The sequence below is a fragment of the Miscanthus floridulus genome, chromosome 2 (assembly GCF_019320115.1).
Source record: "Miscanthus floridulus cultivar M001 chromosome 2, ASM1932011v1, whole genome shotgun sequence".
In the NCBI taxonomy this organism is placed as follows: Eukaryota; Viridiplantae; Streptophyta; class Magnoliopsida; order Poales; family Poaceae; genus Miscanthus; species Miscanthus floridulus.
In genome coordinates this window covers 138,352,684-138,424,257 of record NC_089581.1, presented here as the reverse complement: position 1 = coordinate 138,424,257, position 71,574 = coordinate 138,352,684, and the positions used below count along the sequence as shown (strand labels likewise).

At 46.7% G+C, this 71,574-nt stretch overlaps 3 protein-coding genes across 4 annotated transcripts; 1 reads left to right on the top strand and 2 right to left on the bottom strand.

The window, feature by feature from the left end:
• Window positions 1-28,517: 28,517 nt before the first annotated feature.
• On the top strand, window positions 28,518-31,292 carry LOC136530961 (probable glutathione peroxidase 4). Its single transcript, XM_066523666.1, has 6 exons — window positions 28,518-28,816; window positions 28,937-29,013; window positions 29,111-29,172; window positions 30,074-30,192; window positions 30,657-30,827; window positions 30,915-31,292. Exons 1-6 carry the CDS (start codon window positions 28,763-28,765, stop codon window positions 30,942-30,944), a joined length of 513 nt encoding a protein of 170 aa, XP_066379763.1. The 5' UTR covers window positions 28,518-28,762; the 3' UTR covers window positions 30,945-31,292.
• A 365-nt stretch (window positions 31,293-31,657) lies between these two features.
• LOC136530943 (rhomboid-like protein 19) lies at window positions 31,658-36,025 on the bottom strand. 2 transcript variants are annotated; one of them, XM_066523657.1, is made up of 8 exons: window positions 35,579-36,025; window positions 35,217-35,341; window positions 34,516-34,576; window positions 33,950-34,116; window positions 33,114-33,225; window positions 32,815-33,017; window positions 32,180-32,314; window positions 31,658-31,994 (listed from the first exon to the last, which is right to left on the bottom strand). In XM_066523657.1, exons 1-8 carry the CDS (start codon window positions 35,609-35,611, stop codon window positions 31,853-31,855), a joined length of 978 nt encoding a protein of 325 aa, XP_066379754.1. In that variant the 5' UTR covers window positions 35,612-36,025; the 3' UTR covers window positions 31,658-31,852. The 2 variants fall into 2 exon arrangements, with proteins under 2 accessions (XP_066379754.1, XP_066379759.1); XM_066523662.1 differs by having other exon boundaries at window positions 31,658-31,991; window positions 35,579-36,020.
• A 482-nt stretch (window positions 36,026-36,507) lies between these two features.
• LOC136530933 (uncharacterized) lies at window positions 36,508-52,429 on the bottom strand. The gene is made up of 14 exons (XM_066523649.1): window positions 51,989-52,429; window positions 51,023-51,104; window positions 50,191-50,294; window positions 49,905-50,031; window positions 49,393-49,487; window positions 48,755-48,878; window positions 46,985-47,065; window positions 46,195-46,293; window positions 45,951-46,106; window positions 45,826-45,880; window positions 45,676-45,749; window positions 39,738-39,782; window positions 38,807-38,974; window positions 36,508-37,304 (listed from the first exon to the last, which is right to left on the bottom strand). The coding sequence occupies exons 1-14, from the start codon at window positions 52,024-52,026 to the stop codon at window positions 36,834-36,836; spliced, it is 1,719 nt and encodes a 572-aa protein (XP_066379746.1). The 5' UTR covers window positions 52,027-52,429; the 3' UTR covers window positions 36,508-36,833.
• Between the last annotated feature and the right edge of the window lie 19,145 nt (window positions 52,430-71,574).

Genomic DNA, 71,574 nt, shown 5'->3' with positions numbered 1-71,574 from the left:
AAATATGGCTTTGTGATGGTGGATGATTATACTAGATACACTTGGGTATTCTTTCTAGTTGACAAAAGTGATGTATTTGCAACAATCAAATCATTTGTCAGGGGCATTCACAATGAGTTTGAAACAACCATCAAGAGAGTTAGAAGTGGCAATGGTAGTGAGTTCAAGAACACTAGAATTGATGAGTTGTGTGATGAATTTAGAATTAGACATCAATTCTTGACCAAGTACACTCCATAATTAAATGGCCTTGTTGAGAGGAAGAATAGAACACTCATTGATACGGCAAGGTCTATGCTTAGTAAATACAGTATGAGTCAATCTTTTTGGGCCAAAGCTATCAACATGGCTTGCTATTGTAGCAACCACCTCTATTGTCACCCATTGAAAGAGAAAACACCATATGAGCTCTTGAATTGTAGAGAGCCCAATATTGCATATTTTTGGGTCTTTGATTGTAAATGCTATATCTTGAAGAAAGACACTAGATTGGGCAAGTTTGACAAGAAATGTGATAAAGGATTCCTACTTGGATACTCAACTACAAGCAAAGCATATAGAGTTTGGAATTTGGATAGTGGTACTCTTAAGGAAGTTCATGATGTTGAATTTGATGAAACCAAGGGTTCATAAGAAGAAAATGAGAACTTGGAAGATGTTAGAGGCATTTAACTTTCAAATACCATGAAGAACATGGATATTGGTAAATTGAGACCTAGGCAAGTGAATGATGATGAAGATGATCAAGTGCAAGTGCTCATTAACTCAAATATGCAAGATGATACAAATCAAGCTAGTACAAGTGGCTCTTATGACAATGAACAAAATTAGGCTAGTACATCATCTCAACCCAATGATCAAGCAAGTGCAAGCAATCAAGTTATAATCCTCCAACCAACCAATATTGCAAGAGATCATCCATTGGACACTATCATTGGTGATATTTTAAGAGGTGTACAAACTAAATCAAGATTGGCTTCATTTTGTGAGCATTTCTCATTTGTGTCATCCATTAAACCAAAGAAGATAGATGAAGCATTGAGGGATATTGATTGGGTGAATGCTATGCATGAAGAATTGAATAACTTCACAAGAAATCAAGTATGGAAATTAGTAGAGAGACCAAAGGGACACAATGTGATTAGAACCAAATGGGTCTTTAGAAACAAGCAAGATCAAGATAGGATAGTAGTAAGGAACAAAGCAAGATTGGTAGCATAAGGATATACATAAGTTGAAGGTCTTGACTTTGGAGAAACATATGTCCCGGTTGCTAGATTGGAAGCAATTAGAATCTTCCTAGCTTATGCTTGTGCCCACAACATCAAGCTCTATCAAATGGATGTCAAGAGTGCATTTCTCAATGGTTACATAAATGAAGAAGTATATGTTGAGCAACCTCCCCGTTTTGAAGATGACAAGAGGCCCGACCATGTGTACAAGTTGAAGAAGGCATTGTATGGCTCAAAGCAAGAACCTAGAGCATGGTATGAGAGATTGAGGGACTTCTTACTCTCTAAAGGGTTCATGATGGGCAAGGTTGACACCACTCTTTTTGTGTTGCAAATCTATGTTGATGACATTATATTTGGATCAACCAATCAATACTTTTGTGAAGAATTTGGAAAGATGATGGCTAATGAGTTTGAGATGTCCATGATTGGAGAGTTAAGTTACTTCCTATGTCTTCAAATCAAGCAATTGAAGAATGGTATATTTGTGAGTCAAGGCAAGTATATCAAGGACATAATCAAGAAGTTTGGTATGAGTGATAGCAAAGCCATTAGTACACCAATGGGAACAAATGACAACTTAGATAGTGATGCGAGTGGCAATATGGTGGATCAAAAATTGTATCGGTCTATGATTGGAAGTCTATTCTATGTGACCGCATCAAGGCTGGATGTCATGTTTAGTGTATGCATGTGTACAAGATTTCAAGCCTCACCAAGAGAAAGTCATTTGAAGGCTACAAAGAGAATATTGAGGTACTTGAAGTATACACAAAATGTTGGTTTGTGGTATCCCAAAAGAGCAAAGTTTGAGCTAGTTGGTTACTCCGACTCAGATTATGCGGGATACAAGGTTGAAAGAAAGAGCACCTCAAGCACATGTCAATTGTTGGGAAGATCACTTATTTCATAGTCATCAAAGAAGCAAAATAGTATTACATTATCAACCACCAAAGCCGAATACATATCTGTCGGTAGTTGTTGTGCACAAATACTTTGGATGAAGGCCACCTTGAATGACTTTGGAATCAAGTTCAAGAAAGTGCCATTGCTATGTGACAATGAGAGTGCAGTCAAGTTGACCAACAATCTGGTTCAACATGCAAGAACAAAACACATTGATGTCTGCCACCATTTCATAAGAGATCACCAACAAAAAGGGGACATTTGCATTGAGAGTGTAGGCACCAAAGATCAACTTGCTGATATATTCACCAAGCCATTGGATGAGAAAAGGTTTTGCAAGCTAAGGAATGAGTTGAACATATTAGATTTCTCAAATATGTGTTGATGCACCTCCCCACTCATGTGACATGCCTCTCCTTCGAGCAATCTAAGGTAAAAGTTGATTGGCATGGCATACATCCTTGCTAAGGACATGTTTAGTGCATCTAGTCATCTCTCACATTAAATATGCTCATTCATGAAAATCAAATTATTTTGATGTTGATTTAGTCTAGTGGTAGCATATAACATGTTTGTGGGCTTGTAAACATAGTGTTTGATCTAAAAAATGAGCTCTAAGTGTTTAACTCAACATGGTACAAGATAACCCTTATTTGGAGGTGTGAAGAAGCTTGTCCTTGGATCAAACCGAGTTAAATATCTTTGGTAAATGATCTAGATTGGACCAAATTTGGGAAAATGATCTAGATTGACATTGATAATCTTAACCTATCTATATTTTGAACCTCTGTGGTCATTTATGACAAAGGGGGAGAAAAACAAAGATATAAGTGTTAAGGGGAGAAATAGTGTACTAAGATAGTGAAAAGACAACAAGGGGAAGAATTTGACATACGGGGAGAGATATGACAAAGGAAGGGGATCAATTAAAATTTGAGCACACAAGTAGGGGGAGCAAGCTCATGAACTTGTGTGGTGCATTTGAATATGCATTTCATATATTTGCTTGCATGGTACAAGTTTTAAATTTCAATATCCATGCTTGTGTGGTGTATGCTAGTTGTAGGTTTGAATGATGAAATGAAAAACTAGCATGCATAGGTTAAGTAACTAGACTCATGCTCACATCATGAAAACTAGACCCTTACTTCTAATGTTGATCTTATGGGGTATTCTAGTTCTTGTGTATGACTAGTTACTAATGGTGCTAAGGATGGTATATTGGTGCACTCCGATTGGTATCACACTTCATAGGTCCATTTTTTATACCTTAGCATCATTTGGTAGACATTGCCTCCTATATTTCCTATCTAAGCATTTGTGAAAGCTACAATCCAAACTCTTAGCACATATGTAGAGGGAACAATTGCTACCATTTGGGGTTCATGAAACTTGTTCATATCCTTTTACACATGGTAAATATGCTTGGGCAAGCAACATGGATTCAATTAAATTTCAATTCATATCTTTGTGTAAGGGTTGTCATTAACTACCAAAAAGGAGGAGATTGAAAGCTCTAGATTGGTTTTGGTGAATTGATGAAACCCTAAGTGCTAACCTAGTTTATCAAAATAATTATGAGATAGGTAGCATATTCCAAGTGGTGAAGCAAATGAAGATCATGACATGATGATGGTGATGCCATGGTGATGATCAAGTGCTTGGACTTGAAAAGAAGGAGAAAAACAAAAGGCTCAAGACAAAGGTATAAGTGGTAGGAGCCATTTTGTTCCGGTGATCAAGACACTTAGCGAGTGTGATCACATTTAGGTTCGATAGCCATACTATTAAGAGGGGTGAAACTCGTATCAAAATACAGTTATCAAAGTGCCACTAGATGCTCTAACTCATTGCATATGCATTTAGGATCTAGTAGAGTGATAACACCCTTGAAAATGTTTGTGAAAATATGCTAACACACATGCACAAAGGTGATACACATTGTGTTTAGCACTTGGGAGAAAGGGTAAGAAACTTCACCGGTAGAGTGTCCGCCCATTGAGTGCGGATAGTCCAACGATGCCACCGGTGCCCCGTACAGAAAAGATAGGGTTTCACAGAGTGCACCGAACACTAGTCTCAACTAGACCAGAGCGTCCGATTAGTGGAAGCAGTGAAGACGCTAGCGTCAGTCTTCAACCAGATGTTGGGTCACTTCTTAACCAGATGCTGGATGGGTGTGCCTAGTCCCACTAACGTGGCAATGCACATAGGAGACACTGTGTGACTGGATGCTGGGTGAGTCCAGTCGAAAATGACCAGACGTGTTCGGTCGCCTCTAGAACCTTACTGGAAGTGACCGGACGCTGGGGTCCTACGTCCAGTCGTAATTGAACTGACGCATTCGGTTGTGAGTGGAACCTCACTGAAAATGACTAGATGCTGATGTTGGTGCGCCCGGTCACTTCGAGCAGTGCATCCGGTCATCACTTGACCATTGGGATCGGGCACTCAGTGTTTGAAGAAAGGGATGACATGGCAGCCATATGTTGACCGAACGCTAGTAGGGTGCATCCGATCGATATGACCAGAGCGTCCGGTCACCCCGAGTTGTGCCCAATGAAGGGGTACAACGGCTCTATTTCATGGGGGCTTCTATTTAAGCCCCATGGCCAGCTCTAGCTCACTCTCTTAGCCATTTGCATTGACATAGCAACCTTTTGAGCTTAGCCAAAACCCTCCCACTTATCTCCATCATTAATTCACCATCTTTGTGAGATTGGGAGTGAATCCAAGTGCATTGCTTGAGTGTTTGCATCTAGAGACACTTGGTGTTTGTGTTTTGCTATGGGATTCACTTGTTACTCTTGGTGGTTGCCACCACCTAGATGGCTTGGAGCCACAAGGATTATCAAGAGGAGGTTGGTGATTGTCTCTAGCTCTGATCATGGTGATTGTGAGGGGTTCTTGACCTTTCCCTGGCGAAGAGCCAAAAGGTACTCTAGTGAATTGCTCGTGGTTTGTGTGATCCTAATCTTGTGTTGGTTGTGTGGCACCCTATTGAGGGTTTGGCGTGTGATACCAATTAGCGCGTGAATCTCTAAGTGAGTGTTGCTGGCAAGCAAGTGAACCTCGGTAAAAAATCATTGTGTTCATCATTTATTTCTAGGGTGATTGGTATTCATTTTTATGATTGATTGGTTCATTCCTTGACTCGATGGTATAACCATCTTGCTCTCTCTCTTTACATTACCACAAACTAGTTGTCAAGCTCTTTAGTGTAGCTAGTCATGAGAGCTTGTTAATTTGGTTAGTATGGCTCTCTAGTTAGCTTTTGAGAGCACACTAACTTTGTGTAGTGATATAGCCATTGTGTGGATAGAGACTATATAAACTAGAATTGTGGTAGGTGGCTTGCATTTTTAGCAGGCTAGCGCAACACTCGCTTCGCCTCATACTTGTCTAACCGGCTTGTTAAGTGTTGTTGTAGAAAATTTTAATAGGCTATTCACCCCCCTCTAGCCATTAGGACCTTTCACCTAGGACCTCGACCGTCCCGGGAGGACCTGAGCCACCTCACCTTCTCATTCACCAATGTCATGGCATAGCTCATTGGAGGAGAGCCGCTCTCTTCAGAATATCTCATCCGGAGTGCTCCAACGGTGCTCCCGCTCAGTCTACGCAACGCCGCAAAGACCGTTGGCCGCCTTATGGCGCAACACACTCCTCGGTCCCCTACAAATGACAAGTTCATGGGGATGACCGAATATGTCATAGAATGTTTCCACGACCTCCTCGCAAGAGAGTTGGAGTCACCCTATAGCTCTGACTCCAGTAGGGGGAGCCATCACCCCTCTCGTGAATGTTTCATGGTAGGTATCCCTGAGGGACACATTGAAAGCATCCATGAGGAAGAGGCTACCCCAATGAATGACCTCGATGATGAGGTCAAGGGGGATGCAGGGGCCCCACCACCCCTATGGGTGGAGCAGCTGAAGGCTCGACACCAAGAGCTCGATGAAGCGCGACTCTAGCTCAAGCAGGAACGAGCGGAGCTTGATCGAGAGATCGAGCATCACAGAGACGGTGGGTGTGCATGTGCCATGGCCCATGACATGAACCAGAGGATCATTGAGGACAATAAAGCACTCCCACACTTCACCTGGGCAAGTTAGAATATCGCTGCTATGGTGGCCTTGCTCCGAGGGCTTCTGGGGCCTGCGACGCCCGAGGATCGTCGAGCCCATTGCGAGATTCGCACGCTACTTGAGCATGCAGTGGCGCAGCGGGCCAAGAGCTCACTATGTCGATGACATGAGCTCGACACCAGCCAACGCATGCCCTTGGAGTGACCCAACAAAGACACGTCAGTCCACCAAGCACCACAAGGTGGCAGGCCTCGCACCACGGTCCTGGTGCATGAGCGTCTCGGATGCCACTATGACGCGTGTGATACTCTTGATGCCCGTAGGTGTGCCCATGGTAATATGAGGGAGGGGGCTAGCCATGGCTACCACCCTCGTCATGGTAGACACTATGATAGCGGTGAGGACCAAAGCCTGAGCCCCGACCTACCAAAACCTCAAGCCTTCGGCCGACACATCCTCAATGCTGCCTTTCCACTGTGGTACCGACCGCTGACCAACATCCTGAAGTACTCTAGGGAGACAAGCCCCAAACTATGGTTTGAGGATTATTAGCTTGCTTGCCAAGCCAGTGGAGCAGATAATGACAATTTCATTATCCACAACCTTCCATTGTTCATGGCCGATTCGGTGCGGATGTGGTTGGAGCACCTTCCGCCTAATAGAATCCAAAGTTGGGTGGACCTAAAAGAGATATTTGTGGAAAACTTCTAGGGCACATACAAGCATCCTGGGAACCCATGAGATCTCAAAAACTATCGATAGAAGGCCAAGAAAACCCTTCATGGGACATTAGGCGCTTCTCCCAGTAGTGCAACAAGCTGCCTAACATCGCTGATGCTAACATCATAGGAGCTTTCCTATCTAGGACCACCTATGAGTCCCTGGTCCATAAGCTAGGATATAAGGGCCTATGAACCACCAAGGAGCTCCTCGACATCGCCACTAGCCACGCTTCAGGCGAGGAGGCGGTCGGAGCGATCTTTGACTGCCTCATGGGCAAGGCAAAGCTAGACAAGGATGCTAGCAAAGGTGCCTCCAACCATCCCAGCAAGAAGAAGAACAAGCAGCGGCACGAGGGCTCACTTGTGGCCTCCACTGACCGCAAGGGGGGTTAAAAGCCAGCCAAGGGTACCCCAGACCACTTCGAGAAGCTGCTCAAAGGGCCATGCCTGAACCATGCTTTCCCTATCAGACATCAATACTAGGACTATGGCCTCATGAAGCGGTTCTTGTCCAAAAGCTTCAACAAGGAGGAGCATGGGAAGGACCCTAAGCCAACCATGGATGATGCCGAGGGGAAGGATGGCGACTTTCCAATGCTAGATGGCTGCCTCAAGATCTTTGGAGGGTCAGTGGCCTACGACTCCAAATGCTACTAAAAGCTCATGCACCGCGAGGTCTATACAATCGAGCTATCCATGCCTACCTTCCTCCCATGGTTAGAATCCGCCATAACCTTTGATCGGACCGACCACCTAGAGAGCATCCCGCAATCGAGGAGATATCCGCTCATGGTTGACCCAATCATCGGCATAAAGTGGCTCACCAAGGTACTGATGGATGGAGGTAGCGGCCTCAATATCATGTACGCTGAAATGCTCGACGCCATGGGCATCGACTGATCGTGCATCCAGCTGACCAGAGCACCTTTCCATGGCATCGTGCCTATGTCGTGCCACTTGGGTAGATCTATTTGCCTATCACCTTCGAGGATCCCTCTAATTACAAGAGGAAGGCCCTCACCTTCGAGGTGGTCGGGTTCCATAGAACCTACCACGCCATCCTAGGACATCCATGCTATACGAAGTTCATAGTCATCCCCAACTACACCTATCTAAAGCTAAAGATGCTAGGACCATGCAGGGTCATCACCATCAGCACCTCCTTCCACACGCCTATGAGCGTGATGTCGAGTGCTGCGAACACACCACAGCAATCATCGCCTCCAAGGAGCTTGCGACCATCAGGAAGGAGGTCACCGAAGAAGCACTCGACCCCAAGCGGTCGGCTAGGTCTTTTGAGCCTATGGAGGGCACCAAGGAGGTCTTCATAGACCCCCAGCGGCTCTAAGAGCTAGGTGGTGTGCATTGGCACCACGCTTTCCTCTGAATAGGAAAGCACGCTCGTTGACTTCCTTTAAGCCAACAGAGGCATCTTTCTATGGAAACCCTTGGACATGCCAGGTATTCCGAGGGAAGTTGTTGAGCATGCCATGAAGATCAGGCTAGGCTCCAAGCCAGTGAAGCAGTGCCTATGTTGCTTCAATGAGGGGAAACATAGGGCCATCAGCAAGGAGATCACGAAGCTTTTGGTGGCTGGGTTCATCAAGGAAGTATACCACCCCAAGTGGTTAGCCAATCCCATTCTTGTACGAAAGAATAGTAGGAAATGGAGAATATGTGTTGACTACATAGGTCTCAACAAAGCATGTCCAAAGGATCTGCTTCCTTTGCCACGCATAGACCAAGTAATCAACTAGACCTTAGAGTGTGAAACCCTTTGCTTCCTTGATGCGTACTTCGGGTACCATCAGATCGCGATGAAAGAGTCTGACCAGCTCGTGACATCTTTCATCACCCCATTTGGATTGTTCTGCTACATCCCAATGTCGTTTGGTCTAAAGAATGCTAGGGCTACATACCAACATTATATGATCAAGTGTTTTAGGGACCTCATTGGGCGAATCGTTGAGGCCTATGTGGATGACATCGTGGTCAAGTCCAAACAGGCTGACTAGGTCATAGCTGACCTAGAGTAGACCTTAGCGAAACTCCAAGCAAATGGCATTAAGCTCAACCCCGAGAAGTGTGTTTTTAGGGTCCCAAGGGGTATGCTACTAGGTTTCATTATCTTCGAGCGTGGCATCGAAGCCAACCCAGAGAAGATCTCAGCCATCACAAAGATGGGCCTGATTCAGAACATAAAGGGGGTACAATGAGTTATAGGGTGGCTCAGTGTGCTCAGCCACTTTATCTCACACGTTGGTAAATGAGGTCACCCCCTCTATTAGCTCCTAAAGAAGGCCGACCATTTCAAATGGATGCCCGAGGCCTAGGAGGCACTTGATGTGGTCAAGTAGCTTCTAACGAAGGCCTCGATCTTGGTCCCTCCGACCGACAGAGAACTACTTCTGCTCTACACTATGGCCGCCACGCAAGTGGTCAGCACTGCCCTAGTGGTGGAGCGAGAAGAAGAAGGGCATGCCCTCAAAGTGTAGCATCCCATGTACTTCATTAGTGAGGTCTTGTCTGATTCTAAGACCCACTATCCCCAAATCTAGAAGCTCCTAAACATCGTCCATACCGCTAAGAGGAAGCTGCGTCACTACTTCAAGTCACATACAGTGATGGTCATGACGTCCTTCCCCCTCGGCGAGGTTATCCAAAACCAGGATGCCACAGGAAGAATCGCAAAGTGGGCACTTGAGCTGATGGGTCAAGGCATTTTGTATGCTCCTCGGATGGCTATCAAGTCCCAAGTACTGGCTAATTTCGTTGTAGAGTGGACCAAGGTCCAAATGCCACCAGCAGTCATCGACCAAGAGTATTGGATGATGTACTTTGATGGATCGCTGATGAAGAAAGGCGCCGCTATGGGACTAGTCTTTGTTTTGCCCCTTGAGGTATGCATGAGGTACATGGTTCGCCTCTATTTCCCCTCCTCCAACAATGTGTCCAAATATGAGGCGCTCATCAACGGTCTACGCATTGCCATCGAGTTGGGTATCCGATGGCTCGAAGTCCGAGGTGACTCCTATCTAATCATTGACCAAGTCATGAAGGAGTCAAGCTACCACAATGCCAAGATGGCTACATATTGCTAAGAAGTCCACTAGCTAGAGGACAAGTTCAATGGTCTCGAGCTCAATCACATCCCGAGGCATCTCAACGAGGCGGCCAAAGCACTAGCGAAAGCGACATCCAACCGAGAGCCGGTGCCAATAGGTGTCTTTGCCAGCGATTAGCACAAGCCCTTGGTCCGCTATGAGGAGCTAGATCAAGCCAATGATGGGCCACCTACCCTAGGCTCAGGGGTCGACCAGCCAGTGGATCTATCAGACCCTGAGGTCATGGAGCTTGGCGAGGATCCAACGACAGAACTTGACCCTCTGGTCGATTGGAGGATGCCTTACCTCGACTACCTCCTTCGCAAGGCACTGCTGATGGATAAGATGTAGGCTCAGTGGCTCACGTGTCGCACCAAGTCCTTTGTCCTTATTGAGGGTGAACTCTACAAGCGAAGCCACACCAGGATCCTACAGCGCTGCATCCCCATCGAATAGGGGAAGCGGCTACTGAGCGACATCCATGGTGGGGTCTACGATCACCATGTTGCGCCTAGAACCTGGTCGGAAACTCATTCCAGCCAGACTTCTACTAGTCGACCGCAGTAGCCGACGCTGAACAGATTGTGCGCGCCTATGAAGGATGTCAATACTATGCTTAGTAGACCCACCTACCAGCCCAAGCGCTCTAGATGATCCCCATAACATGGCCATTCACGGTCTGAGGGCTCGATCTAGCCGAACATCTCAAAAGGGTGCTCAGGGGCTATACGCACTTGCTTGTCACCGTAGACAAGTTTACAAAGTGGGTAGAGACTCGACCTATCTCTATGATCAAATCCGAGCAAGTCATGCTATTCTTCCTTGACATCATTCATCGCTTTAGGGTCCTGAACTCCATCACCACGGACAACGACATGTAGTTCACTGGAAATAAATTCCTCCGATTCTACGATGAATACCACATCTGCGTCGATTGGGCCATTATGGCGCACCCCCACATGAACAGGCAGGTCGAGCACGCGAATGGCATGGTCCTACAAAGCCTCAAGCCTAGGATCTTTAACTGGTTAAACAACTTTGGCGGGTGATGGGTTGTGGAACTTTCTATGGTGCTCTAGAGCCTAAGGACGACCCCTAGCCGAGCCACTGGCTACACACCAATCTTCATGGTCTATGGCTCTGAGGCTATCCTCTCGACTGACCTTGACTATAGAGCACCAAGGGTTAGGGCGTATGATGAATAGGGAGCCAAGTCATCCCTCGAAGATGCCATGGACCACCTAGATGAAGCGCGCGATGTCACCCTCCTCCGCTAGGTCAAATACCAGCAAGCGTTGCACCTACACCATAGCTGTCGAGTGCGGGGTTGGGCCTTCAACATTGGGGACCTAGTGCTCCATCTCATCTAGAGCAATAAGAACCACCAAAAGCTCTCTCCACCATGGGAGGGACCATATGTCATTGCAGAGGTGCTCCGACCAGGCACCTACAAACTCAAGACCATTGATTATGAAGTCTTTGTCAATGCCTAGAACATTGAGCAGCTATGTTGCTTTTACCCTTAACATATGCACACTTTCTCTTATTAGTTTTGCTATCGACTCCTGATCTCCAAGTGACGCCCAACCCCCAGCAACGGCAAGGGGTTAGGCCTCACTCGGAGGCTAATAAGAGCATATCTATCCGGTAGACATTCTCTATGCCCGACCCTTTCTCACGTTGAGACCTAGAAATAAGGGCTGTGGAAACGAATGCTGAGTAAAATGGCTAGACTGCAAGAAACCTACGCCTCGGCGGCTACATCATTTTTGGCTCACCAGTGTGATCAGAGTTTTTTCCGCACCCCGAGCTTTTTAGCCTCAACTACGTAAAGAGTCGGTGCGCATCTAAGAGTATATCTGCTTGGCAAACATTCTCTATGCCTGACCCTCTCTCACATTGAAACCTAGAAGCTAGGGTTGCGGAAACAAACTCTGAGTAAAACTGGTCGGACTATGAGAAACCTACATCCCAGCGGCTATGGCACCTTTGCTCACTAGCATGATCAGAATTTGTTCTCCCACACCCTGAGCTTTATGGCCTTAATGACAGAAAGGGTCAGAACGCACTAACCTTTTTATATAAAACGAGGAGAAGGGCTAAAAAGTTGTTTGGTCATAACAAAATTTAAGAGCTTGTTTATTTATTGCAAGTTCACCACCTGGCTTATCTGCCTAACTAGTTTCTTAGTGGGGATGATCTCATCCTCTATCTCCACAGGTAGGTCCTATGTCATCGGGTCACACAAGTCGATCGAACAGCTTGGTCGCTACCGAGAGATGGGTAAGGAGCAGTAGGATGCCCCATGCAGGTTATTCTAACTCCGTCACGAATGACGGACCCAGATTCCACTCGAACATATCCGATAAGAGCTCCCTAAACCCATCACTTGTGCCATCGAGGCAAGTTCTATGCCAGTAGGTCACCCAAGCTGATCGGATGGCTCGAACCGTTGTCGAGAGACGAGTCACCCTTAATTTACACATGTTTTCTCTAATTAATTTTGTTATTGAGCCCTCGACCCCTGCAATGGTAGGGGGTCAGGCCTCGCACGGGGGCTGGCAAGGGTGTCTATTCGGTAGACATTCTTTCTGCCCGACCCCTTCTCATGCTAAAAACTAGAGGCAAGGTGCGCAGAAACAAACACTGAGTAAAACTGGTCGAACTGCAAGAAACCTATGCCCCAGCGGCTACTGCGTCCTTGCACACCAGTGTGATTAGAGTTTTTGTCCCTACACCCCGAGCTTTAGCCTCTGCCTTCCTAGGAAGGGTTTAGAGGGGCCTTCCTACAGAATCTCCACTGAGGAGAGGCCTACAGGTTGCCCAAGTCAATTGAACGGTTCAGGCCACTGCCGAGAGATGGGTATGGAGCAGTGGGGATGCCCCATGCAGGTTACACCAACTTCGTCATGAACAACGGATCTAGACCCCACATGGACATATCCAGTAAGAGCTCCTCAAACCCGTCACTCAAGCCATCAAGATAACTTTACTAACCCCCACTTTACTTTTCTAGTACATGAGCATTCATTCATCCATTCTCATGCATGCATTCATACATTCATCTCATACATCCAAGCATTACATATATAATTGTTGCATCACAATGCTTCATGTTGCATCACGAAGCGGTAGTCATCTCATTCGACATGAGCTGCGACCGACTGAGGTTCAAAGGCTGGCCTGTGGAGGGCTCGAGGCCGCCTCGCGTCAAACAGAGCCAAGGGAGAAAAATGGAGATGAGCCCTAGTGGCCCTTGCCAAACCCCACTCAAAAGTGGATAGGGACATCTCAACCTTTCTTGTTCGATCCTAACCTAGAGCCAAGCCCATAGAATCTCCATCGAGGAGAGGCTAGTTGGCCACCTAAGTTGGTCTCTAGAATGACTTAGGCATCTATTGAGAGGTGGGTTAAGGAGTAGTGGAATGCCACATGAGGGCTATGCTGACCCCATCAGTGAATGACGGACCTAGATTCCACTTGAACATGCCTGTTAGTGAGCTCGCCGAGCGTGACACTTAAGCCATTGAGGCAAATGTCGTTAGCTCAGCCCCTCTAGTTGCGGAAACCGTGGATAGGGTGACGCACAAAATTCGGCCAACCCCTACCAAGCCCAACAGGGCTCAAGTCGCTCGACCCTAGCTCGAGAATCCAACTGATCGAGGTTCAAAGGCTGGCCCGCGAAGGGCTCGACACCGCCTTGTGTCAAATAGAGCTAGGGGAGAAAACATAGATGAGCCCCAACGGCCTTTGCTTGACCCACTTAGAAGCAGATAGGGATATCTTGACCTTTCTCATTCGATTATAACCTTGAGCCAAACCTGTAGAATCTCCATTGAGGAGAGGCCAGTGGTCCACCTAAGTCAATCTTCGGGACAACTCGGGCATCTGTTGGGAGGTGGGTTAAGGAGTAGTGTAATGCCACATGAGGGCTATGCCAACCCCATCAGCGAATGATGGACTAGGATTTCACTCGAACATGCTCGTTAGCGAGCTTGCCGAGCACGACACTCGAGCGATCGAGGTAAGTGTCATTACCTTAGCCTCTCCAGTTGTGGAAACTGCGGACGGGGTGACACATGAAATTCAGTCGACCCCTACTGAGCCTAATAGGGCTCTAGGGCTCAAGCCGCCTGACCCTAGCTTAGGAATCCAACTGACCGAGGTTCGAAGGCCGGCTCGAGAAGGGCTCGAGGCCTCCTCGCATCGAACAGAGCTAGGGGAGAAAATGCAGATGAGCCCTAGTGGCCTTTGCCTGACCCACTTAGAAGCAGATAGGGTCATCTCAACCATCTCATTTGATCCTAACCTCGAGCCAAGCCCACAAAATCTCCATCGAGGGGAGGCCAGCAGGCCACTTGAGTCACTCTTTAGAGCGACATGGGCATCTGCTGGGAGGCGGGTTAAGGAAAAGTGGAATGAAATATGAGGGCTATGCTGACCCTATCACGAATGACATACCCAGATTCCACTCAAACATGCCCATTAGTGAGCTCACCGAGCGTGTCACTCAAGCCATCGAGGCAAGTGACGTTAGTTGAACCCCTCTAGTTGAGAAAACCACAGACAGGGCGATGATCACAAAAATAAGCCAACCCTTGACCGGACCACCGCTACATGCAGGGGCTTGAGGAAAGTTGGACTTGCAAGGAGACCAAACGCGAGGTCCTAGAATGATGGCTCAGATCTCAGGAAGGGGGTATGTATGAAAATAAGAGACGCTTTCTCCTACTAGTTTTACTATCCTCTCCTCGATCTTTAGTGACACCTGACCCTAGCAATGGCAAGGGGTCGGGTCTCACCCGAGGGCTGATAAGGGTATATATATACATCCTCTCTAAAATAGTCACTGTGCTCGACCCCTTCCTCATGTTAAAAAACCTAGTGGCAAGGTCTGCGGAAACGAATGACTGAGTAAGGTTGGTCGAACTACAAGAAACCTACGCCCCAGTGGCTATGGCACTCTTGCTTACCAGCATGATTAGAGTTCCATCCTACACCTCGAACTCTACGGTCTTAACAAATGGAAGGGTCAGAACGCATTACCCCTTTTTCACACATAAAAAGGGATGAAAAACAAATTTGTTCACACCAAAACAAAAGAATAGATTTGATCAAAAGAAATGACAAGTTTGTTTAAATGATATGCAGGGGTCAAAACTTGTCTGATTATGACAAAAATGATCATCCGACCTATCTGAGTAACTAGCCCCTCTGAGGGAGAACTACATCTTCTATCCTGTCCACTAGGTCCTACAAAAAGGGAGCCACTGCTGCTTCCATCTCCTCCAGCTCATGGACTTCATTGTAACGTCCCACCTCTATGAGGTCAGGCTCGCTTACATCTAGCAGCTTTTCTAGGACATAGACTGCCCTCACAAACCCACACAAGTCTTTTCTGCACACTTTGTCCTCACTCATGCGTACTCGGGAAGGATTTCCCGGTCGGTCACTCATCCTGAAATTGCTCTAGACCAAGCACACTTAACCTCAGAGTTCTTTAGAGATGGGCTTCCAAAAAACAAGTTGCAACTTGTTGGTATAAGTATCCTATTAATCCTATTAAGCCCTAGGCTAGGATGTTACATCCTCAACCCCTTAAGAGACCGATGTCCTCGTCGGTCAATCCCAAGCCAGGAACGTCCCCTCTTGGCCACATCTGTGTGTCCAGTGCCAGCGCATGTGCTATGCTGTGTGACCACTCTAGGACCACTTTAGCCATGCACACCATGGCTGTGCAACTACGACACACGCGCCTGTGAACCGTGAGAGTTAGCTCTAATACCATTCTATAATGTCCCGCCTCTACGAGGCCGGGCTCGCTTACATCTGGCAGCTTTTCTAGGACATAGACTACCCTCACAGACCTACACAAGTCTTTTCTGCACACTTTATCCTCACTCATGCGCACCCAGGAAAGACTTCTCGGTCGGTCACCCATCCTGAAATTGCTCTAGACCAAGCACGCTTAACCTCAGAGTTCTTTAGAGATGGGCTTCCGGAAAAGAAGTTACAACTTATTGGTATGAGTATCCTATTAATCATGTTAAGCCCTGGGTCAGGATATTACATTCATAGCTAGGCACGTAGCCATGGCTCATCGTCTATAGATTGATGTTGTCCCCATAATGAGAATAAACAATCACGAAGGATTGATTGACCCTGGTGCAAAGGGCATTTCTCTTCAGCTAGTGCACCCGAGCCATGATCTCGACGGCATGGGTCGCGAGCGAGCTGGTCTCCTCTAACCGCACCACCTCAAGGTCATCGTAGACCACTCTGAGGGTGGTGCTTAGGATACTGACCTCGTCGCTCTTCGCCTGAAGATTCTCCTTGCCTTGGCAAGATCCATAGCTAGCCAAGCAGAGACGCTCTCAGCCTCTAGCTTCTAGGTCATTGCGCTTTCAAGTTTGGCCTAGAGGGAGTTGACCTTCTGCCAAACTCTTAGCTGGCCTGGTCACACTCTTGGAAAGCTTGGTCATGCTCCTCGTGAGCTGTGCTACGTTCCAAGTGGAGCCTCTATGAGGTTTGGAGCAGCTCATCCTACATCTCGTGTAGCCGAGCGACCGCCATAGCATCCAGGCTCGCCCTCTTCTCTAGGGCCACGAGCTTCTCCTCGGCCCCCAGCTTTAGTTCCCTTTCTTTCTCAACCTCACCTAGAAGTTCAAGAACCCACTGGCAGGTCTCAATGTCATTCTGGAGTAGCTCATCACACTCCTTCCTAACCTTAGCGGCTTCCTCATTGTCCTTCTGTGACTTCGACGATAGTGCCTTGAACACCTTCTCAGCCACGTCAGCGTCCCGACAGGCCTCGGCCACCCATGACCGAAGACCATCCACCTCCTCGATGAGGGGAGTTAGCTCGGCCACCCTCTGCTAGGTGGCAACAAGCTGAGCTCTTACCTCCCTATGTAGCCATGCCTCCTCGATGAGGTGGTCCTAGGCCTCCTTCTATTGACAAAGGAACTAAGATTTCCCCTGGCTATGAGCTATGAGAGACTACAAGAAGATGATGGTTAGGATATAAAAAGCATATAAAGGAAGATAAGGGCAAAAAGTAGGACCAAACAACACCCCTCTAGAGGGAACGGCGACATCACGCAATGCACCCGTGGCATGGTTTAGGGCCTCGAGCATGGATGTGATCCCCACATCGAGGCTCTCATGCTCCATGCTCTGGCGGCATCATCAAGGATGAAGAGCAATGACACTGGATCCTATGGATTAATCCACCAGAGTAAGGGCTCTCCCCACCGATGTTAGGGCTAAGGATGACTCCCCACTGGCTCTAGGCACCGCCGATCCCTCTCGCCATGACGTCGCCACCGGGATGCCCCCTCTAGTGATAGAAGAGGGCAGTGGTACGGATGTCAACCCCTCACCTAGCACCATGACTCTCGAGGACCCCTCGGCCATGTCCCCCTCTACTCGGCCCATGCTAGGTGCTATCGCTTAGGCTGTCAAGGCACGGGTCATGTTGGTGCCTCAGGCGCCGCTACAGTTGCACCCGGCTGTGACCCGTCTGTCACAGCTGCCTCCACTTACACCTACATTGGTGGGGTCATGATCAGCAGCATCACGCCCACCATGGTCAACACCATGAGCACGGTTAGCAACCCCATCCGCTCCACTGTCAGCAGTGGTATCACAGCAATCACCAGCTACTATGTAACCTTCGAAGGTGCCCCTCGAGGGAACATGGTCACACTGGTGCCGTCCCACCCAAAACAGGCGTGACACCAGCCGATGGCTGCCGCCTCAATTGGAGGGCAACGCTCTTCTTCTGTGCTAGCACCAAAGGATTCCACTGCCTGCCAACGCTGTAAGGGATAAAAAACATAAGTCATGATGAAATCTGATCAAAATAGGAAAAATAGAGGAACTAATAACTCACCTCAGTGTTGTCGGATGGTAGATGCATTTGGGGGGTGAACCCCCTAACCTTTGCTCTGCCTCATCAGAGCAAGGATGTTTTGAGCCCGCCCCCTGCTCCTAGGCAGAGAGGCTCGCTCCCCTTGGCTTTTGGCGCATGACGGCAGAGCCATCCACCTTTGATGGCACCTTGGGTGCGACGGTAGAGCCACACACCCATGTTAACTCCTGGGGTAGGCCGATAGTACGGACCACCTCTGCTGGCTCCTTGGATGTACCCTACCCTCCATGGAATGGGAAGGGTCCCAACGCCTGCAAGGACGAACTAATACCTGTTAGTGCATCCTCATTCTCTAGGATGTCCCACTCAATACCATTGACTACCTCATCATTGTCTCCATTGTCATCGTCATCATTGCTATCAGTGTCCTCCCCTTGTTTCTATGCTTGCAGCTTCTGCTCCCTCTTCCTCTTCCTATCCTCCTTTGCCTTCCTCAGCCGCTCACCCTCGGCATGATTTGCTGTCCTCATAGCCAAATCCCTCGGCAATGGCGCCAGGTGATTCATGAGAATGAGGTCCCTCGGCTGGTCCTATTCCTCTCAAAGTTAGTATCAAGGGGTTGGGAAATCTATTGAAGAGAAGGCAAGAGAAAGGGAAACTTACAAAGATGACATGGCCTAGCTCTGGCCACATTGGAGGATGCCCTGGCACTGGGTAAACAAAGTTGATGGTGGCACCAGCGTCATCCCACAAAGGCTCCATCACCTCCTTGATGCATTGTATGATCTCAGAGTTGGGGAGCATCCCCTCAACGAGCGTAGTTCCATTGAATAATGCCTCAGGAGACATCGCATATAGCGAGAGTGCGCGCGTCATCAATGACGCCAACCTCTTTGCATGGTAGGCCCCGATGATGCCCAATCCCCTCAAGTCATTCTCTTTTAGGATGTGGATGGCAGTGATGTGGTCTCGGATCTTCTTCTTATCCTTCTCCAGGATGCCCCACTTCCTCCACAACTCTAGGGCCTCTTTGATCAGGTGCTCAGTGAACTCTGGTAGAGGGGTGGTGGCGTCGTTCTTAAGGTAGAACAACTATGAGTGACACCCCCTGTTGGACATCAAAAGCCACATGGATGGGTACTCGCCAACCCTATTGTTCCAGAGCTGGATGCCAGCGTACCCCATCGGCATGTGTAGCTCCTGCCTACCACTCGTCTCCCTCTTCTTCTAGAGGGTGACGGCGAAGAAGTGTCTCCTCAAATTTAAGTGGGGGCTGATCCCTAGGAATCCCTCGCACAGGGCAATGAACATCGCCATGTGCTGGATCCCATTGGGATTGAGATACTATAGCTTGATCTTGTAGTAGTGCAGTAGCCCCTAAAGAAATCTATGGGTGGGGTCGTGAATCCATGCTCATGGAAGTGGGTGAACGAAACCACATAGCCATCGGGCGACGATGGCAAGTCCTCCTCACCAGGCAGTAGCCACTCCTCTACCGAGGTCTGTGCACGGAGAAGACCACGACAGACAAGGCCCTCCAGTGCTAGAAGGTGATGCCAGAACAGCACCATGGATCCACTGGAGGTGGGGGTGGATGGATGCGGGCTCTATGGTGGTGAGGATGTAGAGGTAGGAAACCTAAGCGATTGGCGGTGGTGGTTGGGGCTACGGAGTCAAGGATGCAAGGTATGGAACCCAGGGGGCTAACCCTTTGGTTTTATAAGGGTGATAGGTGCAAGGAAACCAACTGTCCACCAAGATCTCTCTGCCTGCCACGATCTACCACCATGTCTTGTTGTGAGATGCGCACATGCAACCTCTGTTCATTCCCTTGGAAAACTTGTCGGATGTTTTGCCTCTTTGGATGGGCCATGATCAGTCATAGGTAAGGGATACGAAGCTAAAAAACTCTACTACGGCCCGTCTAGGCATTGGAGTTCAAAGGTTGGCCCACCGATGGGTTCGACAACCGCTCTGGATACCTTTAGAGTGAGGGGTAGAAAGGGATGGGCCCGCTAGCGGCCATTACCCAGGTATGCGAGCGCCGTGGGTGTAACACCCTCAGTGTTATGCCTTAATCAAAGCACTAAACCATATCATGAGCATCATGTTTATGTATTATTGCATATGGTAAATGAGAAATTAAATTTTATTGCACTAATTCTCAAATTGAGCTCTAATTTATTCCTTGTCCAAGTATTCTTCCGTAGCCCAAATCACTTTCATTCATCCTGATCCAACTCCAGCTCTTATTATTCTCCTCCTCCTTAATTTTCCATGCACGCACTCGACACTCGCAAGCCCGTGAAACACGCTTCAGTACATTCTTTGGCAAAGACACAGTGCTTTTACTTTGTCATGTCAAGCAAGTCAAGTTAGCAACACCTGACCGACCGGCAGCAGCATCACACATGCTACGCATTAATCTCACGCACAAGCTCGGCCCGCTAAGCACTCTGTTTGCTCGCTGCTTAGTTGCTTTGCAAATGAAGGGCAGGCGCATTTCCCACATGGAAGCATTGTAGCAACGCAGGAAATACTGTTCACCACGGGAAATACTGTTCACTACCGATAATACTGTTTATCGTGGAAAATACTGTTCGTCCACAGCAACACGTCGTGCGCAGGCAACATTTTTTTACCTTTAAGCAAGCTAGTTAGCCACTAACCTTATGACGCGTCGCTGTCGTGCCTTCGTGTCTCCTGCCCATAAAAGGATACGCCGAGCCGCCGAGCCATTTCGCTCCGCTGCTCACTTGCTTCTCTCAAATCAAGTTTCTCTGTTCTTGCCCATAAAAGCTGTGTCTATTGATTTCTCTCGAGCTGCAATAATTAGCTGAGGTAGCTAGTCTACAATTGATCTTCTCATTCTCTAATATTTCCTTGACCTGTGGTCTCCTCCCCCATTAATTCCTTGATCTGCATGAATGAACCAGCACCCCATCGCCAAGCACGTTTAGTCCAAAGCACACTCTAGTCCTAATGTGCTCATTAAGTCCAAAGACCACTCAAAGTTCATCATTGAATTAATTCTCTCATGACCAAAGATCCACTCCAAGTCCATCACGTGAAATCCAATTCACATGACCAGCTAGCCAAATGCCAGCTCTACCTCTAGCCCCGCGTCTCCTGCCTATAAAGGACATGCCAAGCCGTCCCACTCCGCTGCTCACCATCTGACTCTCTAAATCGAGTTCCTCTGTTCTTGCCTGGGAAGGCTACGCTCTATCGATCTCCCTCTCCGAGCTATAATCAACCAAGGTAGCTAACCTGCAAGGATTCCTTCATTCTCTTTCTCCATTATTTCTAGACTCACAGTCACGTGCTGGTCAACAAGTCCAATAGCATGATTAGCCTCCTCCAATAATATCATTTTCATCTCTAGAGCTCATTTGAATTTATTTATTTATTATGAAATAAATTTTGTTAGATTCCTAAATTCATGATCTATCTGTTAGTGTAATTAGTTTGTATGGTTCTGCGATGTTTTAGGGTTACTTATTAATTCTAGGTAGCTTGTTATTATTACTGTTATTTAGGGAATGAATTTTTGTGATGCATTGGTAGAAGTGCTAGCCCTAAAATTCTTTTACAGTAGGTTTATTGTATTATTATGTGCTCACTGTAATTTTTGTGGCCTTAGAATATGTTGATAAATATGGTAGCTAGTGCACCTTGTTTTATCATATATATAGTAAATTGATATTAACAATAAGGATGCCTTTAGTTGCTAAGATAATACATGAAATATTTTATACCTGTTTAGTGGAAATAATAGGTAACTTTGCGTATTAGTCATTAGAGTTAGCTTAGTAGCTTAGTAGATGTATTCTTATTTTAAGAGTTGCTATTGCCGTATTACTAAGCATTGCATCATCATTTCATGCATATAGATAACGAGTTGGTAGAGTTCGTGACTGCGAGCGAGTAGGAGTACGATAAAGTCGTCGAAGAGTACGAGGAGGAGATCCTCATGCAGGAGGACATCCCGGAGCCACCAGTTGCTGACTTTGCTAACACTGTGCCTGCCCAAGGCAAGTCCCGGTGCATAACCCTTACTTTGAATAATAAATGGATATGTATCTATGGTGTGCATTTATGTTATAGGCATTTTATGGAAACTACATGCATAAATATATCTACCCATGAGCCCTACTAGTACAGGTCAAGTAGCTGCTATGCTTAGGATATCGATAGTGTGAGTAACCTACCGTTACTCGCAAATAGGTGATAAACATGATCACTCATGATAAAATGGTGGAAAGGAAAATGGTGACTAGGCAGGAACATGGTAGGGTTTTGGTGGGTGTAAAGGGTTGTGTCCTACGGCCATCAGGGCATAGCTCGGTTACACTTTTTCCCTATCTGTGTCAATTAAGGACCGGTCGTTGTATATGGCTCTAGCCAAGTCACAGATCTATTGTCCCAAGCACATACTTGGGTATGGGCACAGGGAAGGCTTATTGCTCTCTTGTCATGAATCTGGCTCTTTCCGGACCGATTGATTGGAGGCGAAGATGGTGAAGGTCCTTGCACCACACTGAGTTCGGGACTCAGGAGTGGGGGCTTGGAGTCCAAGTTTGGACGAGGACCTGGACACCCAGGATAGGAGAGTGATGGATTGGTCCTACTTGTGCCTAGGGTACAAGCAGGGCGTGTGTCTTCGGGGCACCTAGCTGGGCACATTGATTCACGAATCACCGAGAAATCCGGTACGGCTTGTCTGCAGTTTAGCATCGTAGTAAGAACTAAAAGTTGAAAGGAGAAGAAATAGAACTAATTGCTCAACTCTTGCTTGAAAGTAGAACAGGTGCTTATATAGACTGGCTAGATGATAACTTAATACGGCTAATAATAATACATAAATGAGGACTCACTATTAGTATTGCTTTCTGCTAAAAGAAACCAGTAAACCATAAAGCTTATCATATTCCTTGAAGTCGAGAAATTATTCCCACTAGTCGGATAAGTCTTGCGGGTACATTGTGTACTCAGGGTTTATTTACCCCAGTTGTAGATGATGCATGAGAAGTACCTTTGTGTGGAGGATTCTTCTAGTGGGCTTAGACGGATCCTCGTTCTTATCACTAGATGTTTATTTTAAATTCCATTGTTTATCATTCTGCACTCTGATATTTGGTATTGTAATTATAAACTTTTAAGAAACTCTGATGTATGAAATGGATAAGTATTGTAACTCATTCTCATTATTGGATCCTTAGGAAAAATATGGATCTTTCAGGTTCTCCCTTAGGGTGTGCCTGATGGATATCGCCCGTTGTAGCTTGCTTTTAGGGTGCTTAGTGTCTGGTGGAAGACGAGCACCTCTGTAAGCATGTTATTTCGGGCAGTTTTGCCACAGTGGGCATTCCAACCCACGTTCGAGTCTTGATCGGATATGATCCATGGTTTTTCCTCAAAGGAAGGCATAGAGCCTTCGGGGCCGATCGAACGGACCTGAGAACTATATGGATTGATCATTGAGAATCTAGAGCCAGTCACTAGCTGACCCAAGCTGAATCCTCATGAATGGGATGTTGGGGCCCTACTCATACTAGCCCATTGATAGCTCACTGAGCACCATGATTCGTTCATAGAGGAAAATCATAACATGGCTTGGCCCCTCCATTTTTATCAGAAAAATGCTTGAGGGAAGACAATCGTGAAGATGAGTCCATCCTCGACCGAACCCCTGCTTCGGGGGGCTCGAGGAAAGTTAGACTTGCACAAAGGTCGAGCACTCGGTCATGGAACGACAGACCCCCATAGTGGTTGAAATCAGGAAAGACCTTTTCCAACCTACCAGATCTCATGGCTATACCCCCGAGGGGTCCGATCTCGATAAAAGAGAATCACCATCCTTAGGTCACGCTGTGGGCGACAAAAGAAGACTAAGGCCCTTAGAGTCTGACAATTTGGAAAAGCCTTTGAAGGAGTATTCTACTCCTCTATAGGCCCAAGGGCTACTATCGAGGACCAATACTAGGGTACCCGAAGAGGATGAGCTAATGGCCATCAACATTGATTTATCCGAGTAGTCAAGGGCGCGACTATGGCTCCAACCAACCCCTAGGCGAGCAAGCTCTGCCTCACCCGACACCAAGGTTGCGGGCTCTGCCTTATCTGACCTTTGAGGGCTGGCTCCGCCTCACCTAACCCTAAGCCCATGGGCTCAGCCTCGCCCGACACCATGGTTGAGGATTCCTCCTAACCCGATCTCTAAGGGCTAGCTCTGTCTCGCCCAACCCTAAGGCCATGGGCTCTCCCTCGTCTGACAGCATGGCCACGAGCTATGCCTCGCCTAACCTCTAAGGGCTGTCTCTACCCTTGGGTTTGCGCTCTACCTCACCCGGCCTCTGGCCACGGGCTCTGCCTCACCTAACCCTGAGGTCACAGGCTCTACCTCACCTGACCCCGAGGCCACAGATTCTGCCACACCAGACCTCTAAGGCCATAGGCTTTGCCTCTCCCAACCCTTGGGTTTGTGCTTCACCTCGCTCGGCCTTTGGTTGCGGGCTCCATCTCGCCTGACCCTAAGGCCATGGGCTTCGCCTCGCCCGACCCTTGGGTTTACGCTCTGCCTTGCCCGGCCTCTGGCCACAAGCTCTGCCTCGCCCGACCCTGAGGCCATGGGCTCCACCTCGCCTAGCCTCGGAGGGCTGGCTTTGCCTCGCCCGACCTCCAAGGCCATAGGCTCCGCCTTGCCTGACCCTTGGGTTTGTGCTCTACCTCGCCCGACCTCTAGCCGTGGGCTCCGCCTCACCCGACCCCAAGGTTGTGGACTCCGTCTCGCTCGACGAAGACCCATGCCGCCGCCAAACACTCTAGGTCTAAGTGTATGGTCCTGGGTTAAAGCTCTGACACCAAGGAAGAGACTGACATGCCCCGATGTAACCCGTGGCCATGACAGGACATACCTGAGGGTTCACATCAGAAACAGCGTTAGGCATATCAGAGCTGTTCTGCCCAACCCTCGTATGAAACACTGATAGGAGCGTCAGTTCACCATGACATCTGCCAGGATAGAGTGGAGCGCCATGAGCGGCAGATGGTGCCTACGCATGACGCCAGTGACAAACAGGGCCACGATGAGGAGCCATCCCTATTGACATCTACAGGGTCAACAGGACCCGCATAATGGATAAGAAGGACCTAGAGATCCTGAAGGACATCCTCTCTCTCTCTCGCTCTCCTCCTTTCCTTCACTATAACCTGTGCTTTACCTTGGCCTATAAAAGAGAAAGTAGGGCACCCCATGAGGGGCATCTGACCATCAAACAATCGAACTGTCGATCCAGGCCAGACCCGATCGAACCATCATGAACCCATCGAACATCGAATCGATCACAACACAAGCACATGGCTGAGCAACAGAGCTCTCAACACCCGTTCATTTCTTCCATTAGAGACTTAGGACATGTCCCTCTCTCGCCCGTTTATAACCCCTACTACAAACTTTTAGTGCTAGTAACACGATCAGCAGCGACGAACTAGACGTATGGACATTCTGCCTGAACCAATATAAACCTCATATACTCTAAGCACACCATCAGAGTCAGACGCGCAATATTAGAAATTTACTTGTTGGTGGTGGCTAGAAACACCGACACTAAGCACTTTGCAAAGCACCTATACTAATCACCTAATGAATCACTAAACACTATGCAAGTGAAGATCACTAAAATAGTGTATCAACACCCTTGGTATGTTTCCTCAGCTCTCCACATCTCAAATAGCCGGTTGGGGGTCTATTTATAAGTCCCATAGAGAAAGTAGCTGTTGGGGATGAAATCTAGCTTTCTGCTACTGACCGGACGCTGCTGTCGTCCTGATCAGACGCGTCCGATCGTCCTAACCGTTGAGCACGCGCATAGAGATCGGACACACTGTCGAGTCCGATCATCATCGACCGGACGCGTCTGGTTGCATTTGCGCTGCTCTAGAACCTTTATGGACATGATTGGATGCTGCACTTTGTATGTCTGGTCATCCAGTGCCGCTGCATCCGGTCCTCACTGAGTTGTTGTCGTGATGATGAACAGTGAAACCCATGCATCCGGTCACTGCCTCGCTCAGCATCCGATCACTGCTGCTGATGCCTGCTGTTGTCGAGCAACTGATCAGATGCGTCCGATCCTCATATGGCCGCGTCCGGTCACCTCGGCCGAGCTCATTTCTTTACGATCTTGCGTTCATCTTGGTTTCTATCTTCGTGCTTGAACTTTGCTTGATATCTTAGGTCTTCTCTTGTGCTTCTAGGGTTTTACTTATGATGTTGATCGTGGGATCATCATGTCGTCTTTGTCTAAGTCACGTCTTGCACCCTATTGAACTATAAAACAATTACTTGAAAATTCATTAGTCTAATTTAATTATGTTGGTCATCAAACACCAAAATTCAAAGTAAATAGGCCTAGGATCCATTTTCCTTACACGGACATTGAACCAAACTCGATCAGGGTGAGTCGGGTCAGTTGTTGGCGTGCGCTGCAGGGGCAGAAGGACGATCGAACATTGGCTCCTAATCAGGATCGGACGTATAGGTGCACGCAACTGTAGCAAAGAGGTGTAGCACTCACGAAGGACCGAACGCTGAGAACATTGTGACCTGACGCACTAGAGGCCATGTCTGGTCAACAATAGTAAGCATCTAGAGAAGGAAATTACTGACCGGACGCGTTAGATGGGTGGCGATCTGACGCTGGACAGAATCCGGTCTCTGTTAGGGTCTGATGACTGTGCTAGCGTCATGTAGCTGTTGGTTACTGATCGGACACATCCGGTCATTTTGACCTTAGCGTCCGATCACCCCGAAAATGCTGAGTTGAACCTCAACGGGTATGTTTCGAAGTGGGGAGTATAAATAATTCTCCCACTCGTTTAACTTAGCTCTCTTGCCTATTTGTTCAGCTAAGAAATACCTTTGGAGTGCAAGGGAGAGTAAGAGCCTAGTGGGGTAATTGAGATTTAAGAATCCAAGATTAAGAACATTATTAGTGCATAGGGAGTAGTAAGTGTGCATCTACCTTTCTCTTCAGGCTTGTTTTGGTCAAGTGAGAGTTTGTGCTTGTTATTCTTGATGATCGCCATCACTTAGATGGCTCGGTGGTGATTAAAAGCTTGGTGATCATCTGGCGGAGCTTGTGAATGACCCAAGTCATGGTGTGAGCGGTTGTGGGCGATTCACCGTGATGGAGTGTCGAAGAATCAACCCGTAGAGAGCACTTGATCTTTACGTGGATCAAGGGGGAGCTACCTTTGCGCGGGTGCTCCAATGAAGACTAGTGGGGAGTGGCGACTCTCCGATACCTCGAAAAAACATCGCCGTATTTCTTTCCTTCTTTTTACTTTGAGCATTTATATTTGAGCAATTCAATTCATGTCTTTACATTCTTAACATTATCATGCTAAAGTAGGATTGGAATCTAGGGTGTAAAACTTTTGTGCGGTAGAATAATAGAAACACTTCTGTGCATAAGAGGGTGAAATGAGCTAAGTGTAGGACTTAATTATTGCAAAAAATTTACAATTAGCCTAATTCATCTCCCCTCTTGGACATCTTGATCCTTTCACATTGGCATGTTGTAAATGTTTTATATGGATGTTGCAAAAGTAGATCGGGATGTTGCATATGTTGCAATGGTTGTACACGTATGTTATAAGCTTCTGTTCCCATATTTCATCTATTTTTTAGATTAATGTTGCAGTGCGTTTATCTAGATATTATATATGTTTCACATATATGTTGCAAGTGTTTTATATGAATATTGCATATGTTTATAATAGTTTCAAGTGCTTTTCAATTGTTTTTGCAAATGTGTTCAGATGCATATTTTAAATATTTTATTTGCTTTCAGACATATATTACAAATGCTACATCTAGATATTTTAAAAATAGATAACTCTTCTCGCTTTTTTTTTCTTTCTCGCCTCCGTGTCTCCCCCTCCTGACGCTTCCGATACGATGCCTGCGCCGTTCATCCACCTCTCTCAATGCTGATGACGTTGGGACGACGTACGTGACACGTGAAACGGAGCGTAGGTGCGGACGCCTCACGGTAGCACTGTTGCAACATCAATGCTCCCCGTGCAATATCCAGGTATACACGGCACACAGAGGGAGAGTCCGAGACGGTTTGTGGTCTTTGTGCCGTTAGGCCTTCCGCAGTGTGCAGAGTGGTGCCCAAAAATCATCGACCTCCACGTATGAACTCTAGCACCACTCCAGTTAGCTCACAGTGGTATACAATACCAAGCATCACTTGTGGGACCCGTCAATCTAGTTAAAAGTAAATAAAAAAGCAGATGCCGTACTCAGCCAGCCTTGCACAGGTCTTGTCGGCTATCTCAATGGGTACGAAGGAAACAATATTTTATCAATCTGGCATCAGTTGGCATCGGTGAAAGTACTTGCTCCGCTCTCCGTTTTGTTGGCATCGCTCAAAACTGGCTACACTAGTTGCAATGGAGGGAGTGGTGCTATGATCCTCTCTCTCCTCTTTTAGGCATTACTCAAGAGCAACATTGTGGAGGGCCTTAGATGAATGCTATTGGTGGGCCCAGGGACCGCAAAAGTTGTTCTTCCTACCGGACGGAGCTGAGCCTGAGCCTGATCAGACAGCCTGGTCCACTGCTCATCGCGCCCAACGCCCGGCGCTCTGATGATCTGATCCCGCTATAAATAAACGACCACGCGCTTCTCTCCTCTCTTCCGTCCCCATTATTACTGGAGCAAAAAAGAACACGAGAAAAATCAAATCCAAGAGACGGGGATTCCAGAGAGCCCCACTCGGGTAGGGAAGGGAAGGAAGGAGAGGCGAAGCGGAGCGGAAGCGAGATGGGGGCGGCCGAGTCCGTGCCGGAGACCTCCATACACGAATTCACCGTCAAGGTGCGGCGATCCCCATCCCGAGATCACGCTCCTTCTGCGTGGTCCTGTTTGTATTCTTCGTTTCTTTTACTGTTCTTTTTTTTGGCAAAAGATAAATTTGGGGATTTCTTCGCGGAGCAGGATTGCAACGGCAAGGAAGTGAGCCTGGAGACATACAAGGGGAAGGTCCTCCTTGTTGTTAACGTCGCCTCCAAATGGTACGCTATCTTTCTCTGACTGTCGATAGAAATTGTTTTTTGTATTCTCCTGGTTCGTGAGATGCTGAGACGGTTTTGATGTTCTCGGTGCCGTCAGTGGGTTCACGGAGGTTAATTACACGCAGCTGACGGAGCTTTATCAGAAGTACAGGGACAAAGGTCAGTTCTTTGCTTGCTCCTGTTCTTGATCTGTTGTTGTGCTTGTTAATGGTCTGAAATGTGAATCTCTCTGGGGTTGGCGTGCACAAGTGGGTTCAACAAGTGTTCTAGTTAGAATTGGGGTAGTGCACGGTGATGCTTGTCGGAATAGTAGTAGTTGTCTTCTGTTTGAATTGAAATTTCTGTTTGAAGTGGAATGGCAAAAAATCACATAAATCTTCACCTGAAAAAATTGTGTGATTGGTCTTGCCCAACGGAGATTTTACATTGCTTGCCACACAGCACTCATACCAAAAGCTTTGTTTACCTGTAGCTCATTTCTGCGGCTGTTTTTCGACATGTATGGGTTTTATGCAGCTTACATAAGATAGGCAGCTGGTACAGCATGCATACAATTTCATTGCATTCCCTTATCAAATCGAAGCGATCCTCCGTTTTCTGGAGTGCTTGGATAGTGGTTCTAACTTGGAGACATGTTTTGAGGATCAGCGAAGGATTCTGAAAGGAGGCTGTGAGAACCCTGTTTTCCAAAGAAGATGTTTGTTTCCATGAGGATTGTTTCCCCAAATTTCTTGGACAACTAAAATTAACTTCAACCTAACATTTTCCTGACTGACAGACAATATGGGCACTGTTGAGTGAAATCAAATCGAAACTGCATGGAGTTTAAATGACGCGAGAATGATCACGATTTGTTGTTGCTTAGGCATCAAGTATTGTACCCACTTACACTTGCAGCAAATTTGCTTTGTTTTAAGTTCAGTATATATGGCTATCAAGCAAGCCCATGTCTCTTGTGACTATGCCTCTGTACTTTGATTCAGTCTGCGCATGCTATTCCATTGAACTGATTTTATTCTTTAGATCTAACAGAAACTGATTTTACTTCCAAACTTGTCAGACTTTGAGATATTGGCATTCCCCTGCAATCAGTTCTTGCGACAAGAGCCAGGTTCTAATCAGCAGATAAAAGACTTTGCTTGCACCAGATTTAAAGCTGAATACCCAGTTTTTCAGAAGGTGAGAACTGTTTGTCAAACATGCTAGCTTGCTAAGAAACTTTTGATCCTTTTTCTAAGATAATTTCTTCTGAATACAAGTCTCATCTCATGTACCTGGTAGTTAGAATAATATTGGATATTCTTTATGCAAATTTCTAGATGATGCCAAAGACCACATGACAGAATACATGAAGTTGGAAACTAACATCATGTGATGCAAATAAACACAGAACTTGACGATGCATTATTATATTGTTTTTACTTTGGCACAATCAGACAAGTTTTAGTCGATTTGCACAAGTGTATTTAAAGATGCAATCTGCATCTGCATGTTACCGTCTAAAATTACAAGTAATCAACCATGGTGAGAATTTGTTGGCATGCATATGATATTTTGGATAGACCCGACAGGTTGACATCAACGTGTAAACTGTGTTCTTATTGCTAAGAAAGCTGGTTGCATTTTAAACTTGGGTTTTGCAGGTGCGTGTAAATGGCCCGGATGCCGCGCCGGTTTACAAGTTTCTGAAAGCTAGCAAGCCTGGTTTGTTTGGATCAGCAAGAATCAAATGGAATTTTACCAAGTTTCTCGTGGACAAAAATGGGAAGGTCATTGAGAGATACGGAACATCGACAGCTCCAATGTCAATTGAGGTCCCTCACTCCTTCCCTCTCTTTCTCTCCCCCTCTCCAGACGTCTGCTTACTTTTCGATGGATTGGTGTTTTCTTCGACTTTGCAGAAGGACATCCAGAAGGCCCTTGAGGAATAAAGATCTCATGTCCTCTTGTCTCGTCTCACCCATCATCCACTTGCAGAAATAGGCACTCGCAGAAGTATTCCATCGTAGCAACATTTAGACGTCTTTGCTTGTTTGTAGTAAAAATTTGTATAATGCCCTCCTTTTCGCCTTCATGCTCATTGCGCTCGTGTTTGCGTTCGTGTAAGTAATGGTTGTATTACCCCTCAAAAAAAATATTGGTTGTATTAACTAGCCATCATCTTCTCCGTCATGTTTTTGCCCTTTTTTTTTGTCTGAAGAATGAAGACAATGGTATATCGATGCAAAACTATGTAACATTAGTGAACCATTATAGTTTAAGGTTTGTGTTTACGCTCATTCCGTTCCTAATTACGCTTGATGGCCCGACGGACTGGTTATATGTGGTCTCATCGAGGCTGGTGGTATGGGATGGGCATGTCTTGCGCTTGCGCCATATCACATCTGCATGCTTGTTCTAGATGATCTCACAGGTCGCTATCAGACCTTTTTAACGTTTCCGGTTAGGTCTTCGATGCTCCTAATAGACATTTTTAGGCCGGATGCCATAGCTGCTAACACAAAGACACAGCTGGAAAACTTAGATAAGGTAGGTTGGGCGCGTAGCAGCGTAGCATTTCGGTCAGATCGCACGTGAAACAACGTAAAGTATTTGGCAAAGGGTTGACTACTGAGCACGACACGAAAAAAAAACTACTCGCCTGTCTTGCAAGAATTGGTTCGAGCATGCGTGTCGCATTTGCCTTCTTGCACGGTTGCACTCTTTTGTCACAATCGCCATGCCATGAGCTGCTACTCCACTATACTCCGCGGGTCTTGATCACCGCTCACGCGACGGCACGCGCAAAAATACAAGGAAAATTTGACGGAAGATCTCTCCAGCTCTCCTGACAAAGGGTTCAGACTTCATCAGAAGCATCATCCTCTGCGTCCTCCCGCTGCTTCTGCTGCTGCTTCGGCGGAGGCGTGCCCTCCGCGTTCCTGACCGCGGCCAGCTTCTCCGCCAGTCTCTGCTCCAGTGCCCTCTGACCCCTTTCTCTGCTGGGAACGGACAATAATCAAATCAAATGAGATGCCCGAGATAAGAACATCAAGACTGATCAATGGGTAGCAATCATTTCGTGATGGTGCTCAACGGGTAGGAAACCAAGAGCATGTGATCTACTAAGCAAATGGTTTCAGTGATGGATGGCTAAAATGATGAGAGAAAAAAAGGGAATTCGCACCTCCTCCTGTTTGCCTCAATGGACCCCGAACCAGGGAACTGTGACCCATCCAATGTCTGGCCTGTGCCTTCAGGTCTTGCAGATCGCCCACAGAAGAGTTTGTGGAATATGGAAGCAATAGGGTCCAAAATTGGCCTGCAATATTTCAATAAGTTTATGAAATAAAAAACAAAGTTTAGGTCTATTTATTTCTAGATTTGTTGAGTCTTGTATTGTTTGTAAAGTGTTTAGCAATCGTAACTTTCAGAGAAAAAAAAATTCCAAGGACAATTCTTCTACAGAACCTTAGAGCTAGGAATCCATAAAATGATATGGTTGGTTGGTTAGCATTAGTGTTCTGTGTTATTACTAGGGGACAGGAGCCACCTCTAGTATGGAAAAAAAGGTTGGATGAGCACCTATATCTGATATCTCTACAGCCATTTCCTAACTCTTTCTCTTCATATATGCTTTCGAAGGTAGAGTTAGATGTTATGTTTAATTGCAATGGTAATCCAAAATTTTCTTCTAACATCTTAAATTAGGGATTCACACATCGCTGAGCAAGGGGTCCTCTAAAATGTTCTTCGCTTCGCAGAATTATTGCATCGCATTTCCCACTGCTTTACACCAAGATCACTTGTGAAAAACAGTACCTTAAAAATCCAGGGAAGAAGCTTGAAAATGAGAATTCATCACTTGGGTCCCCCTTAAGGCCTACTTCTAATCTCCTTTGGAAGTAACGCAGGTAAATCCAGCTCATGTAGCTGCCAAATAATATGATGGGAAGGTATGACATCGATTCCTTTATGAAGAAGCTTACGGCAACAGAGATAAATGCAACGATAGATGGAATCCACTGAATAAACAGAAAAAAAAATGTTAGGAAACCTTGGGAGATAATCAAAATTGATTGCACAATTAGACAAATTTCATTACAGAAGTGATCAAACACCTTTGCACTAATCTTGAGCACAAAAAGATTAAGCTCCTGATCAGGTAAAATTTGCTTGATGCCCACCAGTAGTCCTGAAAGAACTCCATAAAACCCAGAAACAGGTGTGTAGCTGCAGAATCAAATAGATGTAATGTCAATTTTCATGGTAAAGTATAACTAGGTCGAGAAAATCATTATGAACTGAAATCATGAATATCCACTATTGAAAAGAATCAGAAAACATCATGTTGCTGCATCTCCCAACAAACCATCTAAACCTAGTTCTTTCTTATCAGTTAGATATCCTATGATCAAAATTTGGAGACAAAAATATCATTTCAATTTTCAAAAGAGGGAGCTCAGCACATTTCTTAGAGTACAATACTAGACTTGGAGACATTGAAATCTGCAGGTTGCTATCTGGAAATACTTTTGCAAGGACACTTAAAAAAATATTTCCATAACAAAGTGCCCATGTAAATCGGATAAAAAAAACTATTTGACTAGCAAGCTACTCCCTCTGTCCTGAAATATAACGAATTGAGATTTCAAAAAATTTACCAAAATATAAGGTATTCTAGGTCCTCAGCTCCTCTCTCTGCTCTGTCTTTATTAACCGAACACCCCTTTCCTTCTAAGTACACCTTACCTTTCCTCTCTAATTCATGGTAGGAAATAATAACATGTAAAGATTCCCTTTAAACTAGGAAAGCAATAACCGAACTACTCACTCTCTCCTAATTAGTGAAGGGTAATGCGGTATTTTGTCAGACTCCTTATTTTGTCTGAAAATTGATTCGATTCCTTACATTTTAGGATGGAGGGATTAGTAATTAATGAAATGTGACACTTACAGGTAGCTCTCCTCCTGTGTTATGTAGTACAGCACAATAGTAGTTACGAAGACACAAGCTGAAGTTGAGAGATTAACAATAAAAATAAACTTGAGCAACTCCTTAGCTCCCCATAAAGGCTCCAACACCTTCCCAAATAGAAGAAGACCAACTATGCTCACTATCACCTGGAAACACAGAAGCCTTGTAAGATAAGAGTGCCATTGCCTAATGTAATAAATAATGAGCCTTCACGACATTGTGGTGTGATGCAGTATCCTAGGTAAGAAAGAATAACGAGCAAGGGATAAAGAGATTTCCTAGAAAACTGAAGACCAACAGACAACAGAATAACATGATTTCAAATTAAAGTACACATCAAGCACCATATCTCAGATATTCCACAGGCATAGGAAACAATATAATGGGAAACAGAAAACATATGAAATATCATAGCATTCATCACACTTTTTTTCGTGCTTAGAGTTCATCTCTTGTTACGATGTTTGGTCAGCAGGAAGTGCAAACATAATCGCAGAATGGCGAATAGTATATTGGACTATTGGACATGTGTCGAGCAAACATACCCCTGGAATTGTTTGCTCGATATAACCAGCGGTAACCAGGTTCCAAGCAAAAGGGATTGTCCTGTACAGAGAACACCTCTAGTTAGTTAATCTCCTGGAAATAGCTATTCATGTAATGTACTATAAAGAAATGGTATAATAAGGATCTCAGTATGTAGATTGAGGTAGTTTATATGGTCATTTCCAACAGTATAACATAGGTGGAAGTGGAAATGGACATTGAAGCTTACATCAAATTTGAATTAAGCAATAACTACTGCCATTTAGAAACCTTTTTTCTTTTCTATAATTTCAGTTAAAAGCAACTGAGCAGTAACGAAAAAAAAATGCAAATTAGTAAAATTCCAATTAAACGCAACTAACTAGTAATCGAGTCGGTGTGTGAATTACATGAACTTACACTTCCCCCACATAGAGAAGAGAATTAGCAATAACTGAACGGGTGTACAGATTACATTCAGAAAATTATTTTTCTGATTTCAGTTAAACACAACCGAGCAGCAACTGAAGGGAAACGTGAATAGTAAAATAAGTTTCCAATTAAACAAACTGAACAGTAAGTGAATGGGGGTACAGAATTACAGATTACAGGACTGATCGCGGTTCAGCCAAATAGGGAAGAGCAGGTAGCTCGGCTAACCCTCCCTGTGGGTTCAGGAATCAGGAATCAGGGATCCGGGATCAGGAATGACAGCGGGTACCTGGCTGGTATCAGCGTGAGATAGGTGGCGGCTGAAGGGAAGAGGTGGACCAAAATGTGGGCGAGGAAGAGGATGACGGCGAGGCCCTTGCACAGTTTGGTGAAGCCCGTGAAGAATCGCCCGCCCTGCATCAGCAAGATCGATCAGTCAGCCACGCATAGACGCGCTAGCTGGTATAAGCGATCCGGTCCTGCCGAACTGGTGCTCTAGGAACCCGTGATCCTCCGTTGTGTGTGAGGCCCGTGGAATCGTCAGCAAGGCGGAATGCAGGGGGATTCAATGAGAAGGCGGTAGATGCACGGGCAGGTAGATCAAGGGCGAGGGGAAGAACGAGAAGAGGAGCGCGAGCAGTGGAGGCATACCGCTGCGGGGGTCGGGGTCGCGGAGGCGCTCATTGCGTCGGCAGCGACCCTCCCTCAGTTCTCCGTCGAAGGCCGAACCCGACCCGAGGTCACCGACACTCGTCAGAAGTTTGGCGGCAGGCGCGCTCGGGAGTCGGGACTCGGAAAGAGACCGCGGCCGGCGGGCGACCCGCGGGTGCAGGCAGACGCGGTGTTGCGCTTCGTGCGCGGCGAGGATCTCGCAGAAATGGAGTCGGCAGCGGAGAGCCTCCTCGGCGTCCTCCGTCGCCGGTGGGCAGAGGCGAGCGGGGCCGAGTCGAGCGAGCTGGGTTTTATGTGGCGAGGGCGATGGACGGGTGCGATGCGACTCAAACTCAACTAGGCTGGGTGAGCATGGGCCGGTCCGTGTACGTCCCACTCGAATCGCAGGGGCACTGGCAACAAAGGCGCCCGGCCGTGCCCGATGGGTAAATCGCCCAGTCCCGTCCGTTGGGATTCAGTTGGTTGGGTCCAAACCCAGTACGCACAACGGCGACTCGGCGAGTGTGCCCGCTCCTACCGTGCTCGTCGCGCGTGGCTTCTTCCGCGTGCGAACAGGTGTGTGAACGAAACATGAACGCTGCGAGTGAGGCAGCGTAGTGCGGCTACACCTACACGGGCCTGCTACCAGATCGTGCCACACCTCGGTGCCCCATAACGTCTTCCAGAGAATGCCGCTCGCCCACCACCCTGCTCCAGTGCTCCGACGTCAACCGTCGTATACCCGACGTCGGGGCGGGCGAGCGGCAATAGATCACCGGCGTTTTGCTTTCAGTGTGCTGCCTCAAGTCCAAGACGAAGTACCATACATAAGTTTATGCAGAACAAATTACAATGGTTTTTTTGGGCATCACGGACGTAAATACAATATTTATTTGACCCTATTAATACTGTATAAGAGAATTCGAATCGACATTAAGAGGCACATTACCCTTTACTATTTTTATAAATAAAAATATAAAACCCTACAAAGTAATCGGCTTTCAAATTATGTTACAACACATTAGCAAGAAGAAAGGTCTTGCCAATTCACAGTGGACGTTGAGAGATGATACAAATCAATGGGGGCGCTACAATTCCTACTTCTATATACACACCAACGTCCTGAAATCACATGTTTCCTTTCCGTTTTACATGTAAAACCAATCAAGCTGGACATCAACCAACGGCAACTCTGTTACTATTAACACGGCGGAACACGTATTGTCAAGGGAATCATCACGTATCTTTCCTCGTCTTAGTCGTTGTTCTTGAAGAAAGAACCCCATTTTTGTGTCAAACCATCTATCAGGCCGCCCGTCCGGCTCTTCTGAACCACCAAAGTTGCTCTTGTGCCATCCTCTCCATTGGCATTCTGAGTCACTTTCTGGGATTCTGCCGAAGCAGGTTTTCCATTGGTCATCTGTGTTGATGCCAAGGGCTCTGAAGAACCAGAAGCAGAGACCGAAGCATTGTTCTTTACAGCGTCGCAATCTGTAGTTTGCCCTTCACTGACTTTTTCTCCACTGTTGCAGACATTCGTATGCTTGCCAGGAGCATCAAATGACACAGAGGATGCATCTTGCTCCAATGCTGCAGCAGCCACACCATTGCTGTCTTTTACAGTATCGTTCTCTTTAGGTGCAGCATCAGATGCAGTTGATTGCACATTTTTTGTATTTGACTGTTCATAGTCTTTCAGTGATTCAAGAATTGCTTGCATCAGCATCTGCATGTCAGCACAGCAATACAAGATTCAATACTGATAGGCTTAGAAACACAAAAAGGATGAATCTTAAGAAATAGCATAATTAGCATTCATCCTTGTAGTCCTTAGGACATTGATTTGCACATGAATGAGATATATGGTACCACACTAAATGTGCTACCACCAAAGTTCACTACATACCCAACAGCTCTAAGTCACGTTCATGGTGCTAAGATCCCCATTTCAAATCGGAGTGCTCGTTTGCACCAATAGTCCTTAAGACCATATCCAGCAGTTCTCCATTATTCACTTTCTAGGGCTGTTTGGATCGAACCCTCCCAGGCAGACTCACGGCCAGGCAACGATCCAGACCCCAGGCGACCGAAAACGGACAGATAGGAACACACGGCGCGCCAGGTAAGTTTGCTTGGAGTTGAACCAAACAGCCCATATGTCCTCATCTGGAGGGCCATCCCAATAAGTTTACCTCTGTATATCTCCTATATCACCAACAGACTTTCTAATTCTTGTTCTCTAAATTCAATCACCCCCCCCCCCCCCCCCTCATGAACAGATGGACCCCCAGCTGTCATCTTCAACCTCCCTTTACCTTCTCTCACAGGCCATAAAAAGCACCAGCGCTTCATCACTCGAACTCTCTCACGGCCAAATCAAATCCAGCACAACAATCAATCTCCCTCACGTGGAGAAGGAACATGAAGGCACAACTCCACTAGTAATGAATTTATGACCTTCAATTCTTGAACTCGACACTCGACAGCTTCAAAATTTGAAAAAAAAAAAAAAAGACATGAGAGAGGCACCAGCACAAAGGGGCTGGGGACGGAAGGATGGAACCCCAAGCACGAGCGTCACTCCAGCACAGGCAGACCGTATCCACACAGTTGCCAAGGATACGCAGATGGGCCCAACCTGACTGGACATCGACAAGTGTGGCAGCCCACAGCCGGCAGTCTCACTCCAGCCTGGTACATGGATGGTGCCAGACTTGGTAGGGAGGGCTCACAGGGACCAGACAGGGGGTGGGAACAAGAAACACTGTGAGGAGGCAGTCGCACAGATGCTCAACGCAAGGATCAGCAAGGACCGCAGCAAGGAGAAGGAAGAAGACGATGTGCAGTAAGGAGGCTTGGGAAGCAGAAGCTTCTCCGCATGTGGAAAGCGAGAGAAGCGTTTTTGGGTATCCAAAGTTTTGGAGGGCCCGATGGAGAAGCTGCTGGAGCGTGTATTTGGCCTGGGTTTTCCAAATATTGCTATTGGAAGCTGGATAGTACATCTGTTGGAGATGCTCTAAGTAGTGCACTGTCATCACTGGACCAAAGATTAGTAAGAACTTATCACGGCATGAACTTATGTTTAATCAGTGATCCAGGCACCCTGCTCCAGATTCTATATTTACCCTCTGTTGAACTATATATAAGTCATAAGGTACTACACAAGAAAGTGCAGCATAACAGCACAACTATGACTACGAAGAGCAAGGAATTTGAGGTATGACTTACTCTATCTTCATCTTCCACGGTGTAAGGCATATCTGACAAGCTATCAAATGAGTACTCCACATACTCGCCATCATCAGAGGTTGGAGTCAGCAGCCTTCCGTTGCGACCATTGGGAGGAGTTGCTGTTGATACACTAGATGAGGAGGGACCAAGATCACTATCCAAACCCTGTTCAGACAGCAACCGAGTAAGAATCTGTATGGTTAGCTTAGCAAAGATTAGCATTTGACAGAACAAAGCATTTCCACTGAAATTTATCAGCAAAATATATGAAATTGGAAGGTAGCCCACGCATGTTCTTGAAGCAGATGAATTTGGTATAACACTACCACAACAAATGAAGTCTAATGACCATTTAATTATAATTACAACTCTGAGATAAATGGCATCTGAATTCCATATTGCTTTTCAAATTTCATATGTAGCGCACTGCCCACTCAATACTGATTATATAATTTACATTTCATATAGTAACTGTTCAAGTGCATGGTTTTTGGAACCTAATAAGTTCAGGCCAATCAGCAAGGAATACAGAGAACAGGAAAAGGTAGAAACTACAAAGGAAGCTGGACTTTATAATGGTTAAGATGTGTGGTGCAACACACCCTGCATATGGGCCTGTTAGAGTATCATACTTGAACGCTTCAACCTCTCATGTCTTTCGTAAATACTACAAATTTAATACAAGTTCTTATTAGTCATGCCATATGCTCTGGATTATAAATTTTCTATGACACCTTGTCAGACCCAGTATGCCAGTAATTGAGGGCAATCAAGCATGTTATATCTTCCAAATTGCAAATGCAATGGTTCTAGGATTAGTAAGAGTGATTTGCTTTCAAACTGTAAAAAGTCACAGTTAGGTATGATCAGATAAGAAACTTCGGTGGTACAAAAGAAAGAACATGTATACTCCTAAAGGGGAAAGTACCTCAGTTCGATCAGCCCTGTCTTCAGTGGTGGCAGCAGATGGGACCTGCAAAAACAATCACAAAAAGCTGAAGCTATGCTTGCTACCTCATTAAAACAGAGAACAATGCATAAGGAGAAACATCTGGTTACTGAGGATTGCTAGAATTGTGTAAGTCTTATTGGGCTAACCCTAGAAGGGTAGCAATGTATATTAGTCATACATGGGCCTCATGGGCCTAATACACTCATACTCTCATACTCCAACACCCCCCCCGCAGTCTGAACTACCGTCGCAGCGGAGTTACAGACTGGACATGAAAAGAAGCACACACACGAGCCCCCCCACAGACGCAACTAGCCACCAATGATGTTGAGGCTGGAGCGAAACTCGGTGAAGGTCGATGACGGGAGGCCCTTGGTGAAGATGTCGGCAAACTGGGAGGTGGTCGGGACGTGTAGGACCCGAACATCGCCGATGGCAACCCGATCACGGACAAAGTGTAGGTCGATCTCCACATGCTTGGTCCGTTGGTGCTGCACGGGGTTGGTGGAGAGGTACACCGCACTGACGTTGTCGCAGTAGACCAGCGTGCTCCGGGAGAGAGGGCTGTGGAGCTCGGCAAGGAGCTGTCGGAGCCAGGAGGCCTCAGCCACGCCGTTAGCGACAGCTCGGTACTCCGCCTCGGCACTGGATCGGGAGACCACCGGCTGGCGCTTGGACGACCAGGACACCAGGTTGCCGCCCAGAAAGACAGCGTAGCCGGAGGTAGAGCGCCGAGTGTCCGGACACCCGGCCCAGTCGGCGTCAGTGTAGACGACGAGCTCGGTGGAGGAAGACCGCTGAAGGAGTAAGCCGTAGTCGACAGTGCCGCGGAGGTAACGGAGGAGGCGCTTGAGCGCAGTGAGGTGAGGCTCTCGGGGATCATGCATGTGAAGGCATATCTGCTGTACTGCATAGGTGATGTCTGGCCTGGTGAAGGTGAGGTACTGAAGGGCACCTGCAAGACTCCGGTAAGCAGTGGGGTCTGCCACGGTGGTGCCCACGGCCTCTGACAGCTTGCCCTGTGTGTCAACTGGAGTAGAGCAGGGCTTGCAGTTAGTCATCCCAGCACGCTCCAGGATATCAAGAGTGTACTGCCGCTGGTGAAGGAGAAGACCGGTGGGGCGAGGCTCAACAGTGACCCCGAGGAAGTGGTGGAGCACACCAAGATCCTTCATAGCAAACTCCTGCTGAAGAGAGGCGATGACACGGCTGAGTAAGGACGGGCTGGAGGCTGTGAGGACAATATCATCAACGTAGAGCAGCAGATAGGCAGTCTCAGCTCCATGGTGATAGATAAACAGGGACGTATCCGACTTGGCCTCCACAAACCCCAGTGTCAGCAGGAAAGCAGCAAACCGAGAGTACCACGCCCGGGGGGCCTGCTTGAGGCCGTAGAGAGACTTGTTGAGCCGGCAGACCATGTCCGGACGAGAAGAGTCAACAAACCCCGCTGGCTGGCTGCAGTAGACTGTCTCGGTGAGAGTCCCGTGGAGAAAAGCATTCTTGACGTCCAGCTGATGCACAGGCCAAGAGCGACTGAGAGCCAGGGAGAGCACTGTGCGTACGGTGGCCGGCTTCACCACGGGGCTGAAAGTCTCATCATAATCAACTCCAGGGCGCTGAGTGAAACCCCGAAGAACCCAGCGAGCCTTGTACCTCTCAAGGGTACCATCAGCCCGCCGCTTGTGTGTCCAGATCCACTTGCCGGTGACGACGTTGGATCCGGGTGGACGGGGCACCAGATCCCATGTCTGGTTGACGAGGAGAGCCGCGTACTCCTCTTCCATCGCGCGGCGCCAATGAGGGTCCGACAAGGCGTCGCGAACGGAAGAGGGTACAGGAGAGATCTGCGGGTCGTCGGGCATCGTCGCGAGAGCCCGGGGCCGCAGGGTACCAGCCGCGTGACGCGTCACCATAGGGTGAACATGCCGCGGGTGTCGGTGAAGGAGTTGCGGGTGGTACACCGGCGACGCGACACGGGCAGCCTGAGGCGGCGGCGGCGGTGTAGGGGTCGCCGGCGGAGAAGGAGCCACCGGTGGTGTAGGCGTCACCAGTGGAGAGGTGGACCCCGGTGGTGCCGGAGGCAGCGTTGCCGCCGGCACACGGCGCTGGTAGACGTGCACCGGCTGGGCGAAACGCGCAGGAGGTGCGACAGGCGGTGTCCCCGGACCCGCTGCGGACGGAGGGGCAGGGGCAGCTCCGGTGGGCGATGCCTCCGGACCCGGGCAGGGCGCAGGGCCAGGGGCGTCACTGGTGGGCGGCGAGCGGGGGCACGGGGAAGCAGTACCTGCAGGAGACAGCGGTGAAAGCGGCTGGACCACCGTGTCAGTGGGAAACAGAGAGAAGGGGTCAGGATCGGGGGTGGGAGATGGTGTGGTGGTGGTGGAGAAGGGGAAGACAGACTCATCAAACACCACGTGGCGAGAGATGAGGACCCGACGGGAGGTGAGGTCAAAGCACCGGTACCCCTTGTGATCCGGGGAGTACCCAAGGAAGACACACAGAGCGGAACGGGGAGCCAGCTTGTGGGGAGCGGTGGCAGTGGTGTTAGGGGTAGCACGCACACCCGAAGACACGAAGGTGGTCATACCGAGGAGGGGTACCGAAGAGAGCGTGGTGTGGTGTGGGAGCCGGGCAGGCAGCGGAAGGAAGGCGGTTAAGGAGATAGGTGGAGGTGTGCAGACTCTCGGCCCAGAAGCGAGCAGGAAGCGACGCCTGGAGCAGAAGGGTGCGCATGGTGTCGTTCGTGGTGCGAATCATGCGCTCGGCCTTGCCGTTCTGGGAGGAGGTATACGGGCAAGACATGCGCAACTGGACACCGTGAGAGAGGAAGAAGGCACGGGAGGTGCCGTTATCGAACTCACGGCCATTGTCACACTGGACGGCCTTGATGGTAAGGCCGAACTGAGTAGACACCCAGGCGAAAAAGTGGAGAAGAGTGGTGAAGGTATCCGACTTTGCACGCAAGGGGAAAGTCCACGAATAATGCGAGAAATCATCAACCACCACAAGATAGTATTTATACCCAGAAATGCTGATGACAGGAGATGTCCATAGGTCGCAGTGTACAAGATCAAACACATGCGTAGCATGTGAAGAAGAACAAAAAGGGAGACGAACATGACGGCCCAGCTGGCACGCATGACACAAGTGCTCATCGTGAGCCCGAGTACAACCAATGTCGGAACTGCGACTAAGCTGCGTCAGAGCATCACGTCCAGGATGGCCGAGGCGACGGTGCCAAGTGGTGGAAGAAGGAGTGGCGGCGAAGGCAGCTGACAAAGTAGACGGTGACGAAGAGGAAGCAGACGTCGGAAGCCGAAGGGTGTAAAGGGGTCCCGTGCTGTCACATCGGAGAAGACGACGCCGGGAAGCCAAATCCTTTACAGTAAGACCAGTAGAGTCAAATTCAACAGAACAGGAATTGTCAGCTGTAAAACGACGAATAGAAAGAAGGTTGTGAACCATAGAGGGTGCAACAAGAATGTCAGGAAGAAGAAAGGAACCATGAGTGCCGGCGGCACCCACGGACGTGACTGGAATACACGAACCATTCGCGACCATGATGGACGAAGGATGAGAGGGAGAAGGAGGGTGAATAGAGGAGAGTATACCAGGGTCTGGAGTAGTGTGGTAAGTGGCACCCGAGTCGGCAATCCAGTCGGTACCGGCAGGCGGTGTCAGGGCCATGGTGCTGAAGGATCTGGCCAAGGCCGCCGGGTTCCAACCGACAGGCCCGGGCAAGGTGTCGGGAGGTGGCACCCACGAAGATGCGCCGGGAGGTGTAGCCCACGCAGACGGGGAGTAAATCCCCGGAGGAGCTCCAGTGAGCAAGGCCACTGGTGGGCGAGGCTCGCCACCTGGAGCCGGGAAGGGCCACATGGAGATGCGCCCCAACCACGGGTTGTGGAAAGAGGGCCAGGCTGCACCCCGTGGAGTTGCGGGCGACTGGTGGCTCCCTGGAGGAGCCGGTGTGTGGTGGCCCCCGCGGCCCCCACGCCCCCCTCCGCGGCGACGGCGGCCGCCACGGCCCCCCCCACCCCCGCCCGGCCCGGGGGGAGGAGAACCAAGAAGCGACGACGGCGGTGGAGCGAACGAACGCGCCGGAGGAGTAGCGGCCAGGGCAGTCGAGGAAGACGAGGACCCTGGCGCGGAGGTGGACCCTGGCTGGACGCCCTGAGTGAGCTCCTCCATGACAAGGTCGTCACGGACCTGCAGGAAGGAGGGAAAGGGCCTCTGCCGGGTGATCCACGTCCGGAGGTGGGCGTAGCGGTCACTGAGCCCGCGGAGGACATTGAGGACCAGAATACGGTCCTCCACGGGCCAGCCAAGGTCGCCGAGGGAGTCCGCCATGCTCTTCATGCGCCGGCAGAAATCGCCAACGGAGAGGTCACCCTGAACAAAGGTGCGGAAGCTCGCATCGAGACGCAGGGCCCGGGCTTCGGCATTGCCCAGAAACTGGCCCTCGAGCGCAAGCCAAGCCCGGCGAGCGTCAGCAGAGTTGCGGACGAGGTCGTGGAGGTCCAGGGAGATCGTCCTGATGATCCAGGAGAGGACGACGCTGTCAAGGCGCAGCCACGATGGGGTCTGGACCGCGACCGAGGCGTCGACTAGGACGTGGTCGTCAAGGGCGTAGCGGCGGAGGGTGAGGAGAACCAGGTCCCTCCAGCGGGCGTAAGAGGGCAACTCAGGCTCGAGGACGACCGGGACGAGGAGTCGAATGTTCTGGACACCCCCGGCCTGGTAGTGGAGCTGAGCCACGTGCGGGTCGGCCGGGTCGTGCCAGATGACCGTGGTGCGAGTCGCGCGGTGACCCGTCGAGCCTGAAGAGGTGGCCGCGGTGTCGCAGGATGTAGGGAGGACGAGGAGCTGCTCCGCCTCAGCGATCTGGCGGGCCAGGGCATCAGCCGCGTCGCGCTCGCGCTCCAAAGCGAGGGCGGCCGCCCGCACCCGGGCCTGGCTGTCCGCAGCAGCAGCCCGTGCAGCCACGAGAGGCGCGGCGAGAGCAGAGTTGGCCCCTGCCGTCTGGAGAGGGGCAGGGGGCGGCAGAGGAGGGGGAGCGGGGAAGAAGAAAGGCTCCAGGGTCTCCCCCGCGCCCCCAGCGGCAGCGGCGTGGCTGCCTGCGCCCGCGCCCGCCCCTGCAGCAGCGGCGGCGGCGGCAGTGGGCAGGCTGGCCGTGTCCGCGCCCGCGGCGGCGGGGCCGCCCTACGCCCGCACCCGTAGCGGCGGGGCCGCCTGGCCCCCGCGCCAGCGAGGCGGCTGGGCCACCCACGCCCGCGCCCGCGCCGGCGCCCGCGCCCCGCGCCCGCGCCGGCGCCCGCGCCCGCGCCGGCGCCCGCGCCACGCCCGCAGCGACAGCGGCGGCGGCCCGGCCATCCGCGGTCCGCGGCAAGGGGGCCGGCGCCCGCGCGCTGGGCCCACGACGGGTAGGGAAGGGAGGGGAAAACGTGGAAGTAGGTTGGGGAGGGAGGGGGAGGGGGAGGGCGGCCAGCCATGGCGGCGGCAAGCCGGCCGGCGGCGCCTGGCGGCTGGTCGGGGAAGGGGAGGGAGGAAGGCCTAGCTGGATACCATGCTAGAATTGTGTAAGTCTTATTGGGCTAACCCTAGAAGGGTAGCAATGTATATTAGTCATACATGGGCCTCATGGGCCTAATACACTCATACTCTCATACTCCAACAAGGATATTGTGCCAAAATAACCCCCTGATCTCTTCCTTTCCCTCCATTGTCTGTCCATTATTTGTGCTTGAGATATAAGTTAGGGATGTTTTGTTTGGTCATGTTTTATACAAGGAATGATTGCCCAGTAAAATACATTTAGCAAAAGTATTAAAAAGTGGACAGAGTAAATTAGTTGATAGTATTTGGAAGCATAAGTGTTTATTAAAGAGTATCAACCAATTGAAACACGCACCTCCATTCTACTCATGAGCCTTCTAGAACGCAACTGTGCAATGGCATCTTCTGTCGTAGTTGCATGGGCTGTCCCTGAAACAAATCACATAGGTTCTTGGCTTCTTGCTATTTGTCGTAACGAGTGAAGATCAAATTTTGCAAAATGTACCTGTAGGTGATTGAGAGAACCTATACTCTATGTCTTGTTCTGTATCCCAATGACCCTATCAGCAGAACATAAGGTAAGTAAAGCCAACATAATTCAACCAGATGTGAAGAACATTGTTATACTACCTGACCAAGGCCACCATGTGGTGTCAGGAAATAATGATCCTCTGCCACTTCAGGAGGGTTTAGCACATTATGGAAAAATATAGTGATTGAGTCAAAGTAAAATTGAGGACGTGGTGAATTGTGGTCACCATCAAATTTTATAATGTTTTTGTCACCCTGCAGAATTTGGAACAACCACATATTACTAACTCGACAGACAAAAGGTCAAGTGTGGTTAACATTGAAGGGAAAGATGGAAACTTACAATATATGATTCATATATCTTGTCTGAATGATGGGGAAGTATAAAATCATCCTCAGTTGCATGTCCAAACAAAGCAGGAACAAAACATCGTTTTGCTACCTGCAAGATTACATTTCCGGTAGAAAATACACATTAGCTGCCTTCACAACAGAACCAGAAATAATGAGGCATTTCAGATAGTCCATCTTGGGACCATCCCATGAATTTCGATATTATACAAAGGCCTATGCTTGGGAGAGACAAGGTGTGATGAATCAAACTCTTCAGTTCCTAACACCAAACAGGTGCTATTCAGAGCTAAGATTTGATGATCCATCACCACCCTATTCAACACCAAACAACCTATAAATGTTCTGATGATCTGTTGCAGCATTATTGAATAAGATTGCATAGTTTAGTGGGCAGTCATAAGAGAAACAGCCTATATAGTCTCCTTGTTTACTGAAGGTCACGAGGTGAGAAGAAAACAAGGGAAAAAGTGAAGAAAGGATGTATATAAGCCAACCTAAGTACCTAACAGTGTAAGATGTAGTCATCCAATGTAAAGGACAAGAAAATATCTTTAAATAATCTCCTAGCAGCTAATAGCAACTAACAATATTTGAGAAAGAGCTGAGAATCAACAAACATCGACCAAGGAAAAAAATAAATGCAACATACTGAAAGTCAAGTCTTGGGAAATGGGAAATTGGGAACAACATGAAATTTGACAATTCCTCAAAACCCTAATGGCTGACACGATATCAATATTTAATGCAAGCAAATAGCTTTATATATAGAAGATAATAACCTGAATGGTATCAAGATCCATGATGTCAAAACTAGCTTTCCTCTTGACAATCTTTCGCATATGCTGTATTGCAAGTTTGACCTAAGCAACAAGCAGAAGCACCACAAAATTAAATGTAATATACTCTATGCAAGAAAAGCTGCAGATAACAAAGTTCGGCTAGGCGGCGACTACTCGGCGACTACGCGCGCCTAGTCGCTGGGCGAAGCCCGTCGCCGCGACTAGGGGCATAGTCGCGCATCGCGGCGCTAGGCGGCGCGGAGGCGCGCTAGGCGGGCGCGGACGCGGCGCGTAGGCGCGCGAGATGAGCAGGAGAGCGGGAGGGAGAGAGCGGGCGCACGGGAGATTCCACACCCGTCGGGAGAGCGGGAGGGGAACAAGAAGCCGCAGCTCGCCCGCGCCGACGGGAGAAGTTGCCGACCGACCGCCGTCGAGCCGTGCGGCCGCCTGTGCGGGCCACGGCAAGGAGCGGCCGCCTGCGGGCCACGGCCGTCTTTCCCCAATCAGCGCTGGCCTGCAGCATCCCGCCTCCTCTGTTCCTCTTCCACCATCGAGAGATAGAGAGAGAGAGAGAGGTGGGCGGAGGCAGAGGTAACGGGAGGGAAGAGACAGAGAGAAGGGTGGAGGCGGAAGTCAAAGAGAGTTGCGGTGGGCGGCGCAGTGCAGGGTGAGAGGGGCACATGGGCTGCTTGGTGCACGTGGGCTGGGCCAGACCACTTCTTACTCCTCCTTTCTTTTTCTTTTTTCCTTTCCTTTTTCTTTATTATTATTTATATACTGCTCTGAGTTTGCTCAAAAAAAATCCATATACTGCTCTGAGCTGCTGTTTTAAAATAATATATAGTAGTTATATACATATATAGTAGTTATACTGGCCCTCTTTTTATACTTACTGCGACTCATATATAGTAGTTATATACATATATATAGTTATATACATAATATATATATAATTTATGGCTATATTGCCAAAACGCCTAGGAAAACGCCTAGGAGCGCCTAGGACCGAGTACTCCCGACTAGGCGCTAGGCAATGGGTCAGCGCCTAGATTCCGCCTAGCGCCTAGCTGAACTTTGGCAGATATGTATGCATATATAAAGTAAATTCAATATAGAAGTCAACTGAAAGTGATATACAGTTGTAGTTTCAAAAAACTAGAAGTTAAAACTACGAATCCTGGGGGTAAACAGAAGGGTGGAAAGTAACAGAGATATGCAGCATCAGAATTGATACACTAGTAGATATAGGGCACAGAAATTGGAGTCTGAGATTGAAGATGTCATGCACGAGTCCAACAGGAGGTTTGCAAACCACAAAGTCCTACTCCTAGTAATTGTTTGGCTAAAAAGATTAATAGTCCCAGTGTTAAGTTGTTTGGTTTTATCTAGCCTTACCAGGTAGTATCTAGTTGGCCCTGCACGATACATGTGAGACCCTCATTTTTGGGAATTTAGTTGATGATAAAAATCACTCACTAGTACTGATGAATACTAGAAGGAAATGTGAGTAACAATTTCATCTAGCTCTTCCTGTCTTGTTCATGTGGTTCTTGTTTTGATGTATTGGTGCACATTCTAACCACTGCATTATTACACTCATTAATTGAAGTGGTACAATAAAGGTATATTTAACAGTAAGACATGATGGTAGTAACAGCATTGTAAGGCAAAAGCACACAGTTAACTATCATGGCTGCCTAGGCCAACAAACCCATCGACACATCAACTAAAAGTAACAATGGCGAGTCCTTATCGTCAAATTGTACTTACAGTGAATTTTGGCAGTGGATATTTGTAGGTGTCCACTAGCTCCATCATTAAGTCAACCAAGTTGGAGAATGGGCTATCAAGAACCATTCCTGCAATTGATGGATCCTCCGCTCCATACATTAGACTGAAAATAATAAGGATAAGAGTCAAAGGATGAATGTGCCTTAAGAGGCATCAAAGATGTATGGGCAGGGTTCAAAGCATGGAAACACACATGGAGGAGGGAAACGTTACATATATTGTTTTAAAAAGAAGATGAATGTCAGGTACAAACTTAAAAATAAGCAAGTTTTTTTTTTTTTTGCACCACCGGCTAAGATAGCATGATATGTCCCCTAGTATGCCATATGTCCTCCTTGGCAATGGCAACAAACTGAGCTGTGGAAACAAAATCCTAATAGTTTCCCCTTATTTTATATTTTGATTATGATGATAAAGGAGAAAAGGTTCCTTCTCTAGGAATGTCGGACAAGTCATATTTTAATTCCTGGCCAACATAATGCTTCAGGCCAAACACACCAATCAGATTTACAACCAACAGCGGTCTAACCCTAAATCATATTATGGCTGTACTAAGCTGAGCTAAGTGCTATCATGAATTACTTCAAGACCAGATTCATTTAAACACAAGGAATTACCTTGTGACTGCACCCATTGAGCGACCCCACAAACCAATGCAAGATACATTCCCATCTGTTCGCAAATAATTAACCACAGCTTTCAGATCTTCTCTCTGTTAAACAAAAGAGAGTCCATCAGCAGGTGCTCCTTGATAACAACAAAACCATTTACGATAATATGCTGTTACTAAGATATTTACTTGGTGAAAATATGCCGCGACAGAGACATGTTACTTCAGAACACAAGAGTGAGAAACAAAGGGGTCGAGGGGTGGGAACATATAATCAGGTGGAGAACAGAAATCGCTCCATGCTATAGCTTTGATTAGTCTTCTACGCAAAGATTTATGATGTTTATTCAGATACTTCTGAATAAAAATCAACAAATGCCAAAATATTTCATACAATTTGTTTCTCAAGTTTCCTGGTCATATTTCTACCAAGACTGAATTCAAAAACTATACAAGCAAACTGAATCTTCATAATACGAACAAGTTTAGTTTCTATCCTCTATAAGCACAAGATCTCACTTCATTCCAGCCTAAGGTGACATGCTCTCCTTCAGAGAGTCCAGACCCTGAAAAGTCCAGTGTAAAGACTGTAATGTTTGACGGTAGAAGAATAATAGCGGCTTCACTAGCATCAGCTCTGCACCCACTGGAAAATAATGTAGATCAATTAACACAAAGCCAACAGAAGAGATACATGTCATAACAAATGTATAAGGACTGGGCTTTGACTTTCTTATAGGTGACATACAATTTTCACTAGCACACATTAACAAATACTATAATGTTGACGTGCATATAGCCTTACCTGTTTCCATGACAATATATGACACAAGGAAGAGCTTTTCCTTCAGGAATCACAACAGGCATGTAGTGACTACACTGCAACGTTTTTCCCTGGCCATTTTTTACCTGGAAAAAAATACAGAGAACATTTAATCAAAGAATCCAACTGAAGAAGAACCCAAGTCTATCCCCGTCGGTATTAATCTTTCTGTTCATTATTCTGTAATATATAAGCCATCTAACAAAATAACAAAAGGGTGCAGGTCAGTTTCAGTGTAAGATTACAGTATCACAGCAAAACAGCACCTAAGGCCAGATGTTATGAGGCAGTTAAATAGCTAACAAAATAAAGAATGCAACTATCATGTAAATATCGCATCCTCCAACCATTGCTAGCATATGTCCAAAAATCAATTGCTGCATATCAACGTTCTACAGTCAAACAAACTAGAAATCACTTTCCATGAATCAAAACACATAACCAACTAAAAGCACAGTCAACCCATTTATTGAATAAACAAGCAGAAAACTTTCATTTAGACATCAATATCTACATTGCCACACATCCATGGAACATTTTAATGTACGGATCCACATATTCTATTATCCCCTCAAACAAATACTGATTATTCCTGCATATCCGGAAATGTAAACATAATGTACGAGATCCTAAGTTACTCTGGCATTGCAACATTTATGGTGTTTGTCTAGCAGGTTTGCTCATTCACAAGACATGAGACCTTTGTTCTCAATAATAGTGCAAAAGGTACTAGCACAGAGGCAAAAGATTTAGAGGTTCATCGACTGGTTTTAGTCTGTTATCATCATGATGCAGCATATATAGAACATCTGACCTCCAAATCCTTCCTCAGGAACCATCTTCCCTTCAGCATAAACTCCTGCTCTAATAGATCATCATTTGGACTGTAGTCAGCTCTGTCATGCAATGAAATACCAGACCATCAACAACAGTGAGATACTCAAAGAGCCATAACAGGGCATTGCCATCAATTGAATAGTTACAGAAATAACAACTTGTCTATTAGTGGTAGAAAGAACTCCAGCAACCCTTGAATTTGAGAAAGACCATTTATGTTGTTGAAATGGAAGTATTAATGAAGAAATCAGCAGGAGAGAATAAGAGTGCAGATGCCACGCCAATAAGACCACAAAAGCAATGCATTCAATACCATTTTTAACATAAGATTTGATCATGGGTAATAGGTATCTCGTGAGCTCAGTTTACTGGCAAGCATGCCAGCCTCACAAGACGGAATACACACATTGACAGAAATCCTGTTAAAATAGGACTCGCTATCTAGATGGATGTCCATTTATAACTTCACCCTCATGTCATGCATTCTCTCACACATTCTTAAAGATACTAAACAGCATTTGTGCATGCACTTATAAGTCATATAAAAGGCACAGGAAAACTACGAGCTAACGGCTACTGAGCTGAACCAAAACAAGACTCCCGATTGCCAGAGCATCCAAAATCCAGTAACCCACACAAGGAGCAAAACCAGCCACCCGGATGAACCGAATTGCAAGCCCCGCATACACAAACACTGTCACCATCCTAAACAAGCTCAAGACAAGCCTCCTGAATTGCGCGCCGTGGGGCACAGCACAACCCACGGACCGCGTGCCACCCGGGAATCCGATCCCACTGCCGGCCCGACCGCGCACGAACCAACCCCGGCCGGGGCAGCCGCCCATCCACCCCCACCAGAAAACCCTCTTGCCGGCGCGGCCCAGATCCAAACCCACAGCACCCGAATCACGGCGGCGGGGGCACGGGGAGGGGCAGCTCTCACCTGGGCGGGCGGATGATGAAATTGACGAGCTGGTCCATCGGCGGCGTGGGCCGAATCTCCGCGGCGAGTGACGGAGGGCGGGCGCGAGATGGGGGGATTCGGTAGACGAAGCAAGCAAGCTTTGCTTTCTCTGATCGCTTCCGATTCCCCAACCCACCTTCTCTCCTCGCCGCCTCCCTCCGGGCTTCCGGCTTTTTAATTCTTCGGTTGCGGTGAACGGGGGTGGGGTGCCTTGCGTTTGCGTAGCTGCCTTACCCTTTTCCGGGCTCGGCCTCGGCAGACGGCGACAGCGCTAGGCTGGGGACTCGGGAAGGAAACGAATGGCGGTTTTCGCGTCTGGGACCCTCGCTTCTTGTGTTTTTTGACAGTATACCGCGCCATTGGTGCTCCGGGCGAACTTTTTTTGAGTTTGCCGCAGTTACTTGTCTTGAATGACTGCGCTTTTTTCGCTTGCAACTTTCAAATTTCAGGTGCGGTTTTCCAGTTAAAAATCCAGATATTTCTAGCGGTCGTTTTCAAATGACTTTGCAAAGAGTCTGCGAACGCTCAAAAGTGCATTTGACCCAGACAAAAAAGGATGGCCTCATTTTCGGGTTTTCATTTATATATATGGTGCTCATGAATGTATATTGGGTAATGGTTTTGCCGTTTTGGATCACACGTGCGGCACCGGCACGGCACGGCCCTACCGCAGGATATTTGCTCTCATTTTATGGCTAGTTGGCTACTGGAGTACTCTAGAGCATCTTTTTGGAAACAGGTAGTTTCCTGTTAGGGGAATTGAACTGCTTTCTCGTGAATTTGTACTCCCTTGTTTCAATACTTCAGTCGCTTCCATGTTTTGTATTTCGGTTACGACGAGACTTTGATTGATTGATGATTATTACGCCAAAGAATGTCATTTTAGATTAGAAATGCTATGCAATACAAAAACACATGAATTTTTTGCACAAAGAAACACACGGCGAGGCCTGGACGCGGCAGCGCAGCACCAGCAGGATGTACGCAGGGGAGGCCTGGACGGCATAGGAAGCCGCTGGAGGACAGTGCGCCCAGCAAAGGAAACGACCAGCTGGATTCTGATGAAGAGGAGACAGATTTTCAATTGATAGCGCCCTCTGCATCCATCGTCTCCGCTGTATAATTTATCCTTTCATAAAAAAAAATTGTTTTCTATGATATGTGATTTATGATATGTGATTTTGTGATTGTCTGAAGGTAGAAGAAGGCTAGAGGTAGAAGAAGGGTGGAGGTTGTTGGATCTTAATCTTATAGTGCAAAAAAATTCATGTGTTGGAATTACATAAAACACATGGTTGTGCAGTAGACAGACTCTTTTAGATTTAGTGTAACTCAAGCTATTGTAAGATGAATTAATTTACATAAAATAGTATCAACAGTTATAATACTAAGTAGATATACTATGAAATTGTATTATACAATGAATCTAATGATATCAATCATAAATATTGAAATTTTATTTTCCATAAAGCTCAAACTAAAGACGGCACGACTTAGCATTGTAGTTAGAATTGCATTTTTTCCCAAGGGGGTACTATATTAATGTTTTATCATAAACTTTACATCATAGTTAAGTATTTGTCACACCCAATTTTAAGGATAAAATTGAATGCACAATACTCATGTGTGCCCAGAAATCAGTCACACATACAAGTCGACAAATCATATAAAGTATCATCACGGTGTCTCTTACATCACAAATAATAACATTAAGAAGTCTTACACAACACAGCAGAATAGTAAAGGATAACACTCTCATGGAACACCATCACACGGAAGGTCAACTGGTTGACCACGAGCCTAAAAATCCTCGAGAAATCCTCATACCCGTTGTCATCTGTTACACATCCAGGATTTTTATCCAAATAAAGAAAATAAACAAGTGTAAGTGCATCCCGTACTTAACAAGCTAACATGGGGTTATGAAGCTCAAAAAGGATTGACTCTAGTTTACTGCAGTTAGCATTTTTAGTAGGTTAAGCTTTTATTCTCAAGTATTATCAAGTTATGCTTAAGCTCCTATTTAATCCCATAAGAACATATATCAATGTAAAGTGTATCATAAATCATCATAGAACATCTTAATAGAACATCATCAAGTATTTAGTTATTCTGTGAGTTTTTCGGGCCCCTCGTGACCGTGAGCACGGCTGTTATAACAGTTTGTTATCCTCTGCAGAAGTGATGCACATTCACCACGAGTCGTGATCCCCATATGCCCGAATTAATTACTCCCATGTCACTACCAAGGTGAGCGGGCAGGGTACACTATGAAGCCATTTCATAGGTTTCCCTAACAAGTTAGGGCCGCTAGGTTTTCTTGGCAGACAGATGTAGGAACCCCTTTCCTATGGCACATATCCATTGCGGCTATACTCATAGGAACAGAGGCAGCCCTATACCCAACGTGGCAAGCCCCATTTACGCCAAAAAGGTAACCTCTAACTAGCTAGAAAAGTTCCTATTACTGAGCTAAAGTTAGAGCCATATGACTCTCCCAGTTGCACTGTCAGTCCCAACTTTTGCTGACAGATAAGTCTTTATGGAGGGCTAGGAGCAACATGAACAAAGGTCATTTGCACTTTCGCCCTATGAAACAGTTGTTATAAATCATGTTACTCACTTTGTTCCATAGAATCATTCATCATCATGTATATCAAGTTCCGTTAGAGCACTAGCAATCTACCCATATGCATTTTAACCCATAGGAGACAAGGCACAGGATAAACAATCACTAGGTTGTCCTTATGGGTATCAAAATTAGACACATGCAAATGAGTAATTGATTAAAGTGAAATAGGACATCAAGAAAAGCCCATGCTATACTTGCCTTGGTTCACAAACTCGTGCTGGTCCTGCTGGTCGTCGAAGAGTTCTTGGTCTCCAACGTTTTCCTCATCGTCTAAACGCGACCAACACGGCAATATATAACATTCCAAAAGCATTCATGCAAAGCAAATATTCCTATCATTAGAACAGTACATCAACAATATTGAAAACAAGATAAAATATTTGTAAACATAATCTACGTCTTGCTACGATCACGACAACGCGAAGTTCACAAAAAACGGAGCAAAAATGTGAAAGTTATGATTTAAACGGGTTTTCCTATAGCCATATATTTAATTAAATCTAATCATGAAATTAAAAAGTTCCAAACTTGACTAACAGTAGTTCCAACATGTAGCTTATGAAATTACGAAGCTAACGCGATTTGAATGGGTCAATTCGGAGCTAAAACGACAATTTTATGAGCAAAACAATTCAAATGGCATTTCTGTAAATACTGAAAATGTATTTTTAACTTAAGCCGTGGAGTTTATGTTTTCCAAATGAGATTGCGCATTCAGGAAACTACGCCTTGGACTGCGGGTTAGGACTTAGAAAAGTCCAGGGTCTCTTTTGCAAATCAACCACGCGAAAGGGTATCGGACGATCTCGGCCATCGGATCAAGGATGTAGGGCTCGGATTAGACCTAGGAAGGGAGAGAGAAGGATTCCGACCGGAACAGTGACGCCGGCGGTGAGGCGCCATTACCGGTGGCGTGGAGGTCTCGGACACGCGCGGTTAGGGGCTAGGGTTCACCAAATGAAAACCCAAGCGCTCCGGAGGATGCGGGGGAAGAAGGGGGTCTCGACTATGCCGATACGGCGGTCGAGAACAGCGGGTAGCGCGGTGGCCGCCATGGCCGGCGGCCAAGGCTCACGGAGCTCGCAGCCAGGGCGCGAGAAGCCAAGAAAAACGAAAGTAGGGGTACCAGGAGATAGAGGGAGTCTAGGGGATTCTCACCGCGGGGAAGAAGGATGACGGGGAAGCTCGGCGGCGGCGGTCCGTGCGAAGGCGGGTGGCGGATTCCGGTGACCTCGGAGCGGCGGTTGCAGGGGCTTCCTCGGTGCTTAGCGAGCACGAAGGAGAGAGCGGGGAGCAGCAGGGTGCACGGGGGAAGGCTCGACTGCTATTTGTAGCGGCTGGGGCGCGAGGGGGGCGCTCCCACGATGTCAGTCGTGGGCGGCGGTTGCTGCAACGCCAGGCGCGGACGGTTCTGAGCCACGTGGGGAAGGAGACGGCGCTGACAAGTGGGGCTAGGCTGGCAGCTGCTGAGCACGGGGAAGGTGCGGCGGTTGCCTGGCGCGGTGATGGGCTGGCGCGGCTAAGGCACGTGGCTAGGCTGCGGGCGCTAGGCCGAGCGGGGCGGGGAGGCGAGCTGGGCCGAGGGAGAACCGGGCTGACCGGGCTGCGGGTGAAGGTGTGGAGGCCTACGGGCCAAAGTTCAAGAAGGGAGAGGGGAAAATGATTCTTTCCTTTTTCTTATTCTTCTATTTTCCAAAACCTTTTTTTAATTCAAATTTCAATTTTTTTGAAATCTTTAACAAATTCCAAGCATTCACAAAATGATATGCAGCAGCATGTATGCATCAAAAAGTTTCTATCCTTATTTTTAAATTTTTATTCCACAAAAATTATTATTTCCCTATCTTTTAATGCACACACATTTGCTTAAATAAATCATATTTACTAATTTTAAAAGAATGCAAATTTTAAGATGTCACAATTCTACCCCCCTTAAGATGAATCTCGTCCTCGAGATTCGGGTGATTGCTTACTCAAACAGTTGGGAATAAGTCTTTTTCAGATCCTCTTCTCTTTCCCAAGTAGCTTCATTCTCTGTATACCGATTCCACTGCACCTTGCACATCTTTATGATTCGGCTTCTTGTAACTCTTTCAGTAGTTTCCAAGATCTTTATTAGATACTCTTCATAAGTAAGATCTTCCTTGATAGCAAGTTCTTCTAAAGGAATCTGCTCTTCTGGTACCCTCAAATACTTTTTCAATTGGGAAACATGGAACACGTCGTGCACACCTGACAAACTCTCAGGCAGTTCCAACTGATAAGCTACTTCTCCACGTCTCTCTAGGATCTTAAAAGGTCCTATATACCTTGGTGCTAACTTTCCCTTTATATTGAATCTTCTCACACTTTTCATTGGTGACACCTTCAAGTACACATAATCACCAATCTCGAAAGTCAGCTCTCTTCTGCGAATATCAGCGTAACTCTTCTATCGAGACTGAGCTACTCTCAAATTGTCTCTAATCATTCTCACTTGTTCTTCCATGTCTCTAAGGACATCGGATCCGAACAATTGAGTTTCTCCAGTCTGATTCCAGAACAAAGGCGTTCTACATTTACGTCCATACAACGTCTCAAAATGTGTCATCTTGAGACTCTTCTGATAACTGTTGTTGTATGAGAACTCTGCGTATGGCAGACTCTTATCCCAACTATCACCATACTAAAGTGCACAAGCCCTCAACATATCTTCCAAAATCTGGTTGATCCTTTCAGTCTGTCCATCAGTTTGCGGGTGGTAAGCAGAACTGAAATTCAACTTTGTTCCCAAAGATCTATGTACTTTATGCCAGAATTGCGATATAAACTAGGTGCCTCTATCCGACACAATTTTCTCGGGAACACCATGTAAGCATATTATTCTTTCCATGTACAACTCTGCTAATCTTGCACCATTATAGGTAGTCTTGACTGGTAAAAAGTGAGCAACCTTGGTGAGTCGATCTACTATTACCCATATTGAATCATAACCTCTTTGAGTGTGGGGTAATCCTACAATAAAATCCATACCAACTTCTTCCCATTTCTATTCAGGAATCTTCATTGGTTATAATAACCCTGCAGGTCTTTCATGCTCAGCTTTTACTCTTTGACAAGTGTCACACAAAGCCACATATTCTGCCACATCTCTCTTCAAACCATACCACCAATACTTCTCCTTGAGATCCAAGTACATCTTGGTACTTCTGGGATATATAGAATAAGCAGACTCATGGGCCTCTTGCAGAATTGTATCACGGATAGCTTTCACTTTAGGTACACATATCCCTTTTTCGAACCAAAGAGTACCATTCTCATCCATTCTGAATCCGGGTGCCTTTCTAAGCACTACATTCTCTGCTATCTCTTTAAGTTTTTCATCCTCCAATTGTCCTTTGTGTATCTCTTTTTCCAAAGTAGGCTCTATCACTAATTTCATTGCATTAGTGACCAGGCTCAAGTTGAGATACTCCATTTCAGTACACAACTCTACCGAAATAGATGTTATCTAAAGTCCATTGGCATAGCTCTTTCTGCTAAGTGCATCAGCTACGACGTTTGCCTTTCCCGGGTGATAATGCACTTCCAAATCATAGTCTTTGATCAATTCCAACCAATGACGTTGTCTCAGATTCAGATCTGATTGGGTAAAAATATACTTCAAACTCTTATGATCAGTATAGATATCACTCTTATGTCCAATCAGATAATGTCTTCAGATCTTTAAAGCATGAACCACAGCTGCTAATTCCAAGTCGTGAGTAGGATAATTCAACTCATGCTTCCTCAATTGTCTAGATGCATATGCCACCACTCTTCCTTGTTGCATAAGCACACATCCAAGACCCAAACGAGATGCATCACAATATATAGAGAAGTTCTTGCTTAAATCAGGCAAGATTAATACTGGAGCTGTAGTCAATCTCTTCTTTAGCTCTTCAAAGTTTGCCTGGCATTTATCCGACCATACATACTTAGCCTTCTTTTCCAATAGAGCTGTCATAGGCTTGGCTAGCTTGGAAAAACCTTCAATGAACCTTCGGTAATATCCAGCTAATCCCAAAAAACTATGAATCTCACTTACAGTAGTTGGTGGTTTCTAATTCAATACATCTTGCACTTTGTCTGGATCCACTGCTATTCCACCATTGGAGACTACATGACCTAGAAAAGAGACTTCCCTTAACCAAAACTTACACTTACTCCGCTTAGCGTACAACTTATGTTCTCTAAGCTTTTGCAAGACCAACCTTATGTGTTCCGCATGTTCTTCTTCAGTCTTGGAGAATATTAGTATGTCATCTATGAATACTACCACAAATTTATCCAGAAACTCCATAAACACCTTATTCATCAGATACATGAAGTATATAGGTGCATTGGTCAATCCAAAAGACATAACGATGTACTCATATAATCCATACCGTATAGTGAATACTGTCTTGGGTATATCTGAGTTTCTAATCTTAAGCTGATGATAACCAGATCGGAGATCAATCTTGGAGAACACATAAGCTCCTCTCAACTGATCAAACAAATCATCAATCCTAGGCAAAGGGTATTTATTCTTGATTGTAACCTCATTAAGTGAGCGGTAATCCACACACATCCGTTGACTATCATCTTTCTTATCCACAAAGATCACAGGTGCCCCCCATGAGGAAGAACTGGGGCGTATGAAACCTTTTTCTTGCAACTCTTTTAATTGTTTCTTAAGCTCTTCTAATTCATTAACTCCCATTCTATATGGACGTTTAGCTATTGGTGTAGTTCTAGGTAATAATTCAATAATGAATTTAATGTCCCAGTCAGGTGGTATACATGGCAAGTCATCGGGGAAGACATCCGGGAACTCATCCACGACACAATCTTGTTCATTGACTTCACCATCTAGCTGGTTCACTGTGGCTGTAGACTGAGCTTGCACTATCACTTCTACACAGATTCTATCTCCATTGAGTGATGTCACAACCACAGATTTCTCCTAACACTAAATCACTGCCCGATGTTGTTTCATCCAATCCATTTCTAGAATAAGATCAATTCCCGCTGTTCTCAACACAATAGGCTTTACTTTGAAGTCTACCCCTCTTAAGGAAATGCTAGTTGAGGGGCTTCAATAAAAAGCTAGCATACTACCTCCCGGGGAATTTACTAGTATGGGGTTTTTCATGGTACACAAAGGTATGCTATGCATTCTAATAAAAGCTTGGGAGATAAAAGAATGCGAAGCACCAGAATCAAAAAGTACAGTAGCAGAGATAGAGTTGACGCTGAACGTACCCAACATGACCTCAGGCGTCTCCTGAGCTGCATCAGATGACACATAATTCACCTTCGCTGTGTGAGGTGGTCGGGCGTTGAACTTCTGATCGCTGGTCTGGTTCTGAGGTGCTTGTTGGTTCTGCTTCTTAGGACACTGATGAGCATAGTGACCTACTTCTCTGCATCGATAGCAGGCATTGGGATTATTGGGTGCACCACTCTTCATAGGAGCATTGTTGGGCACTTCCTGGCATGTTGCTGGATTACTGGTCTGTTGCGAGGGATGCTGGTTTCCAAACTATTGCTGGTACTGAGGGCATTGCTAGAACTGGTTCCGCTGAGAATACTGACCACGGTTTCCCTAATGTGTTGGTCCTTAATTCCTCTACTGGAAACCTTGCTGGGGATAAGCACGTGGGTGAGTGTTGCTTCCAGAAGCTTGCTCTTGGAGCCTTCTCTTCTTAGCTTCCATCTCCTTACGCTTATCGTCAATCACGATTACGCGATTCACCAAAGACTAGAAGTTAGGGTAAGTATTAGACATCAGCTGGAGATATAGTCCATCATAGAGTCCCTTGAAGAAACGGCGTTGCTTATCCTTATCATCCGCTACGTTATTTGGAGCATAGCGTGAAAGTTGTGTGAACTTGTCCTAATACTCCGCCACAGTCATTGATCCTTGCTTGAGGGATCGGAATTCTTCCTGCTTCAGTTTCACTAGTCTATTAGGAATATGGTATGATCGGAAATTATCCTTGAATTCCTGCCAAGTGATTACAGGAGCATTGTTGGGACGTCCAAACTGAAATGATTCCCACCAATCCTGAGCAGCTCCTTGGAGTTGCCCAGAAGCGTACAACACCTTCTCAAGGTCGTTGCATTGTGCTATGTTCAGTTGTTTCTCCATAGCATGCAACCAATCATCTGCCTCTATAGGGTCTGAGGCATGTGTGAACACCGGTGGTTGACCTTTCATAAACTCTCCACGCTTATCTCTAACCTGAACAGACGGTGGTCCTCTTGCAGGTTCATTGTCCAAGCGCTGCATCATAGCTTGCATCAGCTGCGCTTGCATTCCCAATATCTGTTCCATGGTCATAAGTGGCGGTGGTGGATTTATGAGAGCATCACGCCCACGTCCACGGCCTCTGCCTCTTCCTCCTCTTGCGGCCATCTGTTTTCTAACAAATGTGCAAAATTTAGAGATTTTTCCAATTATAGAGAGCTTACAAAAGATAAGAAACAATGCTGAGAATTCTCTAGACAAGATTCAAATTCAGCAGTTTAGTAAAATTGTTGTAACTTGAGGTTCAGAGATCCAACAGAGGTGCACCAAGATTTGTTAGAAAGCTTAGGACATCAGCTACAACTTTCATTTAGATCACTTTTATAGATTCTGACACACACATGGTCAAAAGTAGAGCTAAACCAAAACTATTCTGAGTTCTAGACAGTGCAGGAACATCAACTTGTGACAGCTAGATCTCACAAACCTAAACAGCTATTGACGTGATTCTAGAGACATTTGAAAGATACAGAGGTCTAGTCATCTCCACAAAAATTTCAGAATTTTTAACATCCCAGATTTCGAGATACCAGAATAAGAACACAGGCTGCTTCAGAAATCAGCACATCAGAGATAAGATAGAACGAAACATATGCATTAAGATTTCATTCTAAACTTAAAGTTCCAATCTAAGGAAGTTGTGGACATGCCCACAAACTTCTAGTAATCAAGCAAAATACCAAATCAACCAAGTTCACAAATTAAACATCTAACCAACCAAGTTCACAAGACCAACAAGACTAAATAAGAAATACGAACTAATGACGTGGTAATCTAGATCAAGGCACCTAACACCTATGGAGCAGTGTCAATCATGGTGAAGGACTGGCGCTTCTTCTTGTAGATGGAAGGCTGTCCAAGTTGAGCTCGAAGTTCATCCACTTGCTTCTGAAGGCGTCTCTAAGCCCTCTGAGATGCACGTAGTTTTCCTTTGACTTCCTCATCCACTTCATTTCAAGGAGTTGGGTCATTCTCTAGTGGAGCCAAAACCTGCCAAACACCCTCATGATCATTTCAAGGAAGGAACCTGAAGCGATCCTCCCTCATGGCCTCAAAGCGATGACCGTGGTAGTGGATGTAGACATTCTGTGCTGCATCCTCCATGCCATCCAAAGCATGGGCTCTCTTGGCAGGGGCACAGTGGACAGTCTCCACCTCATGTCCATTCTTGATGTCGTTCCAAGCGGTGACCACTAGCTCTACCTTCTAGAAGGTAGCCTCCAATGGATGCTGGTACTCGGCGTAATGGTAGCTGATGGAGGCGTGCAAGTCAGGGTAGTAGTCGTCTAGCATGTGAGTGAGGAGAGTGTGGTAGTAGGCTATCTCTAGAGCTGGCTTGAAGTAGTACTTGCACTTCTGGCCAATCTCCTCATCCACCACGGGAACAGCTAGGGATGGTGCAGATGTAGGGGAAGTAGCCGTCGACTCCTTAGGTGTAGCCACAACAGGATAGACAGGCACGGTGACTGGTGTAGGAAAAGGTGTAGATGTCGGTGTAGCCATCTCCTCGTCATCAGAGATGATCACAATCTCCTTCTTCGCCTATGGGGCACGCGGGGTGAACATGCACGATAGCCGGCGGTGCTGAGGCGAGCAGTCTTCGGATTATGAGACATCTATAGATTTAAAGTGAGATAGAATTAGAATCAACAATTTTAAATAATAGATCAAGGTATGAAAAGCATAAATATTTTAATAAAATAATAAGAATAAGACAGTAAGCAAGAAACCAGAGGAGCAAAGATGCTAAAATGACCATTTTCTAACTAGACTTGCGTCTTACAGTCAACATGGCTCTGATACCAATTTGTCACACCCAATTTTAAGGATAAAATTGAATGCATAATACTCATGTGTGCCCAGGAATCAGTCACACACACAAGCCGATAAATCATATAAAGTATCATCACGATGTCTCTTACATCACAAATAATAACATTAAGAAGTCTTACACAACACAGCGGAATAGTAAAGGATAACACTCTCGTGGAACACCATCACAGGGAAGGTCAACTGGTTGACCACAAGCCTAAAAATCCTTAGGAAAATCCTCATACCCGTTGTCATCTGTTACCCATTCGAGATTTTTATCCAAATAAAGAAAATAAACAAGTGTAAGTACATCCCATACTTAACAAGCTAACATGGGGTTATGAAGCTCAAAAAGGATTGACTCTGGTTTACTGCAGTTAGCATTTTTAGTAGGTCAAACTTTTATTCTCAAGTATTATCAAGTTATGCTTAAGCTCCTATTTAATCTCATAAGAACATATATCAGTGTAAAGTGTATCATAAATCATCATAGAACATCTTAATAGAACATCATCAAGTATCCAGTTATTCTGTGAGTTTTCCGGGCCGCTCGTGACCGTGAGCACGGCTGTTATAACAGTTTATTACCTTCTGTAGAGGTGGTGCACATTCACCGCGAGTCGTGATCCCCATATACTCAGGTTAATTACTCCCATGTCACTACCAAGGTGAGTGAGCAGGGTACACTATAAAGCCATTTCATAGGTTTCCCTAACAAGTTAGGGCCGTTAGGTTTCCTTAGTAGGTAGATGTAGGAACCCCCCTTTCCTATGGCACATATCCATCGCAGCTATACTCATAGGAACAGAGGCAGCCCTATACCCAACGTGGCAAGCCCCATTTACGCTAAAAAGGTAACCTCTAACTAGCTAGAAAAGTTCCTATTACTGAGCTAAAGTCAGAGCCATATGACTCTTCCGGTTGCACACCCAGCTTTTGCCAACAGATAAGTCCTTATGGAGGGCTGGAAGCAACATGAACAAAGGTCATTTGCACTTTTGCCCTATGGAATAGTTGTTATAAATCATGTTACTCACTTTGTTCCATAGAATCATTCATTATCATGTATATCAAGTTCCATTAGAGCACTAGCAATCTACCCATATGCATTTTAACCCATAGGAGGCAAGGCACAGGATAAACAATCACTAGGTTATCCTTACGGGTATCAAAATTAGACACATGCAAATGAGTAATTGATTAAAGTGAAATAGGACATCAAGGAAAGCCCATGCTATACTTGCCTTGGTTCACAAACTCATGCTGGTCCTGCTGGTCGTCGAAGAGTTCTTGGTCTCCAACGTTTTCCTCACCGTCTAAACGCGACCAACACGGCAACATACAACATTCCAAAAGCATTCATGCAAAGCAAACATTCCTATCATTAGAACAGTATACCAACAGTATTGAAAACAAGATAAAATATTTGTAAACATAATCTACATCTCGCTACGAAAAATGGAGCTAAAATGCGAAAGTTATGATTTAAACGGGTTTTTCTATAGCCATATATTTAATTAAATCTAATCATGAAATTAAAAAGTTCCAAACTTGACTAACAGTAGTTCCAACATGTAGCTTATGAAATTACAAAGCTAATGCGATTTGAATGGATCAATTCGGAGCTAAAACGACAATTTTATAAGCAAAACAATTCAAATGGCATTTTTGTAAATACTGAAAACATATTTTTGACTTAAGCCGTGGAGTTTACGTTTTCCAAATGAGATTGCGTATTCAGGAAACTACGCCTTGGACTGCGGGTTAGGACTTAGAAAAGTCCAGGGTCTCTTTTGCAAATCAGCCACGCGAAAGGGTATCGGACGATGTCGGCCATCGGATCAAGGATGTAGGGCTCGGATTAGACCTGGGGAGGGAGAGAGAAGGATTCCGGCCGGAACAGTGACGCCGGCGGTGAGGCGCCATTGCCGGCAGCGTGGAGGTCTCGGACGCGCGCGATTTGGGGCTAGGGTTCACCAAATGAAAGACCGAGCGCTCCGGGGGATGTGGGGGAAGAAGGGGGTCTCGGCCATGCCGATACGATGGCCGAGAACAGCGGGTAGCGCGGTGGTCGCCATGGCCGACGGCCAAGGCGCGCGGAGCTCGCGGCCAGGGCGCGAGAAGCCAAGAAAAACGAAAGTAGGGGTACCGGGAGATAGTGGGAGTCCAGGGGATTCTCACCGCGGGGAAGAAGGATGACGGGGAAGCTCGGCGGCGGTGGTCCGTGCGAAGGCGGGAGGTGGATTTCGGTGACCTCGGAGCGGCGGTTGTAGGGGCTTCCTCGGTGCTTGGCGAGCGCGAAGGAGAGAGCGGGGAGCAGTAGGGTGCACGGGCGAAGGCCCGGCTGCTATTTGTAGCGGCCGGGGCGCGAGGGGGGGGGCGCTCCCACGATGTCAGTCGTGGGTGGCGGTTGCTGCAGCACCGGGCACGGACGGTTCCGAGCCGCGCGGGGAAGGAGACGGCGTCGACAAGTGGGGCCGGGCTGGCAGCTGCTGAGCACGGGGAAGGCGCGGCGGTTGCCTAGCGCGGTGATGGGCTGGCGCGGCTGAGGCGCGCGGCTGGGCTGCGGGCGCTGGGCCGAGCGGGGCGGGGAGGCGAGCTGGGCCGAGGGAGAACCGGGCAGACCGGGCTACGGTTGAAGGTGTGGAGGCCTGCGGGCCGAAGTTCAAGAAGGGAGAGGGAAAATGATTCTTTCCTTTTCTTATTCTTCTATTTTCCAAAACCTTTTTTTTAAAATTCAAATTTCAATTTTTTGAAATCTTTAACAAATTCCAAACATTCACAAAATGATATGCAGCAGCATGTATGCACCAAAAAGTTTCTATCCTTATTTTTAAATTTTTATTCCACAAAATTTATTATTTCTCTATCTTTTAATGCACACACATTTGCTTAAATAAATCATATTTACTAATTTTAAAAGAATGCAAATTTTAAGATGTCACAGTATTTTATGTAAAAATATAACTGCATCAATCTTACATCGCAAAAGTAATATATCCAATAGAATGACAATGGGTCAAAAACTTGTCTATCAAGGTGCAGTAAGCCTTGTGATTTCAAATAGAGGGAATGCATCCTCGGAGGAGTACACACTCAAAAAAATTTGTTAACCTTTTTCAAAAACATTTCTTACATCACATAGGGATATGCCTAATTTAGTTATTAACTAATTTATCCTTAAAATGTGAGAATTGCATTGTTTGTAGGCCAGAGGGAGTAGTAATTACGTGTTCATTAAGGTTTGTGTTGGTTGAAGAGCACGAGAGGAAGGATTTCTCCATCATGTTTTTAAATACGGCATGGCTTCATCTTTTTTTTTATTAATTACATAGTACTCCCTCCGGTCCATTTTATTTGGCGCAAGTTAGAATGATACGGCCTCCTAGATTGCACTTTGACCATTCATTTGCTTTGTATTATATTATTTATGCTTATAACTTGTAATCATTAGATAGTATAATTCCTTACCGATCTAATCATATAAAGTTTGTATTATGATAATTATAAATTATTAACCTAATTATTAGTTAAAGTTTTTAAAGTTTAAATCTTGATATGCGTGTGCGCCAGATAAAATGGACCGGAGGTAGTACTAGCACACTCACTTAAAAATTAGTTGGTAATACAAACACGGCTCAGCTAACGTTAGTCCAACTAGATTTTAATCTAACTAAACTTTTTTTAGGTGATCCAAATAGGCACTTAATAATCAAAATGCTATTGGAATATCTGTTTGAATCCAACAGATCAAGTACTTTTAGATTAGGACATGTTTGACAGAGCTCCAAGTAAAAAAAAACATATATGGAGCACTAGATTCGCCACGATGCAACTCGGACGTGGATTTAGGCTCCCACCAATGTATTTGGTAGAGCTCCAATCTAGATTAATATGCAATTGTAAATGAATATTCAGGGGGCATAATGAAAAAATACAAAAAGAAAATCATGGGCATCTTGTCGGCGGCCGGGGTTGCGCACGGAGCAAGCGCGAGGGAAGCGCACCCATCCACCCATGAACTTGATCGGGAATCCTGCGAGCTCGTCGAGGCACATGCCGAGAGTGTCAAAGCAGTAGGGCACCCGGCGTCGCGCGGATTCCCATGGTTTTGAAAAGCACTCTTTAGGTCCTCCATAAAACCCATAAACCTGAAGCTACTAGAATTCTTCCTAATGGACCCTTAGCATGCGGTTAACGTGGATCTTGATCATTGCACGCCATTTTACAATCATGGCGTTATGTTTTTCTCTACTCAAAAAAGAAAATTGTGGGGTTTTTATCTACTCAAAATAGAAATTTGTGGGAATTTATGAATCCTATACTATCCACCAGACACATACTCCGTATTCTCATCGCACATACGAGTTGTTCAGCTAATAATTTTTGCGGCTGATAAGCCATTGTTTTGTTGTAAGAAAAAAAAACATGTACCGCTGATAAGTTTAAACAAACGTGACAATATTCTCGTCGCAAAAGGGCTCATCCGCAAAGTCGACCGACCCCATCCGAAGGGCCGGTACTCCGTATAGGCTAGTCCGGTACTCCGTATAGGCTAGTCCGGTCGCCTTGCCTGTAGGCTGCTGTTGTAGCTGTAGCCCTTGCAGGTGGGGCACGTGCGCGGCATGATTTGGGCCACCCGCCGGCGCGCAAGTGGAAACCAGTAGCTGTAGAAGCAGAACCTCCGAGGGCCCGGCTTTCAGCGGCCACGGCCTACAGCCACGTGCCAGCTTGGGCTTGTGGTACTGGTACGAGTACCCGGTACAACCATCATGGACTTGTTTAGTTGACGAATTTTTTAGCGAAATAATACTATAGCACTTTCGTTCTATTTAACTGTTAGTGTTTAATTATAGTCTAATTAAGTTTAAAATATTCGTCTCGTGAATTTCGTCTAAAATATATAATTAATTTTATTTTTTATTTATATTTAATGCTTCGTACATATGTCTAAAGATTCGATGTAACGGAGAATTTTGAAAATTTTTAAAAAGTAAACACTACCCAAGCCAGGTTCCGTGCAATCGTTCAGCTCGGTTACCGGGGGCAACGCCGCAGCTGGGGCCCGCGGGGCAGCGGGGCCACGACGTGCGCGCTTTTGCCCCCGATGCGCCCAGCTGGCGCCTGGCAGCGCGCGGCTTCCGCTGCTCTGGCTGCTTTGACCGATGCAGTTGACTCCTCGTTGTCCGGGACTTGCTCCGTTGGACCGCCTCGGCGCACGGATCGTCTCGGCAGGAGCAAAGCACAGTACTCCCTCGGAATTAAAAACCCCCCGCACATTTCGCTTTTTATAACGAGCCAAACTTTTCTATATTAAATTATATTTATAGAAAATGCTAGCATCAACATTTATATTTATAAATATATTTATAATAAAATTATAGTTTAGTATTAATCTAATAGTATTGTATACATAGTAAATATTAGTATTTTTATGTATTTGATCACCTTTAAAATTCTGACTATTCGAAACACTTTTTTTCTCCAAGTCGGCAGTGATTGCATTTCTGCAGGTATTGTACACGATAGATGTAGATATGGATAAAAAATTTACGTGCGGATGTAGATACAACTATACAAGTATAAGATTATATCCTTTCGGTATGGGTATGCATATCGCTCTACCTATTGATGCTTCAAATACAGGGAATTTCGTAATAATATATAATCTAACTCGTGAGTATCACTTACATGTCTGTTTAGCCCTAACGGGTGTGTAAACGCTACAAAGTAGGTTGCTGTGTCTGTTTAACCACCGTTTATTCCGTTTAGATGACCGTTTAACCTAATAGCTAAATGATAGGTCATCGTTCAATCCATTTAAATGTTTAGGCTAATGTTGGCGGGTATCATACTTGATGGGTGTGGTGTCGGTGCAAAATGTTATCCACCAGTACAAATGCGAGTGTAAAATTTTACATGTTAGGTAATTGGTCGTGGCTATTTGCTTCACCCACACGGCCACACTTTACCTAACATGTTGCCATCTCTCTGACTATGTTACCCAGGTAATTCATAGGAAGATTTCTAAACATAGTCTTTTTTTTTGTCAAATAATCGGTTAGTAAATCAACACTTATTTTAGGATGATATAGATAAGTTTAGGTTCAAGCTCCCTGCAATCTTGTGGAACTCCATGTTAAACACAGCAAGAGGGTACCAGGATGATGATCAAGATAAAGAGATCACCAATAATCCGGGTGATATCATAATGATCAATAATCCAGGTGAGATCACTCAACTATCAAAAATTGTTGCTAGTCCTCAACCATCTGCCAAAATATTCACCAAGAAAAAGGAACATCTGGTCGATAGATGATGAAGAGTGTTTATAGTAAGTTTTTTTTCTTGCTAGTTAATTGCATAGATACTAATACTAAGATGTGATCAACTAATTCGTTCCAGGTCCTTGTTTTTCTAGCCAAGAATGGGTTCGAAGCATCAGACCATATCCGAATTCTTTAAGTCTCATAACACTTAGAGATATTTAAATGCAAATAAACCCATTAATTGTGACTGCTTCAACAAGAGTGTTTGGACAGTTGCGTGCAACGAAGCCTTGTTATGGTTAGAAGACAAATTCTACTACATAGACCCCTAGTTTTGTGTTAGTTGATATACTTGTTCTCTTGTTGTGCATATGTAAACAAAAAATTCTAAATTTTGCAAAATGAATGGTCCATATTTCAGTTTGGACGCGATTTGGCAAAATTACTTGAATGCTGGTGTCGGGTTCATAAACCCGGGGTCCCTCGAGGACCGTCTTCCATGCCTGGGCTCGGCCCAGGAGAACAACATATATTTCATGGGTCGGCCCAAAAAACTAAAACACAGCGGGCCAAAAGGGAAAATCCGGTCGTCGACCGGAAGGACTACCCTTAAGAACAGGCGCCCGCTCGTTAACTTCTTCGGCCCACCTCTCCGACCGGAGCACTCGCTTCAGGCACCAGCCGTCTCCAAGCAGTCTCTCCAATTGGAAGGCTTGGCCCAAAACGTTGCTTCCGACTCTGACCCCGCGACCGGGACTCGTGGGAAGCCTGCTCACCGCTCTTCTCCGGCCGACGCACTAAAAGCCGACTGGAGTCATCCGACCGGGGGCTCCCCGTTCGGAGAGAACTAGAAGATGTGCGGAGAAAGGCAAGGCATGGCTCACAAGTCAAAACCACTGTACTAGGTACCATACCCTGCATGAAACAGTGCTCTACAGCCACCCTGACACAAAGTATTGTAGGGGCCGCTAGAAACTCCCATATGGTAAAGCCCCCTGCGTGTCTCTGGACGTCGATCGCGATATGGGCTCCAGGATTTGCCATACCAGGTGAACATAGTGTGGCTCCTCACATGCCACTAGGCATCCAGAAGTATTTGCAGATACCGGCATCCATCCTTCGTGAAAAAGATAGCTCAACCCCCCGTGCACATCTGACATCCTACAGCAACATCAACAGTTTTGGGGGCTTCAACTATTATCCAGTTTTCATCACCGTAGGCAGCAAGGCTTAGAAATATCTGTACTCTCTCCCTCTCGCCTGTAAAAGCCATCCCCTTTATCTATAAAAGGGGATGTGCTCCCTCCAACGAGGGGGGGATCGACTTCAAAAAGCCTAGACTCACTAGATCGATATCAACCCCTGACAACCGCAGGACCACCAAGTTCCGACTGCAACCCTTTCGGTCGGAGTCATCCGAACCTCTTGTATACCCCCTCCTTTCTCCTTCTCGTTTGTAACCCTACTACAGACTTCGAGCACCTAGGCTCAAGAATAAAGTCACCGACCGATCCCGACTGGACGTAGGGCACGTTGCCTGAACCAGTATAAATCCTGTGTCATTGAGTGCTAGGCCACCTCCGATCACAACGTACAGCAAAACTACAAATATTTACTAGTTGGTCACTTTCTGCACCGACAGTTGGCGCCGTCCGTGGGGAAGACATTGTACATTCAACACTTTTTTGGTAATCAGATGGCCTATTTTTCCGCCACCCCCGTGGTGGCGGGCTCGGGCGATACGATTTGCTTTGGCTCGCTGGAGTTCCCCGCACTCTCGCCCACTGGGATACGGGTTCCACCTGTCTTCGAGCCATCCCAGGCCTTCCGCTTCGGGAGCCTGGACTTCATCGCCGACCGGCTAGGCGTACTCCACCTCCGCGAGGAAGCTCGTGACCTAGCACCCATCGGAGGGACGTCCTCCATTGACTCCGGGATGCATGACTTCGACGGTGCGGCATCTACGCTTCTTTCCGAGCAAACTCTCTGTTCAAACTCCGCTGTAAGTAATATGCATACTACTCGCTCTTTATTTGTTATCTCCCACGAGTCACCCGAAGGGAATGTACCGCCCACGCCACAAACGCCGTACGATTGGTTCCCCTACGGCCTTGCGTCCTCCATGGACGCCTACGTTCGGGGGCTCCGAAGGATGCTAGCACCATCCCCACTCATGTCCGAGTTCGTGGGAGTGGCGGGCTTCGTTCCTGCCATTTCCCACAAACTCCCGAATGGTGATGGCGAGAGCGACGGTTCAAGCATCGGTGATGTGGCACCCCGCCACTGTCCATCCTGGGAGTGCGCCATGGTGGACGCTCCGCGACAACCGTCAGTGGTTGCGGAGTCTGTGCAAACTCACACCCCTCCGGACCCACGTGTGGGAGCCCTCGCGTCTGTGCAATGGCAACAATGGCAGAACCAGCCGCCGCCTACACCAGTGCCATCGGTACAGCGCATTGCGCCCCATGCGCCTGGCCCGGCAGGTGGCGCCCGGGGTCGCGCTCGTCAGGTTCAGCACGACATCGTGAGCGAGGGGAAC

Bases quoted from the DNA above. Each gene is read 5' to 3' on its own strand.
- LOC136530961 (XM_066523666.1), top strand. From the start codon at position 28,763: ATGGGGGCGGCCGAGTCCGTGCCGGAGACCTCCATACACGAATTCACC. The intron at 28,817-28,936 runs GTGCGGCGATCC...TTCGCGGAGCAG, and splicing joins TACACGAATTCACCGTCAAG to GATTGCAACGGCAAGGAAGT. The intron at 30,193-30,656 runs GTGAGAACTGTT...TGGGTTTTGCAG, and splicing joins AATACCCAGTTTTTCAGAAG to GTGCGTGTAAATGGCCCGGA.
- LOC136530943 (XM_066523657.1), bottom strand. From the start codon at position 35,611: ATGAGCGCCTCCGCGACCCCGACCCCCGCAGCG. The intron at 35,342-35,578 runs GTATGCCTCCAC...TTGCTGATGCAG, and splicing joins CGACCCCGACCCCCGCAGCG to GGCGGGCGATTCTTCACGGG. The intron at 32,315-32,814 runs GTACTGTTTTTC...GAAATATTGCAG, and splicing joins TTCTTCCCTGGATTTTTAAG to GCCAATTTTGGACCCTATTG.
- LOC136530933 (XM_066523649.1), bottom strand. From the start codon at position 52,026: ATGGACCAGCTCGTCAATTTCATCATCCGCCCGCCCAG. The intron at 50,032-50,190 runs GTAAGGCTATAT...ATTATTTTCCAG, and splicing joins ATATATTGTCATGGAAACAG to TGGGTGCAGAGCTGATGCTA. The intron at 39,783-45,675 runs GTGCGTGTTTCA...TTGTTTTTGCAG, and splicing joins GGCTCATGAGTAGAATGGAG to GTCCCATCTGCTGCCACCAC.